The following is a 69,027-nucleotide window of genomic DNA, read 5'->3' on the forward strand; positions in this document are numbered from 1 at the left end:
CTTCTCTATTCAATAATAAGTGATCGCGATCAATTCCTTTTTCTGTAGGTTCCAAACATTCTATGCCTGCAAATTGAGTGCATTCTTCTATTCCTTCACTTGGATTTGTAAATAGAGATGAGCGAACTTACAGTAAATTCGATTCGTCACGAACTTCTCGGCTCGGTGGTTGATGACTTTTCCTGCATAAATTAGTTCAGCTTTCCGGTGCTTCGGTCTGCTGGAAAAGGTGAATACAGTCCTAGGAAAGAGTCTCCTAGGACTGTATCCACCTTTTCCAGCCCACGGGAGCACCTAAAAGCTGAACTAATTTATGCAGGAAAAGACATCAACTGCCGAGCCAAGAAGTTCATGACGAATCGAATTTACTGTAAGTTCGCTCATCTCTATTTGTAAAGTAATAGTGCCCTACTGTGTCGGTATTGTCAGTCTCACTGACTGATCATTTCACCTCCATCCTGTTCTTTCCGATCTCTAGTAGATAAAGATGACTATGGGGGTATTTATCAAAGGATTTATGTGGATTTTTATGTGGTATTTGGCGCAATACTTTGGCGCAGTGTCTTTTTGCGCCAAAGTTTGGCGCATCTTCTCCACTGTCATTTTTACAACTTTCTCAAAATCACACGGTCCTGTGTGTGATTTTAACTTTAGTCAGTAATTCATCATTTGCGCCAATCGATCTTTGGTGCAATTTTGGCGCAAATCCCGTTTTTTTCGGAGCAAATCCCCGCCAAGAAATTTTGCACATGGAAAACACACTTAGCAATGTCAGAAAATGCAAAGGTGTCAAAATACATTAAAAAAATGTTTTTGGGTGAAAGCAGCGACGCCTCCGGGGCTGCTCAATACTATCCTGCGACATTGTTGTCTCTGAGCCAGCATTGGACATGGCCGCACAGGTTCAGGAAAGGGAAGCACTAAAGCAGTGGTCTCCAACCTGCGGACCTCCAGATGTTGCAAAACTACAACTCCCAGCATGCCCGGACAGCCAACGGCTGTCCGGGCATGCTGGGAATTGTAGTTTTGCAACATCTGGAGGTCTGCAGGTTGAAGACCACTGCACTAAAGAAACAAAAAAACAAAAAAAAAACTACCCAAGTTGAAAATAAAATCCATTTCACATGGTGGCTATAAACCCCACAAAAGAAAATAACTCACGTCGCTTGCTGATATACTGCAGGAGGGACTCCGAAATGGCCGCTCTACATGGTAAAATACGCTGTCCTCTGTGGTGGTAAGTAGAGATGAGCGAACTTACAGTAAATTCGATTCGTCACGAACTTCTCGGCTCGGCAGTTGATGACTTATCCTGCCTAAATTAGTTCAGCTTTCAGGTGCTCCGGTGGGCTGGAAAAGGTGGATACAGTCCTAGGAGACTCTTTCCACCTTTTCCAGCCCACCGGAGCACCTGAAGGCTGAACTAATTTATGCAGGAAAAGCCATCAACTGCCGAGCCGAGAAGTTCGTGACGAATCGAATTTACTATACGTTCGCTCATCTCTAGTGGTAAGTTCTGTGTAAAAGGCGCTGTGAACAGCTGATTTCAACATTTGAGCCAAAATGACTAACAACTTGCACCAAATGATAAATTTGGTGCATGTCCACGAAAACCAAAGTGGGGAAAAAAAAGGGTCAAAAGAAACTGTCAACAGGCAAAATTGATAAATAACCCCCTATGTGATTAATAAATGATGGCAAGTCAGTCTGAATTCAAAATGACACAGCATATCCCTTATAACACAGTGGGTGTGATACACTACCACACATGTCCATGTAAATTGATATATGTGAATTTGACAAAACGGAAATTGAATTTGTCTTTGTGATACATGATATATGATATCTGCTGCGCCTCAGAGGTAACTGATGAATTTCAATTGAAACTCCTGCAGAGGCATTTCAAAGCTGTCTATAAGTATAATGCAAATCTCTTAAAGGTCAAGGGAATTAATAGAATGTACAGTATTTCAGAAAGAACAAAATAGTACAATTAGGAGGTGCAGGGGATCATAAGGGTTAACTGCATTTACCCCAAAGGATCAAATGAGGTACTCATTTTGTTTTCTTGTGGGGTGTGTAGGGTGGGGGTATTCTGCGTTTGATTTACTATATTTTAATTTGTATTAGTGAGGAAGATGTGTGGAAATATGCGCATATTGAATTATATTATTGAACTTGCATAATTTCCAATTTAGCTTTTATATTGATTTTAATATTAATTGCATACAGGTATTTATAGGTCACATGTAAGAATTAATCCTATTTTTAGTAATTCATTCATTTTTGTATTGACATCAGTATTACTGTACACACACTTGTCTTGTTTATAATTCTGTCTTTTTTGCACTTAGTTGTGGTTGTTTATTTATGTGGTTGGCTTATTTACGGATTTATGGTTTTCATTGGTGCATCACTAATCTTATTTATTTTATTGGCACATTACCCTTATTGTTGTCATTGTATATCTTACAATAGTATTGTATTTTTGCTACTTTGCACATATATACAGTAGTTATAGCACTGTAGTTTATTATCATGTGCATGTTTACAATACACAAGTCCCATTTTGAATAATACTTACTGTTATGCTGCATCAAAGTATGCTAGTATGCTAGGTTACGCCAAACTTGATATTTGTTGCCTTCTATCCCCATGGCAATGTAAGTGCAATGTGAAATTGTGCCGTGGGTATTATGAAGCCATAGTGATTGAAGAAAGTGTTTACACAATGGATGGACATCCTCAGGTAGTACTTTCTGAATATATAGAGAATAGTTGGGCCATTTATGTCATATCCCCTTGAAAAAGCTGATGTGAAATGCATGTTGGGGGTTCATTGAAGTTTACTCCACTGGCACTTTGGGTAATGGTTATTTGTTACTTTGTCCACTGGCATAAAGGGGGGCACCTGGACAAGGCTATGAAGCTTAAGGTGCTGCTGTCATAAAAAAAAAAAAGTCTAGAAACATGTCAAAATTGTTTTGTTTGTTGGGGGAGGGGGGAATGAATAGGGAAAAGCAGTAAGCTAAGCGCTTTTCCCTGTTTCTCCACTGATCAAAATGTTTTTTTCAAATTAAAGCACCACTTTGCATTCCCTGGTCATAATTGGGTTTGATTTGGGAACTGTGAGACTGCGCAGTAACTGAATCTTGACTTCCAGCAGACAGGAGAACTTACTTATGATCGTTCTGGTAACTGTTTATGATAGTATTATAGATATATTAAATATTGCTGGGGAGTATTTAATAGATTTGTGATTAACAATCTCAAACCTTTAAGGGTAGTCTAGTTAAAGAATCAAAATGTGTATGGTGTCAAAATGTTTAATAAAGCAACTTACTATATAAAGTTATTAGCCATTAGGGATGTAAGAAAAAATTGATTTGCGCGATTATCGCGATTTTTCACTTGCCGATACTGAATCGATTCAAGATATTTTTGAATCGATTCTTTTAGTAATGTGGAATTTGTATCTCCTGATGCCCGGGCATCAGGAGATACAAGTTCCACATTTTGTCAGCCTGGATCTGATGCGGCGTCGCTCTGGGTTTATGGAGCGGGCTCCGACTCGTGCCCGCTCCGTACTCTGCAACCTCCGGCTGATTTCAGTAGCTGGGGGCCGCTAATGCATCACCGCCGCTAATATCCAGCATGCGGTGCTCTGCAGTATGTATGGAGCAGGCTCCCGACTCGTGCCCGCTCCATACTCTGCAGCCCCTGGGGTCCGCCACTAATAGCCAGCATTCGGCGATCACCACGGCTGGCTATTAACCCTTTAGATCGCCGCTGTCAAAGCTGACAGCGGCGTCTAAAGGGATCTGTGAATGCTCCCTGGTGGGCTAGTGGGGTGGATCGAACTCCCCCCCCCCCCCCCCCGCAGCGCGATCGCGGGCGGGCGATCCACTGTGGAGGTAGCCGGAGGGCTTACCTCTGCTTCCCTGCTCTCCGTGGGTCTGTCATTGATAGATCCTGGCTGGACCAGGCTCTATCAATGGATCGCAGATCAATGGAGTTCAATAGAACTCTATTCATCTGTCTGAGGAATCTAATGATTCCTAAAAGACTAATAAAGTGTATAAAAAATAAAGTAAAAATAAAGTTTTAATAAAAGTGTAAAAGACATTGTTTTTTAGACAGAATCGGGATATATCGCGATGTATCGTCACCTCGACGGTATCGCGATATATCGGGATATATCGAATTGCCACACTGGTATCGCGATTTGAGTCGTATCGCCAAATTCTTGGCGATTCACACCCCTATTAGCCGTACTGCACAGATTTTCCATTATCAGCTAAGCTGTTTGGCATGTAGCTCTGACATCCCGTCACACTCTCCGAAAGCAGTCTACTCCCCCTCCCCTTCTGTTTGCTCAAGACAAAACAAATAATGTGGGTGAGCTCATATTAATGCAGGGTGAGGGGGTGAGCTCATATTAATGCAGAAGGGAACCCTCCTCAGATAAGACAGTGGTTAGGCTGTTCTGCTTGAAACTACTGTGACTGAGAATGGCTGCCTGTTGTCTTAAAGTCTAAAGAGCATATGATAATATGAGCTCCCCCCTTCACATTACTGGTCTCACCCTGAGCAGACAGGAGGGGAGGGAGGTGCAGGGACGGAGCTCTGAGTGTAATGTGATGACACACCTTCAAGATAGACAGCTTAGCTAATATGAAGAGATTTCTGCACTATGGTTAATAACATTATATTAGTAAGTTGTATTATTATACTTTTTGCCACTATGCACAGGTTGTTTCTTTCCCTGGACAACCGCTTTATGTTTTTGGGTGTTGTTATATTTAAATGAACATAAGATAATATACATGTTATTAGCTCATCTTCATTATGTGCAAATTTTCAGGTATTTAATACTTTAATAGAAAAAGAGATGTTACCAGCGTGCCTTGATTATAGGAGCTTATACATGAAAGAGAGGTACACATTGAACTATTACTGAATCTATTGAAGCTTTCCTTTATATCGTACCTAGCATTGAGAGACCCGAAGAAGGAGATTGCTGCACAATTGATGTCAAAAGTTCTAATGACTCTGGAGTCAATGAATTCCAGGTAATTCAGTAAAAATTTTAATTTTTCTATCTTTTCTATCGAGCGTCAAGTGAAATTATAACTTTACTTTGTTTCTTTTCTGAGACGTTATCTTCAATTTGCCATAATTGACGAAAAACCACTAAATGTGTAAGAGACAAAAGACGAGCTGGAGCGCCAGGATGAGATTGACTGTACGAGTGGCAATTAGATGGGTTAACCCTTTCAGTGCAGACAGCCATATAAATTTATTTTTATTTTTTTTCATGCCAGATGTGTCCTGTTATTGTTGTCTAAAATGTATAAGACCACAAGTTGTTACAGCTACAGCTCTCCTTGGCAGAAAATAGAAAGATAGAAATCAGAAAAAACTGCCTCAAGCAACTAATGTGACAAATGGGAAGGACTTACAAGAATTTCGAGATCTACAAAATTAATAAATTGTAGATTGAAAAATCTGTGTTAAAAAATAGAATATGGTGACTTTAAATGATACGGCTTGCCTGGCAGTGGTGTGAGACTCTGTTATTAATCACACAGCAAGGAATAGCTGGGGTCTATATACGCCATTATTTATCATGCAGAACCGACCACTTTGTCACAGATGAAATCGAGGAAAGTAATTTTTGGCATCCAACAACTGAATTGTTGCAACTAAATTATTACAAATGGGCTGTGTGGTTTACGAGTCACAACCTTTTTCGTCTCATGCCCTGGGATAGGGAATTGTAACACAGTTAACCATGAGCAAAATATATTTACCACAGTGAGCCTCAATAGAGAATAACTTAAAGGGGTGCTCTGGTGGAAAACTGTATTATTTAATTTTTTTTAAATCAACTGGGGCCAAAAAGTTAAACAGATTTGTAAATTACTTCTATGAAAAAATCTTAATCCTTGCAGTACTTATCAGCTGCTGTGTGCACCACAGGAAGTGTTGGAGTTCTTTTCTGCATGACCACAGTGCTCTCTGCTGACACCTCTGTCTGTGTCGGGAACTGTCCAGAGCAGAAGAGGTTTGTATAGTGGATTCTATTTAGTAACAATATAGAGGTCATAGTCATTAGTCAGTGGTAATGATAGTGGTCATAGTTCACATATTTCATTTTGTTTGGAGATGCTGACCATTTTTTTGTACTAGTATTGTTAGCAATATTGGTCTCTGTATACAGGATTTGGTCAGGATCCGTATGTCAGTAATATGTATGGTGATAATTTTTCTCCCTGTATACTGATAATATTGGTCTCAGTATACAAGATATGTTCAGGATCCGTATGGCAGTAATATGTATGGTGATAATATTTCTCCTTGTATACTGATAATATTGGTCTCAGTATATAAGATTTGGTCAGTAACAGTATGATGGTATGATGTATGGTTATATCTGCTCTTTGCATACCCTTGTTATTTACTATTACATGCTACACAGTACGTGTCCGTCACCCCTGGTGACAACTACTCATCTTAAAACTGCTGATACCTCTGCCTGTTGGACTTTCTGGTGGGCACCTCCTCAGCTTAGAACAGAGTGTGGTATCCCAGCACTGGTAGCTGTTTTAACACCTGCGCTCCGGCCGGACACGCCGGCCGTGAGCGCTCTCTGCTTAATTCCCCGCTAGAGGCGGGGCTGGAATTTGCATCGCGCGACACGCCCGCATGCGAATCCCAGCCCCTTACTCACCTCCCTCATCTTCCGCCTCTCTGTGTCCTCACAGCCCAGGTGCGCGTGCCCCCGCCTCCTAGGGCGCACGCACACCGACGCTCTTTCACTTAAAGGGCCAGTGCTCTATTAATCAAGTATCAACACCAGTCCCCTGTCCTTAAATATCACCTCCTCCCTTGTTTCCCTGCTGGAATTTTGGTTACCTTGTGCCATATCAAAAGTCCTGTGTCCCTGTTATCGTGTACCTGTTCCTTACTACCTTACCTCCCCTGCACCTGTGTTGCCTGCCCTGACCTACTGCCATCTTGCCATGTCCTGCCAGTCTCCTTCTGTGCCACGCCACCTCCCAGCTACCTGTGTGGACGAGTCATGCCAGGGGTAGCGACCTGGGTGCCTCCTGCTGCAGCAAGACCATTCCACCTTGCGGCAGGCTCTGGTGAAAACCAGCGGCACCTTAGACTCTGCTCCCTGGCACGGCTCACGTCATCCTCCACACAGGCCCAGAGGATCCACCACCTGCCGTGTCCTGTTACAGCTGTCCTGTGGCTTTGGACTGCTTCGGGCAGCTTGGCAGCACAAGGTGTTGGGCCCACCAGTGACTTACAGTTAAATTAATTATATTTCTACTTAATTGCAAGATAAAACAGGATATTTTTCTAAATTAATTATATTACTGTTATATGTATATATGCTATTCCTGTGTTACTGTACCCTTAAGAGAGAGCAGTGAATCCTGCCTACCAATGGGAACCCCAAAATTCTCACCCTTATAGTGTAGTGGGGGAGGAGTTACCCCAGTTTAGTTTCTAGTAAGCTGAGCTGCAGTTTGTTTTAGGTTTGTTGTGCGGTGTGCTCTGAGGAAAGGCATAGCTCAAATCTAGTCTCTCTGGTCATTCTGCAAGGATTACTCGCATGGTGGAAGTTCATGCCCCGGCAGAGAAAGCTTCAGTACCTTGACAGAACCCTACCTACCAGGATTCATCAACCCATCTTACAAGTCAGTATTAATCCGTTTAGGGAAGCACCACAAGTCCCAGCAGGGTATCAGGGCTCTTAAGGAGTTAGGTTGCGCTCTCTTACCCAAAACCAACTGTCAGTGTAATACTATCTTCATCCAGCTCAGTAAAGATAGTTATCCGTAACCTGACGTCTATGTGTTAATTTACACCCTGTGTCTGTCCCAGGAGAAGCTGTCTCCAACGTAGGATCGTGTATAGGATAACAGTGCCCTGGCGTCACAAAGTGATCAGGTATTTCTCCTAACACCACCCCGTGGCACCACAAGAAAGCATCCTCACCTAATACATCTGTGCTACTGATGTAATGCTCCTTATTGGCTGGTGCCCTGTGTTCCCTGTCTTTAAGTCACATCAGCTGATCAATAAGGCTAACCCTTCCCTCTAACGCACATGGAGCAAAGTAGTTACCCAGTACAGAATGTTGTCCTGTCAGGTAAATGTTGCCTCAGGCACTTCCAGTGTCTCTGTTCTGGGCCCACTACTCCAGAGTATATTGTATTTTGTTATCTTGTGATTCTGTGTTGTGCACATGGTTATCAGTGTTACTGCATCTTTAAGGGATTTCATACAAAGTAAACAATGTAATCCTGATGCCCCAATGGAATGCCCCCTAGCTTGGCCCTTGAGAAGTGTAGGGGGAAGGAGTAGTTCAGTTCCAGTTGGAGTTGAGCTGAGGTACTGTGTGGAGAGAGAGGATTTGGGAGAAGTCTGTGGTGATCTGAAGGAGGCCCTGGAAGAACTCAAAAGTCTACAGCCACACCATTTACAAGCACCCCATCGCACAGGTACAGTTCCAAGCCTGGTGATAAGCTAGAAGCTCCGGGGGACTATACAGTAGTCGGTCTAAAGTCAGCGTGGGTTAATATCTGTCACTAATCAAAAGTCTGCAATCTAAAGTATAAAGTCTATAGCAGTTATCATTTAGTCAAGTGAAAACTACTACTAGTCCCAGCAAGGCCTTCCCCTGCTCTGACCTGTAGTGTAAAGGATATTTCCATCATTCCTGCCTCAGTAAAAGATAATTTTCCGTAACCCTGCATCTGTAGTCATTATTGTCCCCAGTGCTTGGCCCAGGGGAACTGTCTAAACCTTGGAGCGTGGTGGTTAAAGGGCACCTCTCATCAAATAAACTTTCGATATATTTTAGATTAATGAATGCTGAATAACTTTCCAATAGCATGTTAATGAAAAATATGCTTCTTTCTATTGTATTTTTCCCGATCAGTCCTGTCAGAAAGCATTTCTGACTCATGCTGGAGTCCTAAACAAACAGAGCTGCCAGCCTGCTTTGTTCACAGCCAAACAGGCTGTGAACAAAGCAGGCTGGCAGCTCTGAGTGTTCTCCTTTGTGAACAAAGCAGACTGGCAGCTCGTAGTGTTTAGGACTCCTGCATGTACTGGTACCCTTTAATGCTACCCTGGGGTCACGAACTTTGCATTACCCAGTAGCACACCGCAGAGTGACTGTGTCTTTTTTTTTACCCTCCTTTTTTGTAAACAAAAAAAAATGGTCCTGGTTCTTGTCATCTTAGACTACTACTCCTAGGTGCCCTAAACTACTATCATCCTTAAAGGGGTATTCCAGGAAAAAAATAATTTATATCAACTGGCTCCAGAAAGTTAAACAGATTTTAAAATTACTTCTATTAAAAAAAATCTTAATGCTTCCAATAATTATCAGCTGCTGAAGTTGAGTTGTTATTTTCTGTCTGGCAGCAGTGCTCTCTGCTGACATCTCTGCTTGTCTCGGGAACTGCACAGCATAGAAGAAGTTTGCTATGGGGATTTGCTTCTACTCTTGACAGTTCCCGAGACAGGTGTCATCAGAGAGCACTTAGACGAAAACTCAACTTCAGCAGCTCATAAGTACTGAAAGGATTAAGATTTTTTAACAGAAGTAATTTACAAATCTGTTTAACTTTCTGGAGTCAGTTAATATATATATATATAAGTGTTTTTTCCTGGATAATCCCTATATCCTTCTCGCGGGCACCACACAAGACCACATTTAAAAAAAAACAAGATAATCATTTATGATTGGTCATTTTCTTCCTTGCTTCCTTCCTCTAATCACTCAGAAACAAGTGAATTATGACAACAGTTCCCCAATGTAAACTGATCTTTATGATTGAAAAAAAAAACTTTATTATGTAAGAATGGGACCTTGTGTATGTATCTTGCATTCATGATAAGTAAAGGAAAACTATTCTGAGGCTAATCCGGATATCAGAAGCGATGTAATAAAATGATGGCTGATTATGGCCTCTGTGACCTGTGACCTCACTGGTTACTAAATATGAAGTTATACAATCTCCTAATCAGCATTCTGCTCACATATTACCTGGAGTATAACAAGCAGATGTAGATTACATTGAATGGTGGGATGGTTTCTTTGCATCTGGTTATTAGCGGGGTTTAGCTAGTTATGCTTATTATTACATATTTTTATAGCTCCATTGGTTCCAAGGCAATGTACATATCACATCCATCCATTAGCCAATATGACCTAATATTAGTCTATGGCAAAACCGAAGAAACAATATTTGTGGGGTAAAGTAAAAAAAAAAAAATGATTTACTGTTCAGGAGACTAGGAAAACTTTGTAAGCATCCCAGGAGAGCTATTTTGGTGGCCATACTGTCACCCAGCGTTACTTTATAGAGACATCGCTAGGAGATGTCTGAGCAGTTTTTTTTACAACCTGTCAGCAGATGGTGGCACTGATATGATTTTTTTAAGGACCATGTGATGATCAATAAGCATGTCCATCCTCTGATTTGTACTGGGCAATAACAAAGAGACCGAGGACATCTCTTTGATGCAGAGAGGGGGATTCTACTACTACTATCTAAAGGGGGTTGCTACTACTACCTAAAGAGGCTTCTACTACTACTACCTAAAAGGGGCAGACACACACAAGGGCAGGGGGGCTGTGCCTGGGCTCCAGCAGACCCACACAGGGTCAGGAGATGATTGTGCCCTTGCACCAGCAGACACACAAGGACATGAGGTGGCTTGGCCTGGGCTCCAGCAGACACACACAGGAGCAGGGGTGACTGTGCCTGGGCTCCAGAAGACACACACAGGGGCAAGGGGTGACTGTGCCTGGGCTCCAGCAGACACACACAGGGGCAGGGGTGACTGTGCCTGGGCTCCAGAAGACACACGCAGGGGCAGGTGTGACTGTGCCTGGGCTCCAGCAGACACACACAAGGGCAGGGGGGCTGTGCCTGGGCTCCAGCAGACCCACACAGGGTCAGGAGATGATTGTGCCCTTGCACCAGCAGACACACAAGGACATGAGGTGGCTTGGCCTGGGCTCCAGCAGACACACACAGGAGCAGGGGTGACTGTGCCTGGGCTCCAGAAGACACACACAGGGGCAAGGGGTGACTGTGCCTGGGCTCCAGCAGACACACACAGGGGCAGGGGTGACTGTGCCTGGGCTCCAGAAGACACACGCAGGGGCAGGTGTGACTGTGCCTGGGCTCCAGCAGACACACACAAGGGCAGGGGGGCTGTGCCTGGGCTCCAGCAGACCCACACAGGGTCAGGAGATGATTGTGCCCTTGCACCAGCAGACACACAAGCACATGAGGTGGCTTGGCCTGGGCTCCAGCAGACACACACAGGGACAGGGGTGACTGTGCCTGGGCTCCAGAAGACACACACACAGGGGCAAGGGGTGACTGTGCCTGGGCTCCAGCAGACACACACAGGGGCAGGGGTGACTGTGCCTGGGCTCCAGAAGACACACACAGGGGCAGGTGTGACAGTGCCTGGGCTCCAGAAGACACACACAGGGGCAGGTGTGACTGTGCCTGGGCTCCAGCAGACACACACAGGGGCAGGGGTGACTGTGCCTGGGCTCCAGAAGACACATACAGGGGCAGGGGTGACTGTGCCTGGGCTCCAGCAGACACACACACAGTGGCAGGGGTGACTGTGCCTGGGCTCCAGCAGACACACACAGGGGCAGAGGGGCTGTACTCAGGCTCCAGCAGACACCCACAGAGGCAGGGGGGCTGTGCTCAGGCTCCAGCAGACACACAAGGACATGAGGTGGCTTGGCCTGGGCTTCAGCAGACACACACAGAGGTAAGGGGTGGCTGTGCGTGGCCTCCAGCAGACACACACAGGGGCAGGGTTGACTGTGCCTGGGCTCCAGCAGACACACACAAAGGCAGGGGGGCTGTGCTCAGGCTCCAGCAGACACACAAGGGCAATGGTGACTTTATTAAGGCATGGTCCAGTGCTGTGCGCTTGCCCCCCAAGCTTATTATTACCAGTCAGACCCTGGCCATATCTGGGTAAGAGGGGGGAGACCATGTGACTTATGACATATTGGAGAAGCACTGCGTAATTTGTTGGCACTTTATAAATAAATATTATTATTATTATTTTTGTTGCCGTTTGCGCTTGGGTATGTGCTTGCACAACCAGGCTAAATTTAGTCAGTCAGACCCTGGCAACATCCAGGAAGGGGGGGGGGCATGTGACTTATGACATTATGAAAAAGTTAATAAGTAATTCATGTACAGTCAGAAACGTAAAATAAGTGAGATGTATAATAGTCAGAAGTGTATATAATACACAATGTGTACAGATAGTGAGTTAATGTACATTAGTAAAAATGTCTCAAGTCAGGACTGTTATCTCATAGTCAGTATGTATATACTCCAGTCCATATTAATACTAAAATGTGTATTGTCCATACTAATTGCTTTTTCCTGTCCACTGTGCACAGGGTTCTCTTATGGCCATAGAGAGCACCTGGTGTGCGTAAGTAGCACAGTAAGTGGAAGCCAATGTTGTTCCTACCTCCATATACTCAAAAATGTATATGTTTCGGGAGGGGGGGGGGGGGGGGAGAAGTAGCAAAAAGCTGATGGGCCCCGTAGCACAGGCATATGGATAGAAAGACTATGGCAGCCCATCTGAAAAATGTCTAATGTGTATATGGTTTCATCTATGTATATCTGCTATCGTCAGTATCTACAAATGTTTATAAGCTTTAAAATGTCAGTAACAGTAATATCAAGGTTAAGAGTTGGTACCAAGGTACAAAGGACCCTTCACATCAAACCGTTACAACAACCGTTACCTTTTTCTACAACAAAGGACTTTGTTCTATTCACTTGAGTATGTAAGGACATTCGTAAAAATGCCACATGAACTCTTACAAATGTTTACAACTGTTCATTACCCTGTGAAGGACATTTGGATTAATGCCTAGGAAAATTCAAAGCCCTGAGAAGGACATTTCAAACTAATGCCCAAGGAACTATTTTGTTGTTCTAACTCCGGCCCATCAGGCCATCTCATTACATCTGTCCTCCAGGACGTTACGCCGAGGATGGCTTTACTCTAGAGGGGCAGATTGTGGTGACCCAGTATAGAATCATGTGTTCTTCTGTACTTCTGCCCATCCTGTGTGGCAGATGCTGCTCAATGTCCGTCATGGGTCCCCTCTCCTCAGAACTTTCTATATTTCTTTCTACATTTGGCTTTTGGAATGCAAATTTTGCTGAAATGGTTTTTGGGGGGCATGTCACATTTAGGAAGCCCCTGTGGTGCCAGAACAGCCAAAAAAAAAAAAAACACATGGCATACAATTTTAGGAAACTACACCCCTTAAGGAACGTAACAAAGGGTCCAGTGAGCCTTAAAGGGGTATTCCAGGCAAAACCTTTTTTAAATATATCAACTGGCTCTGGAAAGTTAAACAGATTTGTAAATTACTTCTATTAAAAAATCTTAATCCTTCCAATAGTTATGAGCTTCTGAAGTTTTCTGTCTAACTGCTCAATAATGATGTCACGTCCCGGGAGCTGTGCATGATGGGAGAATATCCCCATAGGAACTGCACAGCTCCCGGGACGTGAGTCTTCAGAGAGCAGTTAGACAGAAAACAACAACTCAACTTCAGAAGCTAATAACTATTGGGATTAAGGATTAAGATTTTTTAATAGGAGTAATTTACAAATCTGTTTAACTTTCCGGAGCCAGTTGATATATAAAAAAAAAGGTTCCCTTACGTCCTAACCAGCAGCACAAGTGGGGTGTTCTGCCCCTGTGAAGCTGGCAGGACGGTGGAATTTTTAATTCCGCCCAAGTAATTAAAGACTTAATTAGACCCCCCATATAAGGCCTCCTCCCTTAGGCCACATCGCTTTTTTTCTGTCCTGTGCAGGACAGCAGGACGGTGCAGGCTCTGATTTTAGCAGAGCCTGCATGGAGTTTTTCCCTTCCCCCTCTTTATGTGGAGAAGGGTTTGTTTCTAGCAGGGTTGCAGCTTGCTGCCCCTTTTTTTCTGTCAGCTTGGGCGGCGTTGTTTGGCGCTGCCCCAGCTGAGTTTTTTCAGACTCTGTACCTATGACCCGGGACTCGGTACGGGTTCGTAGATACAGTTTATTTTCTCTGTTCAGGCGGCGCTGAGCGCCGCCCTCTATGGTTCAGGGATCCTCCGATCCCTCTGCTACTCGGGCATTACGCCCTTACCTTTCCGGCAGCGCCGCTGTCTCGCTCCGGTCCTCTGCTGTGTGCGGAGCCGCGGACCGGAAGTGCGTCATCTGACGACTTCCGGTTCGGCATCGGAGCCTTCTGGCGCAATGAGCGCTAGTTTTAACTATTATTATACTTAATATATTAGTTACTTGCCCCTTCCAAGGTAAGGAAGGGGCTCAGAGCAAAAATGGTTTATTTCAGATCGTTTTTTAGATTTCGATCTGGTTGGTGCTCTGACTTCCTGGAGGGGTGGGGCTTATTTTAAAATTGCCGCCCTCTCCCCTATTTAAGGCAGTACTGGCCTTCATTTGGCCTCTTGCTGCCTTGCTAGCTTGACTACACTTGTGTGGTTCCTGCTATTCTTGGGTTTTGTAAAAGAGCTTGTCTATTTTTCAATAGGTACTCTTTTTCCATTTGCGCTGCAATGGTAACAGTTCTGGTGTCTTTCTAACCTATTGTTTTAATTCCAGAACTATGTCCACTCCTCCGTCGAGTGATACACATGCTGGTAGTCGCAAGTCTGCTTCAAAGAAGCGCCATCTAACTTGCGCTGACTGTGGTACTCCACTGCCTGATTCCTATGAATATAACAGGTGTCCTGGATGTCGTCCACCCGTTAATCCAGCTGAACCTACAGTCCAGGACATGTTCATCTGGATGAAAGAATTCATGGGAAATTCTATCAACGAGATCAAGAATTCCTTTGCCCCTAAGAGTCCTAGGACCGAGTCTGGTCCTCCATCTGTTGTGGAGGATTCCGTTATGTCCGTGGGCGATCAGTCGGAACAGTCAGTTGAGGAAGTGATCTCTCCGCCTCTTTTTCCTGTGGAAAAGACGCAGAGATTGCTTAGATCCATCCGATCAAGGGATCAGGATGTTGATCAAGGGGAAGCCTCTACATCCACCTCTAGAGGACCTCTGGTTTTCAAAGTGGATGATACACTCAGGAAACTGATGAAAGCCGAGTGGAAGCACCCAGACAAGCCTGCTGTTGTTACCCGGAGGTTCAAGCTGATGTTTCCTCTATCAGAAGCTGAGTCGGAATCCTGGATGCCACCGCCAAAAGTGGATATGGCTGTTAACAAGCTGTCCAAGAGGGTTCTAGTTCCTGCAGATGATGGCAGTAACCTCCAGGACCCCCTTGACAGGAAGGTGGACTCCCTTCTAAGACGCAACTATTCGGCGGCCTCAGCATCTGCCTCGGTGGCTGTCGCTTCAAGTGAGGTTGCCGACTTTGTCAAAGAACGCGTACAACGCATTCAGTCTGAGATTGAAAGTAATGTTGCTAGGGAGGATATTCTGGACAGCTTCAGAACGCTACTCCTTGGGGTAGACTTCCTATGCGAATCATCCCAACAGCACCTCAAACTTGCTGCCAAGTCCATGGCGCTCTCATCCGCAAGCAGGCGCCCCCTGTGGTTGCGTCCCTGGGTAGCTGATAATACCTCAAAGTTCAACCTCTGTGGAATGCCCTTTGAGCCTAATTGGCTCTTTGGGTCTGAGTTAGACCGAATCATGGAGGGTTTTGCGGATAAAAAAGGTAAATGCCTACCTGTACAGTCCTTTCGGGGCAAGGGTAGATCCAGGGGGGGGAAGTTCCAGGGCCCTTCCAGATCCCAGAGACGCCAGTCTACTCAAAAGCGTGGTGGAGGACGCGGCCGCGGTAAAGACCGTAAAGCCGAGCTATGACTCTCCTCTAAGGTCCACCAACGTTTCCCCTCTCCCTTCCCCTCGGGAAGTTCAGGTAGAGAAGCTATCTACCAATCCCCCTCCGGTCGGAGGACGTTTAAGTTTGTTTCTGTCAATCTGGATGCAAGAAATCCAGGATCCTTGGGTTCTGGATGTCATTCAGTCGGGGTACAAAATAGATTTCATTTCCCCTCCTCTAAGGAAATTTGTTTTAACAAAGTTACTTCCTCAGCCAAAACAGCCTATTCTAGAGGACTCTGTCCTACAGTATGTGGGGAAACATGCACTAGAAGAAGTTCCCCCCGACCAAAGAGGGTCAGGGGTGTATTCCCCAATATTTCTGGTGCCGAAACCATCGGGCGACTGGCGTATGATCATAGATCTTCGCTTTTTGAACCGTTTCATAAGGAAAAGGCGGTTAAGGATGGAAACCATTCGCTCTGGACCCTCAAGATCTCATGGTTACCATCGACTTGAAGGATGCTTACCTGCATGTTCCTATTTTTCCTGCTCACAGGAAATATTTGAGGGTTGCTGTCACCATAAACGGTATGGTAAAGCATTTCCAGTTCGCTGTTCTGCCCTTCGGCATCACTTCAGCCCCCCACACCTTTACAAAGGTGGTGGCTCCAGTGGTCTCTGCTCTAAGACTAAAAGGTCTAGAGATCATTCCTTATCTAGACGACTGGCTTCTAAAAGCCGCTACTCTAGACGTTCTACAGTCTTATCTTCATCTGGCTCTAGATTTTCTCCAGCGCTTGGGCTGGCTTATAAATTGGGAGAAATCAGAAATCAACCTGTCCACCTCAAGGAAGTTTCTGGGGTTTGTCCTGAACTCCTCTCAGATGACTCTATCCCTCACTCCAGAAAGGAAAGGTCGAGTCATAAGAGCCGCCGAGGTTTTGATGGTCCCTCGCAAGGTTCCCATCAGAACTCTAATGAAGATGTTGGGTCATATGTCAGCGTCTGCAGAGGCAGTCCCCTGGGCCCTATGGCACCTCCGGCCTCTCCAAGATCAAGACTTGAAGGTCTGGAATCGCAACCCCAGTGGGTTGGACAAAAAGTGCAACCTGTCGACCGAGGTCCGTGCATCTCTCAGATGGTGGACGAATCTGACAGATGGGAAGTCCTTGATTCAACCTCAGTGGATCACTTTAACCATGGACGCCTCCCTTCTGGGCTGGGGAGCCCATCTGGACGAGAATCCAGTGCAGGGTACTTGGAACCCTCAGGAGAGACTTCTCTCCTCCAACATGAGAGAACTGAGAGCAGTTCGTCTAGCTCTTCTCCATTTCGCACCCCTTATTCTAGGGAAAGCGATAAGAGTTCGGTCAGACAACACCACTGTGGTGGCTTACATCAACAGACAGGGTGGCACAAAGTCCCAAGTGCTCCTCAAGGAGACCGGACTAATTCTTTCTTGGGCAGAGCTCAATCTAACCCACCTTTCTGCAGTCCACATCAAGGGGGATCTCAACATAGTGGCAGATCGTCTAAGTCGCGGGCTTCCGGTCCAAGGGGAATGGTCCCTGAACGAAGACATCTTCAAGAAGATAACCCTAAGGTGGGGTATGCCAGAGATAGATCTCATGGCAACTCGTCTGAACGCCAAGGTGAACAAGTTTTGTTCTTTTTACAAAGAGGACAATCCAGTGGCGATAGACGCTCTGTCCATTCCATGGAGGTTCAGGCTGGCCTACATATTCCCTCCACTTTCCATGATACCAAGGGTATTGATGAAAGTCAGGCAAGACCAGACCTCAGTGATTGCCATCATACCATTCTGGCCCAAGAGGTCCTGGTTCACCCAACTCATGAGGATGAGTCAGGGGTGTTATTGGAGGCTTCCCCACGTGCAGAACCTTGTGTCTCACAACACAGGCTCCTGCCTAGATCTGAGGAGACTCAATCTGACAGCCTGGAGATTGACAGGACCCTACTAAGTAGTGGGTTCCTGCGGAGGTCTTGAGAACTATTGCACACTCTAGAGCAGAGTCTACAAACAAAGTCTATTCTAGGATAAAGAAGATTTTCCTTCGATGGTGTGCTACGAAAGAGGTAGTAACCTCAGATCCTCCTCTTTCGGCAATTTTACGTTTCCTTCAGGATGGCCTTGACAAGGGTCTTAGCCCATCCACTCTGAGGGTTCAAGTTTCAGCGCTCTCTGCCTTTTTAGGCAGATCTTTATCACAAGAATCCCTGGTTAGAAGATTCCTCAAAGGGGCTGAAAGACTTAAACCTACAGTTCTCAGACCCATTCCCAAATGGGATTTGACCATTGTTCTTAAGGGGTTATGCTCACACCCCTTTGAACCTCTGGAAGAAGTCGACTTTAGGTATTTGTCCCTTAAAGTCACCTTCTTATTGGCCATGACCTCAGCCAAAAGGATTGGCGAGCTTCAGGCCCTTTCGGCTTTCGAGCCTTATACGCTTTTTCTCCAGGATAGAGTCCTGTTGAGATTTTTGCCCACCTTTGTTCCTAAGGTCCCGACGTTCTCCAACATCAATCAAGCTATATCCCTTCCAGTTCTGTGTCCTAATCCATCCTCTCCCGAGGAAGCTGCTGACCATACTCTGTACATTTCAAGAATTCTCAGAATTTACATCTCAAGAACTGGAGAATTTAGAAAATCGGAGCACCTTCTTGTTTCCTTTTCTGGGAAGAACAAAGGTCTTAAAGCCTCTAAACCCTCTCTGAGTAGATGGATTAAAGAGGCAATCCGGGAGGCTTTTGTAGCCCAGGAGTTAGCTCCTCCTGCCTTTGTCACTGCCCATTCCACTAGGGCAGTCTCTACTTCTTTTGCAGAAAGAAAAGCTGTTCCTCTAGAACAAGTCTGCGCTGCTGCCTCCTGGAGCACGCATAATACATTAATTAGTCATTACAGGGTTAATGCCAAACGTTCGGAAGAGTTGGCCTTCGGGCAATCAATCCTAAGTGCCACTCTGCCGTAGTCCCTCCCTATTTGTGTTGTTACTTGCTAAGTCCCCACTTGTGCTGCTGGTTAGGACGTAAGGGAAGCGTTAATTTTTAACGTAAATTTGTTTTCCCTTAGTCCTAACAGCAGCACACAAATTTTCCCGCCCAAATTGTTTTGTTTTACTTGTTATTAAGCAATGTGGCCTAAGGGAGGAGGCCTTATATGGGGGGTCTAATTAAGTCTTTAATTACTTGGGCGGAATTAAAAATTCCACCGTCCTGCCAGCTTCACAGGGGCAGAACACCCCACTTGTGCTGCTGTTAGGACTAAGGGAAAACAAATTTACGTTAAAAATTAACGCTTTTGGCCTGAAATATCCCTTTTAACACCTCACAGGTGTTTGACGACTTTTTGTTAAAGTTGGATGTGTAAATGACATTTTTTTTAAAATCACTAAAATGCTGTTTTATTTCCCCAAATTTTACATTTTTACAAGGAGTAATAGGAGAAAATGACCCCCAAAATTTGTAACCCCATTTCTTCTCAGTATGGAAATACCCAATGTGTGGACGTCAAGTGCTCTGCTGGCGCACTACAATGCTCAGAAGAGAAAGAGCGCCATTGAACTTTTGGAAAGAGAATTTGTTTGGAATGGAAGTCAGGGGCCATGTGCGTTTACAAAGCCCCCCGTGGTGCCAGAATAGTGGACCCCCCCACATGTGATCGCATTTTGGAAACTACACCCCTCACAGAATTTAATAAGGGGTGCAGTGAGTATTTACACCCCACTGGCATTTGACAGATCTTTGGAACAGTGGGCTGTGCAAATAAAAAAAATTAAATTTTTCATTTTCACGGACCACTGTTCCAAAAATCTGTCAGACACCTGTGGGGGGTAAATGCTCACTGCATCCCTTATTACATTACATTAGGGGTGTAGTTTCCAAAATAGGGTCACATGTGGGGGGGGTCCATTGTTCTGACACTATGGGGGCTTTGTAAACACACATGGTCTTCAGTTCCGCAAAATCAAAATCCCAATGGTGCTCCTTCTCTTCTGAGCATTGTAGTGCACCCGCAGAGCACTTTACATCCACATATGGGGTATTTTCTTACTCAGAAGAAATGGGGTTACAAATTTTGGGGGGCTTTTTTCCTATTTTCCTTTTTGAAAATGAAAAATTTTGGGTAACACCAGCATTTTAGTGAAAAAGAACTTTTTTTTCATTTTCCCTTCCAACTTTAATGAAAATTCTTCAAACACCTGTGGGGTGTTAAGGCTCACTATACACCAATTTAGCCCTCAAATGTACATGGTGAACTCTCACTCCTGAGCCTTGTTGTGTGCCCGCAGAGCATTTTACGCCCACATATGGGGCATTTCCATACTCAGGAGAAATTGCGTTACAAATTTTGGGGGTCTTTTTTTGCTTTTACCTCTTGTGAAAATAAAAAAGTATGGAGCAACACCAGCATGTTAGTGTAAAAATGCAAATTTTTTTACACTAACAGGCTGGTGTAGCCCCCAACTTTTCCCTTTCATAAGCGGTAAAAGGAGAAAAAGCCCCCCAAAATTTGTAGTGCAATTTCTCCTGAGTACGGAAATACCCAATATGTGGCCCTAAACTGTTTCCTTGAAATACGATAGGGCTCCGAAGTGAGAGAGCGCCATGCGCAATTGAGGACTACATTAGGGATTGCATAGGGGTGGACATAGGGGTATTCTACGCTAGTGATTCCCAAACAGGGTGCCTCCAGCTGTTTCTAAACTCTCAGCATGCCTGGACAGTCAGTGGCTGTCCGGAAATGCTGGGAGTTGTTGTTTTGCAACAGCTGGGGGCTCCGTTTTGTAAACACTGCCGTACAATACGTTTTTCATTTTCATTGGGGGGGGGGGGCAGTGTAAGGGGGTGTATATGTAGTGTTTTGCCCTTTATTTTGTGTTAGTGTAGTGTAGGGTTTTTAGGGTATATTCGCACTGGCAGGTTATGGTGAGTTTCCCGCTAGGAGTTTGCGCTGCGGCGAAAAATTTGCCCAAACTTGAAGCAGAAAACTCACTGTAAACCTGCCTGTGTGAATGTACCCTGTCCATTCACATGGAGGGGCAAACCTCCAGCTATTTCAAAACTACAACTCCCAGCATGTACTGACAGAACGTGCATGCTGGGAGTTGTACTTTTGTAACAGCTGGAGGCACACTGGTTGGAAAACCTTCAGTTAGGTTCTGTTACCTAACTCAGTATTTTTCAACCAGTGTGCCTCCAGCTGTTGCAAAACTACAACTCCCAGCATGTACTGATTGCCGAAGAGCATGCTGGGAGATGTAGTTATGCAACAGCTGGAGGTATGCAACTACAACTCCCAGCATGCCGAGACAGCTGTTTGCTGTTTGGGCATGCTGGGATTTGTAGTTTTGCAACATCTGGAGGGCTACAGTTTAGAGACCACTGCACAGGGATCTCCAAACTGTGGCCCTCCAGATGTTGCAAAACTACAAATCCCAGCATGCCCAGACAGCATACTGCTGTGTGGGCATGCTGTGAGTTTTTAGTTTTGCAAGATCTAGAGGGCCACAGTTTAGAGATCACTGCAAAGTGATCTCCAAACTGCAGCCCTCCAGCTATTGCAAAACTACAAATCCCAGCATGCCCACACTGTCTGGGCATGCTGGGAGTTGTAGTTTTGCAACATCTGGAGGGCTAAAGTGTAGAGACCAGCAACTCACCGGCTTCCGTAGGATGCAGTGAGCCAGCCGTACAACATCGCCGTCCGCCGATCACCGTCTCCCGCAGCCTCTGGATGGGTAAGGGGATCTTCTGCCACCGGTCCCTGTTGGTTTCCCCATTCTGCCCCGCCTATTGTGTGTGGGCAGAGCGGGGGAACCGAAATTAACACCCCCTCCCCCCGCCCCCGATCTGCTATTAGTCGTCGCTCCTTGATGACCAATAGCAGGGATAGCCACCTCACTCCTATCCCTTCAGGGGGATCGTGGGTGTCTTGAACAACCGCAATCCCCCTTATATTCCGGATCACCATAGACACGGAATGACCCGGAATGGGCGCAAATCGCCGGTGTGAATTCACCGGCGATTTGCGTCAATTGCTAACACGGGGGGGGGGGTCTGATTAGCCCACCGGGCATTTGTGCGGGGTGTCTGCTGATATCAGCAGTCACCCCAGTCTGGCCCCCGCCCGGCATGTGGCGGGGACCGAAATTCACACGGGCGTGTGGATACGTCCTGGGTCCTTAAGCACCAGGAAGCCATCCATACGCCCTAGTTCCTTAAGGGGTTAATGATCTTTATTAACTTTTTTTACACTTGTTTTTTTTGCAGTGTTATAGCCCCTCCTGGTGGCTATTTCACTGCACATACCGATCTCATACACATATCATTGCCGTGCATTGACATGGCAAAGGTCAGTGTAATCGGCGGTCGATTGTTCAAGCCTGGATCTCAGGCTTGGAGCGATCAACCACCGATCAGACGCGATGGAGGCAGGTATGGGGACCTCAGCTCGCGTTCTAGCTGATCGGGGCATCGTGATTTCACCACAATGGTCCCGATCAGCCCGACTGAGCTGCCGAGAAGCTTTTACTTTCATTTTAGAAGCGGCGATCAACTTTGAATGCCGCATCTAAAGGGTTAATAGCGTGCGGCACAATGATCGGTGCTACACGCTATTAGCCTAGGGTCCCAGCTGTCATTAGCCACCGAGACCGACCCGGTATGATGAGGGGACCTGCGTTTTATACCAGGCACAGGGCGTACAGGTATGCCCTGCGTTCTTAAGAGGTTAAAGGAAAACTGTTAGCCTGTTCACCCACACTAAACCCAAAACACTGGGTTATAATGTGGGTGAACAGGAGTCCAACGAGGGGTCACTTACTTAAATATGTCCGGTAGGTTCTAAGATATGTCCCCCAGAAGATTCTCTGCTGAATTCAGTGAATTGTGCACCGGGGCGGGGCTTCACGGCTTCATGTACATATTCATTGTTTGTGACTCAACATCCTAGTGAAGTGGAGTCACAGACAATAAATATGCAAATTGGGAAGGCAAAGCCCCGCCCCTGCACGCGATTCACTGAATTAAGCAGAGGATTCTGGGGGACATATCTCAGGACCTACTGGACATATTTAAGTAAGTGACCCCCTCGTTGAACTCCTGTTCCCCCACACTATAACCCAGTGTATTAAGTTTAGTGTGGGTGAACAGGCTGACAGTTTTACTTTAAAGGGGTACTCCGCCCCTAGACATCTTATCCCCTATCCAAAGGATAGGGGATAAGATGTCAGTTCGCTGGGGTCCCGCCGCTGGGGACCCCCACAATATAGCAAGCAGCACCCACCTGTAACTGCTTCCGGAACTACAGCCATCACGCCCCCTTCCATAGACTTGCATTGAGGGGGCAGGGCGTGATGTCACACGGGGGCGGAGACGTGACGTCACGATCTTCTGTCTATGTGTTCCGGAGGAATTAGCCTGAGATCCTCCAGCGCTTCCGGAAGCAGTTACAGGTGGGTGCTGCTTGCTATATTGCGGGGGTCCCCAGTGGCGGGACCCCGGCGATCTGACATCTTATCCCCTATCCTTTGGATAGGTGATAAGATGTCTAGGGGCGGAGTACCCCTTTAAGTTTAGGGCCTCTTTAATATATCTGACCGCTCCCCTCCCTTAAACAGAAGCTATGAAAGGTATTTTCGATATAACATTTTTTATTTAGTGCTTGAAATTAAATATATATATATATATATATTATAAACAGAATATACTATAACATATGAATAGGAAGTAAAGTAGGTACATAATAGACTTTTATATATTATATAGGAATAAATAAATAAAGATGAATATATATGACATAAGGTGTATGTAATAAATAAATGAGTTATATACAATAATAAAAAATGCTCTGTTATTTACATATGCACAGTATAATGCAAGAGTCCATAAACAGAACACAGAAAGTGTTCATATCTCTAGCAGAAATGTTGTAGTTGGAAAGGTTCTTCTGTCTGGAAAGACGTCCAGAGTTTTTTATTTTCAAGCTCGTCCCACATGTCATCAAACATATCCTAAAGAGGAGACAAAATAAAGGAAACTATTAATAATCACAGTTACCTTGTTGAAACCACCAAACATATCTTATTATTGTTCTGATGTCTACTTATTGTATCATCTGCCTTCTATTCATACACTACAGCCTTTGGCTGTCCGGGAATGCTGGGAGTTGTTGTTTTGCAACAGCTGGAGGCTCCCTGGTTGGGAAACCCTACACTATAGGTACCCAAAACTACAGCAACCAGTCAGAAACGAAATATATGAAATGCTGAGAAGCTATTGTCTGGATGCTACTATATATAAATATTGAGTCTTTACCTTCAAAGTGAAACATTGTGATCAAATGCCAGTTTTGGTTAGGAACAGCTATGCATGCAGTATTATATAAACTATATATATGGTAGAAATAAACCAAAAGTCTATTTTGGCTACCCTGACGGTACTTATTTATTTTGGCCACCCTGCCGGTATTTATCCAACCAGTCCTCCAACTCCTGGAATGTTGCACCATATACTATACCAGTGTCTCCCAACCAGAGCGCCTCCAGCTGTTGCAAAACTACAACTCCCAGCATGCCCGGACCACCAACGGCCACCCTGCCGGTATTTATTTATTTTGGCCACCCTGCCAGTATTTATCCAACCAGTCCTCCAACTCCAGAAATGTTGTGCCATATACTATACCAGTGTCTACCAACCAGAGGGCCTCCAGCTGTTGCAAAACAACAACTTCCAGCATGCCCGGACAGCCAACGGCTGTCCGGGCATGCTAGGAGTTGTAGTTTTGCAACAGCTGGAGGCGCTCTGGTTGGGAAACACTGACCTATACTATGTACTACTATATAGTCCAACATGCTGGGAGTTGTAGTTTTGCAACAGCTGGAGGCGCTCTGGTTGGGAAACACTGACCTATACTATGTACTACTATATAGTCCAACATGCTGGGAGTTGTAGTTTTGCAACAGCTGGAGGCACTCTGGTTGGGAAACACTGACCTATACTATGTACTACTATATAGTCCAACATGCTGGGAGTTGTAGTTTTGCAACAGCTGGAGGCGCTCTGGTTGGGAAACACTGACCTATACTATGTACTACTATATAGTCCAACATGCTGGGAGTTGTAGTTTTCATTTAGGGCAGCTGCTGAGCCCCAGGCTATATCAGGGCATGCTGGGAGTTGTAGTTAATAACTAACTGCAACTTCTGAATTTAATAACAAAAAGGGATCAAAAACGACAGATCGGGGCGCAAAAAATGAGCCCTTATACAGGCCCGTATAAAGAGAAATTTAAAAGGTTATAGGGGTCAGAATAGGATACAATTAGAGATGAGCGAACTTACAGTAAATTTGATTCGTCACGAACTTCTCGGCTCGGCAGTTGATGACTTTTCCTGCATAAATTAGTTCAGCCTTCAGGTTCTCCGGTGGGCTGGGAAAGGTGGATACAGTCCTAGGAAAGACTCTCCTAGGATTGTATCCACCTTTTCCAGCCCACGGGAGCACCGGAAAGCTGAACTAATTTATGCAGGAAAAGTTATCAACTGCCGAGCCGAGAAGTTCGTGACGAATCGAATTTACTGTAAGTTTGCTCCTCTCTAGATACAATGTGTATCCTGTGATGTCACGCATATATAATTAATTATGCAAATTAGCATGGACGGTATTTTTTATTTTTTTTTGCAAGAAAGGTGGCAACCCTACTCTCAACATATAATACATATTAATATAAAATGAAAAGTATGGGAGACCTTGACATACCTGACAAAACCCCAGATCTGGAGAAGCTGGTGGCTGGGATGGGTCTGCTTTCATGTCTGGTACTGGAGATAAATGTACTGGAGAAGAGCTCATGGCACATGGTGAGAAGGACTCTTCAGGTGGGCCTTGGTCTGTGAATTGTGGAGAGCACATGTCTACTGAAGAAGGGTAGGTGTCCATGCCAAGGGGGCTTGCTGTCTCTGGAAATACTCTAGGAGAACTGGAATACTGAGGGAAGGTCTCTGGCAATTGTGTTCTTGCAGCCGAACAGATTTCATGCATATTGCTTTGACAGCAGCTGAGGCCTACTGGACACATGGAACTTCTGAGGCTTTCTTCCCTTCTCTTCATCAGGGTCTCATCATCCAGACCAAGAACATCAGAGAGATGTGCAATATAGCGGATTGTCAGGCGTAGTGTCTCAATTTTTGTCAGGTTTTTGCCAACTGGTGCCACCGCTGGTGGAAGGTATCTTCTCAAGTTCTGGAGAGAACTGGAGATATTTCTCATCCTCATCTTCTCCCGCTCACTTGCACTTTGGCGTAGATGGGAAATGGCTCTGTTTCTTCTCTGGCACTTCTTTTCAGGTGGTGTTGCCTGTCTGGTTTGCAGAGCTTCATCCTTGGGTGAAGATGGTTGAAGGCTGGTATGGTTATCTTCAGCAAAGCTGCAGGATGGATATGGAGGCGAAAAGCTGAAGGAGTCAACAGAGGATGTTGGAGAAAGGCTGCTGTAGCCTTCAGAATCAGGGTACCCCCATTGCTGAAGAGTGCTGGACCCTGGAAGTAACATTTTCTCCTTCAGTGGTAAGTCTAGCAGAGAGAGATCCATGAGTGCTTCTCTTGGGAGTGTCTGTGGAAATGCTGGCTGGGGCTGTGCAGCCCAGGTTTTATCCTGAACACAGAGGTGTGAATTGTCACCTTGGCTGGCACCATTCACACATCAAAGCTTAATAGGGCTGAGCAGGGGGTCCTTGGGAAGAAGGTTCCCAGAGAACTAAGTGTGGATTTTCACCCCAGCAAAATGAACTAAAAATGGGCTGTATAGGTCAACTACTTATTTGACCAATGTGGTAATAGCATTTAAGTAAGATCATTACATCGTGGTACAAATATAATGATGTTACAATTAAACATTGGTAAAAAAAAAAATGTTTACTTATGTTAAATTCATGCAGATTTTGACAGTTCCATAGACAGATAAGTAATAGATAGATAAATAGAAGATAGATAGACTTGAGATGGATAGATAGATAGATAGATAGACTTGAGATGGATAGATAGAGAGATAAATTCCAAATAAAAGCAGCACAACTAGAAATACTGAAGAGATGAGTTGAGGTGCCCACATATACGGAACCTCAGTCCACCGGTTCCACAATCCAAATATGCAAATAGATGCAGCACACCACGTAGTTGAAATCAAAAAGGTAGATTTATTCCGAAATGTGCAAAAGACTACGTTTCACCAGTCTCATACTGAGAAAGCATGTGTGAGACTGGTGAAACGTAGTCTTTTGCACATTTTGGAAAAAATCTACCTTTTCGATTTCAACTACGTGGTGTGCCGCATCTATTTGCATATTAAGTTAGATAGATAGATAGATAGATAGACAGATTTGAGATTAATAGATAGATAGATATATAGATAGATAGACTTGAGATGGATAGACAGATATATATGAGATAGATGATAGGGAAAAATAGCAAAAGAGCAGCACACCAAAAATCTGTGATATAAGCTGGTGCAAGCAGTCTGTTGGCCCTGGTTAGGGGCTCAAAAATACAAACAAAGCAAAAATATAACTGCTCTCTTGGAGTTTTATATAATCTCTTGGAGTTTTTTCTTCTTTTCTTTTATACTTTTAATACTGGAACCACTGCCACGGCTCCCGGTCAAGCTCCTACAGCCTGCAATCCCAACAATACCCCAAAATGCAAGGGTGATATGCCTATTGCCTAGACCTGCCAGGTGAGAGTCCTTATTTTAGAAGCTCGCCTTTTATTCACTGTACCCACAGGATTACACGTGGCGCTGTCCTCCCCCCTTTTGCTTTTTTATCCCTCTCGATAGATAGATAGATAGGTTTTTTTTTTTTGTCATGGAAGAAAATCATCAACTGATAATAATGTCCTGTGCAAAAAGTCTATTTGCCCTAAAACAACAGTGTAGAAGATAGATAGATAGATAGATAGATAGATAGATAGATAGACAGATAGACATTTATAGACTTAGTCAGAGCCTCTTAAGTATTCACATATTTTTTTTTTTTAAATATACATAAACACTTTTGGATATATAAGTGTGGCATACAAAGATCAGCAGTGTACACAGTATGTAGCTTCCAAAGCGTAACTTGTAGCTTCTGGGTTTGCAAAAGGGCCCCCAATTTTAATAATAGTCTCTTATGGGGCAGATGTGTATTGGGGCCCCCTTAGGCACCAGGGCCCCGAAGTGACTGTTACCTCTGCACCCCCCTATAGCTACGTCCCTGTGTATCTTTTCCTTAGTCTGGGCTCACACAGTATAAAATGAGGGCACATTTTACATGGATATCCGAAAATGTTTGTCCCATACACCATCTATATAGATGAAACAATGCTTCTACAGTATAACCTCAACCAGCCTGTCATGTCCTTCATTCTACAGTCATGGCTTTCATCAGCTGTCTCTGTTTGCCCAAAGCACGAGTGTGCCCCCCCCCCCCCCCCCCCCACACACACACTCCTGAGGCTCATTACATTTGCATGCGAAGTGTGCCAAAAGCTGACAAACTTTTCCACCTACTGAGAAGATCCCTGTGGAGACTGGGCCTTTGCCCCCATAAAACCATGATCACATTTGCTTTTAAGATGTTAAACTATAACCCCTAGCTTCTCACACTGCAGAATACTACCATACTGCTACAATAACAAAATAGCCCTCAAAATTGTTTAAATGGCGCTTCGAGGTATCCCCCACCTTCTTGTCTGGGGGGACAGTCAGACTGCACCAAATACATAAGATAGGGGTCATATCAATTTAAATATTTGATAGATTATTAAGTATATTATACTTCTAGTAGAAAGCTGAACTCTGCAGACTAGTATTTCCAAACCAGGGTGCCTCCAGCTGTTGCAAATCTACAACTTCCAGCATGCCCGGACAGCCAACGGCTGTCCGGGCATGCTGGAAGTTGTAGTTTTGCAACAGCTGGAGGCACCCTGGTTTCTGTCTAGTAGTGGAGTCCTGAGGCAGGTACAGTATATATATATATATATATATATATATATATATATATATATATATATATATATATTAAACAATGGTTGCCAGTCTTCTGAAGTAATGGGAAAAGCACATGTTGGGTTTAATCGGTTTCCCTGAAATTACCACTGACTCCCAGCTCACTGACTAATAGAAGTGTGGCCACTTCACACCTTACTGTGTTTATGCAAGTGGCAGAACCAACTCTTGGCATTTGCACCTTCTAGACACAAGACTAAGGTGTCAACCTGGGAAACTGAAGTTACCCTCTATTTGACTTAACCCATTGCCCCTAGAAGTGAAGATTTCTCCTAATTCCTGGGCTCCTGTGTGAATTCCAGTACACGGGCGGATAACTGCTGGTTCACTCAAATGTCATCCTATCCACTGGGGCCTGATATTTCATGGCCTATTAATATTCTTTTTGATTTCTATATTACTCTTAGAATAAATGCTCAGTGGTGTCCTAGAAATATGCAGGCACTTAGAACTTTTTTAATTATGTAAGTAAAAAAAAGGGATATTTTGAGAAGCCATACTTAGGCTATGTTCACATGGCAAAATTACCGAGCAGATTTCCAGTGCAGAATCTCCCCATTGAAGACCTTTCCGCCACTGGAATTCTGCTGATGAAAGAATTAATTTCAACAGAATATTGAGTGGAATGCATTGGCGGCTATAGCGCCAATGGCACTGCCCACCCTAAGAAGATGCCATAGTATGGATAGACACTAAAGGGGTTATCCAGAATTAGAAGAACATAGCTAATTTATCCAAAACCGCACCACACCTGTCCTCATTTATGTGTGGTATTATAACTCAGCTCAGGTCCCTTTAACCCCTTAAGGACTCAGCCCATTTTGGCCTTAAGGACTCAGACAATTTAATTTTTACGTTTTCATTTTTTCCTCCTCGCCTTCTAAAAATCATAACTCTTTTATATTTTCATCCACAGACTAGTATGAGGGCTTATTTTTTGCGCGACCAGTTGTCCTTTGTAATGACATAACTCATTATATCATAAAATGTATGGCGCAACCAAAAAACACTATTTTTGTGGTGAAATGAAAAAGAAAAACGCAATTTTGCTAATTTTGGAAGGTTTCGTTTTCACGCCGTACAATTTCTGGTAAAAATGACGTGTGTTCTTTATTCTGAGGGTCAATACGATTAAAATGATACCCATTATTACTTACTTTTATATTCTTGTTGTGCTTAAAAAAAATCACAAACTTTTTAACCAAATTAGTACGTTTATAATCCCTTTATTTTGATGACCTTTAACTTTTTTATTTTTCCGTATAAGCGGCGGTATGGGGGCTCATTTTTTGTGCCATGATCTGTACTTTTTTTTGATACCATATTTGCATATAAAAAACTTTTAATACATTTTTTATAATTTTTTTTAATAAAATGTATTAAAAAAGTAGCAATTTTGGATTTTTTTTTTCGTTCACGCCGTTCACCGTACGGGATCATTAACATTTTATTTTAATAGTTCGGACATTTACGCACGCGGCGATACCAAATATGTCTATAAAATTTATTTTTTACGCTTTTTGGGGGTAAAATAGGAAAAAACGGACGTTTTACTTTTTTATTGGGGGAGGGGATTTTTCACTTTTTTTTTTACTTTTACTTTTACATTTTTTTACATTTTTTTTTACACTTGAATAGTCCCCATAGGGGACTATTCATAGCAATACCATGATTGCTAATACTGACCTGTTCTATGTATAGGACATAGAACAGATCAGTGTTATCGGCGATCTTCTGCTCTGGTCTGCTCGATCACAGACCAGAGCAGGAGACGCCGGGAGCCGCACGGAGGAAGGAGAGGGGACCTCCGTGCGGCGTTATGAATGATCGGATGCCCGCATCAGCGCTGCGGGCGATCCGATCATTCATTCAAATCGCGCACTGCCGCAGATGCCTGGATCTGTATTGATCCCGGCACCTGAGGGGTTAATGGCGGACGCCCGCGAGATCGCGGGCGTCGGCCATTGCCGGCAGGTCCCTGGCTGAGATCAGCAGCCGGGATCAGCCGCGCATGACACGGGCATCGCTCCGATGCCCGCGGTTATGCTTAGGACGTAAATGTACGTCCTAATGCGTTAAGTACCCCCGCACCAGGACGTACATTTACGTCCTGCGTCCTTAAGGGGTTAAAGGGGTACTCCGCCCCTAGACATCTTATCCCCTATCCAAAGGATGCCACTGGGGACCCCCGCGATCTCCATGCTGCACCCAGCGTTCGTTTGGAGCGTTGGGTTCAGCGACGGAGGCTCGTGACTTACGGCCATGACCCGCTCTTGATCTCATGGCCACACCCCTCAATGTTAGTCTATAGGAGGGGCCATAACGCCCCCTCCCATAGACTTGCATTGGGGGGGCATGACCATGACGTCACAGCGGCCGGTACCTGGAAAGAAGATGCCGTGGGGACCGCCAATCATTGGTGGAGACAGCGGAGATCAGCGGCGCAGGTAGGGAAGCAACTGCGGGGGGGAAAAAAGGTGGCAGTAAAGCAATATTTACTGCTGCCCTTCTAGTGGTTGCCAAAATGCAACTCCCAGCATGCCCAGACAGCCAAAGGCTGTCTGGGCATGCTGGGAGTTGTAGTTTTGCAACATCTGGAGGGTCACAGTTTGGAGACCACTATTACAGTGGTGCTCAAACGGTAGCCCTCCAGATGTTGCCAAACTACAACTCTCAGCATGCCTAGACTGCCCAGGCATGCTGGGAGTTGTAGTTTGGCAACATCTGGAGGGCTACCGTTTGGGCACCACTGAAACAGTCCCTTCAGATTTTGCAATTTTCATGAAAATTTGGAAAATGACTGCTATACTTTGAAGCCCTCAAATTTTTTCAAAAAGTACAAATATGTCCATTTTATGATGCCAACATAGTAGACATATTGTATTTGTGAATCAATATAAAATGTATTTGGAATATCAATTTTCCTTACAAGCAGCTTTCCTTCAAAGTTAGAAAAATGCTAAATTTTCTAAATTTTCATGACATTTTTTCACCAAGAAAGAATGAAACGACGAAAATTTACCACCAACATAAAGTAGAATATGTCACGAAAAAACTATCTCAGAATCAGAATATTCTGTAAAAGCATCTTAGAGTTATTAATGCATAAAGTGACAGTGGTCAGAATTGCGAAAAAGGGCTGCGTCCTTAAGGTGAAAATGAGCTGCGTCCTTAAGGGGTTAAAGTGTAGCACCTAAGCTCAGTTCCCGCCCAAATAATCTTTACAATAGATGTGGAGAGAGGCCATGCAACCGTCCGATGCCCAGCAGATCCCAGCAATGTTCTTTTAGCAGAAAAAAAAATCCACATTAGTAAAATACCCAATTGCAGATTTTGCTGTTTTACCAAAGCATTTAAACAGCAAAATTCACAATACCTGTAGAGTTCTTACGGATTTACACTTCCCTTTTGAAGACAATGCAAAAAAAATGCAATAAATCAGTAGTGTATCTGACACAGAAAATGACATGATGCTGATTCAAAATCCAGATTGTGTATTTTTTTTTTGCTGCATGTAGAGGAAATTCTACATATCTCATCCACATTGCTGCTACTGTAATATATATATATATATATATATATATATATATATATATATATATATATATATATATATCTATTGCATGTGAATCCGCAATGGGCCAGATTGTAAACTAACCGGTTTTGGTATATACCTGAGTTGGAAGGTGCTGGCTTCTGTCAGTAATACTTGGACCATACACATATAAATAAATACAAAATAAATAAAAAAAGAATTTGATTATTATCTCAGTATAGTTTGTGTTCATTAACAACCTTGATATATTGAGACAGATATGTTTGCTTTATAAATTGATGTTGGACTGTTGGGTAGATTTAGTCATTGGCTGAACGCCCTCCGTGCCACACTTCTTAATCAGTGTGGGTAAAAGATGTGTGAAATCTCCACCTGTTTTTTTCTCCACTGAACTGGTAAAATCTGACACTTCTTCTAGGTTAAACATATCCAGTTACTGCAAATATCTAGATGTCATTAAGGGTCACTGATAGGGATGAGTGAATCGAATCTGCCGAATCTGAATTCCTTACGAATTTCAGGGAAATTTTTATTTGCAACGAATATGAATATCGCCGTGATTCGATGGCATGAATCGCTTCATTAAACTCCATTTAGCACGGTCCAGGTTTCAGGGCATCTAAAATGGCAGATCCACATGTGAGGACACAGGAAGGCAAGGCGGTAAAGGCAGGTAGGTGGGAGGACCCTGAATCACATGCAGCATGCAGCCTATCAGCAGCCAGTCACCCCTGTGATGTCACAGCCCTATATAATCAGCTGCCATCTTGGGGCCAGTCACATTAGCGTTCTATTGCAGAGAGAGAGTGACAGAGAGCAGTGTGTGTTGCAGAGAAAAGCATTTTTACAGCAGCGATTCACCTCAAGCCCAAATCCAGCCTAGAAGCACTGAGAGGGAAGGAAGATAGATTGAGAGAGAAAGTGCAATTCTGGGTGTACTACACAGCGACTCTGTGCTGCAGCACTGGTGTGTACAGCAACTAAAAAGCTAATAGAAGCTTAGGGTGAGTAGAGCACTAAAAGCATACTGCCCTCTATTAAGTGTATCCTGTGCGTACATCTACCATTTTGTTCCTGTTAAAGTCTCAAGGGCCTAGTTACTATGAAAGGCCAGCCAAAAGTACACACCTGCTGGTGTTGTAGATAAATACTGTTTTAAGCATACTGGAGCGCATTGTACTCCCCTCATAAGTGCATACCACATACGTACATCTACGTGATGTACCATTTTGTTAATGTTAAAGTCTTAAGGGCCTAAATACTGTGAAAGGCCAGTCAAAAGTACACACCTGCTGGTGTTGTAGATAAATACTGTTTTAAGCATACTGGAGCCCATTGTACTCCCCTCATAAGTGCATACCACTTACGTACATCTACGTGGTGTACCATTTTGTTCCTGTTAAAGTCTTAAGGGCCTAGTTACTGTCAAAGGCTAGCCAAAAGTACATACCAACTCCAGGCTGTGTCATTCAGCTACTCTATGGTCTCCTCTTGCTGCTGCCAACTCCAGGCTGTGTCATTCAACCACTATATGGTCTACTCATGCTTCCGCCACCTCCAGGCTGTGTCATTCAGCCACTACATGGCCTCCTCTTGCTGCCGCCAACTCCAGGCTGTGTCAGTCAGCCGCTATATGGTCTCATCATGCTTCTGCCACTTCCAGCCTGTGTCCCTGTACTGCCATGTGGTCTCCTCATGCTGCTGGCACATTAAAAAAAAATTTTAAGGTTCATGTATTTGAAATCTTCAATTTAAATGTTAAAAATATCTTTAATCTTTTCAATTGTGAGTCTCGTCAGGCTGTTGCCACTTCCACGCTGTCCCATTCAGCCACTATATGGTCTCCTCATGCTGCCAACACCTCCATGCTGTGTCATTCAGCCACTATATGGTCTCCTCATACTGATGCCGCCTCCAGGCTCTGTCATTGTGCCCCTCTGCGACAGTGATTCTAATAGTGAAGCCTCTAATCTGCATGTCATACTGAATAACAGTATTATTTCACTAACCCAGCACACACCCTATGCGTGTTACAGCAAGGCAAAGTGTTCTACACCCTTATTGAGGCTCTCTGTAGGCCAGAAATAGCAGTTTTTAATAGAAATTCACTGCAAATAAATTCAGACAGAACCAATTTTTTGGGGGAAATTCGTTGAATCGGCCGAATCGAATTTTTCAAAAAATTCGCTCATCTCTAGCACTGACCTAACAAATAACAGTACTGGAACTAGCAAGAAATAGCAATATTGAAAGATTTGAATCAAAAGGAACTGGAGATATAAAGAAAGGACTTATAATTCTTCTTCTAGTATTGTTTCAGAAAACTGAATTTAAAAACTGTCACAAAAAGCTGTGTGTGCAACCCCTCTAAGTCCATGTTCACATGGCAGAATTTTTCCAGAATGTTCACCCCAGAGAACAAAGGTGGACTTTCCGCATATAATGGGTGACAACAAAAAATGGTGTCTCTAGGACCACTCCGAAATGTGCCGTCTCTAATGACGGCAATGCATTTCCGAGCGGATTCCGCCAACTTGTCAATTCTTTCCTTGTAGAACGGAATCAGGATTTCCATGGCTGATGTTTCCACAGCGGAAATTGCACAGTGCTGCAGAATCCCATTTAAAAGTAGTGGGATTCTGCTGCAACATAGTTTCCGAGCTGAATTTTTCTGCCGGATTTCTCTCCGAAATTTAGTTGTGTGAACATGGCCTAATAATTAGCTGGTATAAACCTGAGCTCACACATATTGAATGATTTTCTAATTCAAATGCAGCATTAATTGAAATCCCTACCCGTGTTTGCTGTATTGGATTTACTGACAGGCGTAAGCCTCTTTGTAAATCCAGTAGATCTGAGGCTGCCCATGCACCTATCATAAAAATCTTTCAGTTCCCTGAGGCTATGTTCACACCACAGAATGTCCGCATGGAAAATCTCTGTGTGGACATTCTGCAGACTGCGCTAAGACCGCACGGGAATGCACAGTCTCATAGACAGCAATGGATTCTGTGTGTAGTCCACAGAAAGAATGGACAGGTTCATTCTTTTTGCAGACACTGGATTTGGAATTTCCGTGCCCGAAACATTTTGACAGTGTGCACAGCGCAGCAGAATTCCATTGAATACAGTGGGACTCTGCCGCTGCAGAATCTCCATGCAGAATTTTGCACCTATTCAAATATTTTTTATCCATCTCTGAACAAGAATATATCTACACTCCTAAAAATCCTTTCACTCGAAACATAAAATAATTTTTATATACGTCGATGATATATTTCTTGTCTGGGACAGCACTAAAGAAACTTATGAATTTCATTCGATATCTTAATACTTATAACAATAAGAACATGCTTTTTTATGAATCAATATGGTAAGAAATCATTAGAATTTCTTAAGATTAGATTTATAGTAAAGAAATCCTTGCAACAATAGGATTTAGAAAGAAAAAGGTAAAGTTCACATCCCCAGTTTGTAAAAAATAGTGCATCCTATAGCCAATTTTTTGGACAAAAAAAAACTAATAATGATATTAAAAATTACTACACTCAGGCTGAAGAATTGAAGAAACACTCTAGTAAGAGATGGTATCTTTCATTACAATGCATTCTATAAAGCTGATGTCAGGGACAGACCAAGAGACAGGAAGAGTGAGCCCTAAACAGACCCTAAAACTGCTCTCCCTTCCTACTTGCCCATCCACCCTAAACGGTGAATGGACAACTGGGTGCCGGTCCCTCCCTGAACTTAAGTGCAGGGGCCTAATAAAAACTCATACTAATAAATAGTCGGTCACAAACCAGTAACATAACAGGAACATAGAACTCTATAACAGATTAAGTTCAGTGAGCAGCACAGAGGACACTATGGATCAGCGGTCATGAACAGAAGACACTATAGATCAGCAGACATAAACAGAGGACTCAGTGGTTGTGAACAGAGGACACTATAGATCAGTGGTCGTGAACAGAGGACACTATAGATCAGTAGTCATGTACAGAATTCCAAAGATCTGAAATCAAGAACTAATAAACATATAGAGTTCAAAACACCAGACAGGAAAATGGATTATTCTAAACAGACTCCAGGAAAAGACAGGGATACAGCATAATCCCCCAGAACCTCCAGTAGACACAAAGTCCCCATGGACTGGTAACAGGGATCTATAGCTTAACAGGAATATTTGCAATCCCACATAAAACCTCCAGTAGACACGGAGTTCCCATGGACAGGTAACAGGGATGCCTAGATACAAAGGATATATTTATAGAACACTTTTCCCACTGAACACAAGACAGGAATAATCGCAATCCCTTCAGAACACCTCCAGTAGACGCAGGAATAGCAATAGCCTCTGAGTCCCCATGGACAGGTAACAAGGATGCGTAAATACACAGGATATAATACAGAACACTGTTCACACTGAACACAAGACAGGAAAAGCAATCCCTCCGAACACCTCCAGTAGACACGGAGTCCCCATGAAGGGGTAACAGGGATCTAACAAAGGACACTGTTCACACTGAACACACAAAATGGACACTCCACTCCACTAATGGAGTAGCCATAATAATAAATCCAAATAGACTACTGGCCAGCGGCACACTCACCAGTGTGGACAGGATGCTGACCCAGTAGGAAAACAGAAATATAAAACACAGAACTTCATAAGAACGGATACAAGAGAAAACACAGTGTGAACAGACACATAGCAGAAAAGATATACAAATCCTAAAACCGACTATACAAGCACAAATTAAAATCTACTATAAGCATGCCACATAACCATGGCTAAAACCAGAAAATACAAAGTGCATGCTAAAATAGAGATAGTAGATTAAAAGCTCAAATAAAGAGTGTTTCACCAAGAGCTCCAAAGCAGCATGTCCAGCATGTTAACAAGTCAGGATGTAATTATCTCTATCACCAGCCCAGAGGCTAGACTGACAGACGTTAAAGGGGTGCTTACACATCTTATCCCCGGTGCTTACACATCTTATCCCCTATCCAAAGGATAGGGGATAAGATGCCTGATCGTGGGAGTCCCGCAGCTGGGGACACCCGTGATCATGCACACGGCACCCCATTTGTAATCAGCCCCCGGAGCGTGTTTGCTCCGGGTCTGATTACAGTCGACCGCCCCCGTGTGACGTCACGCTCCGCCCCTCAATGCAAGCCTACTGGTGGGGGCGTGTACCCAGCTGCGGGACTCCCGCGATCAGGCATCTTATCCCCTATCCTTTGGATAGGGGATAAGATGTGTAAGCACCGGAGTACCCCTTTAAATAGACACACCCTAGGAGCTATTGGCTAGCAAGCAAAAGGCTATTAACTATTCCCTGACCAGGGAACATAAAACTGTTCACACACAACCAAACCCTGTGTGAACACAGGCCAATACAGACATAACAGCTGAAAAAAAGAGACAGATGTGAGTTCTTTATATCAACTACTGAGAAAAAATCCCCCCAAAAAAGAAAATTTATTTTTTGCCTTCAACAACAAGAACGAATCATGCTGTTAATAATTTGACATGACTGATTCATTTTTTAACAAGATTGCGATCTGAGGGAGATTGCACTCAGAAACCCTATAGTTACCTTCAGGAAAATGAATACAGTAAAAGACTACATTAAAAAGAAACTGATATCCTTTGTCAAATCTGATGAAAATTGGCATACTATATACCAATTGGGAACTTCCCGTGTAAAAATTGTGCTTACTGCAGCTTTAATCTAGGAAAACGTTGCTTTCTGCTGGGTGGCCATGAAATTATTATTAAGCAATCTGTCTCCTGTAAGTCTATGTTCTGTTTAATATGTCCTTATGCATGTGTATCGTGGGAACATTTTTATTCATTACCCACTGGGATCGGTGCCATGCATAAATAAATGTCATAATGGCAGAAACAAGGGGTTGAAGTTTGCTGGCTAAGAGGTGTGGCACAAATGGCATAAATGGTCACGTTCAGCTACTTAGAAGTGAAGCTAAATGAATAATGCCTCCGGTGGGGGAAAAAAATGTAATCCACTGGTGCCAGAAAGTTAAACAGATTTGTAAATATGAGTGTATGAGAAAAAAACGCACTCACCCGTAGTTCTTCATGCAGGAGGCAAATTTATTCCAAAGAGGTGACAGAGATGTCCATGGAACACAGTGGTTGCAGGTCGGCTAGGACTCTTAGGAGCGTTCCATCAGGTGTGACAGCTGTTTCACAGGTCTTAATCCTTCCAGTATTTAGCAGCTGCTGTATAATACAGAGGAAGTTCTTTTATTTTTTTATTTACTTTCTGTCTGTCCACAGTGCTCTCTGCTGACACCTCTGTGCATGTCAGGAACTGTTCAGAGCAGGAGAGGTTTGCTATGGGGATTTGCTCCTGCTCTGGACAGTTCCTGACATGGACAGAGGTGTCAGCAGAGAGCACTGTGGTCAGACAGAAAAGAAATTTAAAAAGAGAAGAACTTCCTCTGTAGTATAAAGCAGCTGATAAGTAAATAGAAGTAATTTACTTATCTGTTTAACTTTCTGGAACCAGTTGATCTAAAACAAAAATGTTTACCACCGGAGTACCCCTTTAAATGCGCTAGGGCCATTGGGTCTTAATGAACGCAATGATCTATGCTCGTTCTCATGAATCGCTCTTATTTTGTGATACATATGCTTATAACCAGTCTATTCATATATTGTTATGTAGCCATGGTGAAATGGGTTCACTCTATCCTATTTATACATATCCATAAATGGGATAACCTCAGGAACCGGATGAAGCATCACTGATGCAAACCAGTCTGTCGTTTTCCCTTATGCTCCTGCTCAAGACTCTGATCAACTCCCTCCATGTACCACCGGGTGATGTCTGATGCCCATACACTAAAGTAAAATAAGCTACTTATTTTGCATTCAATGGGCACTGTCAGATACAAAAACTTTTGATATGTTGTAAAACATGAAAAACCAATAGTTTTTGCATTTGCTTTCATTAGAAAATTTTCAGTCTTTCATACTGAAAAAGCCAATCAAACAACTGCCCCCCCCCCCCCCGCCTGCTTGGATACATACTAATCCTGCTGTGTCCACGTGTCATAACCTATGTCATGGACACACTTCCTTGATTGACAGCTGTTAGCACAGGGCTCACAGATTAGAGGAAAAATCCTCCCACTGTCAGCTTGTGTCCCGCTACTGTCAGTGAGGACAAGCTGGGAGTTGTAGTTTTGCTAATGCTAGGGGAGATGTGAGCAGACAGCAAACTGAGGGAGGGGGCGGAGACCTGCACAGTGAGGCCCCGCCCCCTCCAAATTAAAAGTGTAATAAAATAAATAAATAAAGGTGCTAGACACATAAAAATGAGATGTACATGGTCAAGATTAGGTACTGAGTGATATATATTTTTTTTTAATTTGTTGGATCTGACGGGTACGCTTTAAACAAGTCTAGTGAGGGCTATAGTACATTTAATTATTTTTTGTTTGCCTATATTGGATGTTCTTTTGTTCTTTTTGTCAACAAACTAGCACCACAGGCCAAAGCTCTGAGATTTAAAGGGCCAGTGCGCCCTTAATTAGTGTTTGCACCTGTTCCTTTTCTATTAGTATGTGCACCTCCCTCTACCTCTTGCCGGATCTTTGGGTGCCCAGTGCCCTAGTGAAAGTTTTTTTTGTGTCTTGCCTTACCATGTTCCTGTCTTACCTGCTCCTTGACCTGACTTTGCTCCTGTGCTGCCTGTTACGCCGAGCGCTCCGGGTCCCTGCTCCTCCCCGGAGCGCTCGCGGTGTTCACCTTCTTGCAGCGCCCTGGTCAGACCCGCTGACCGGGAGCGCTGCATCAGTGTTACCGGCGAGGATGCGACCCGCGTAGTGGGACGCGCCCGCTCGTGGCTCGCATCCCAGTTACCTCACCCATCCTGTTCCCCGACGGCTCAGCCCCGGCGCGCGCGGCCCCGCTTCCTAGGGCGCGCGCGTGCCGGCTCTCTGCGATTTAAAGGGCCAGTGCGCCACTGATTGGCGCCTGGCTCAATCAGTGCTCACACCTGTACCCTCACTAAAAACCTCACTTCCCCTTCCCAGCATTGCCGGATCTTGTTGCCTCAGTGCCAGTGAAAGCGATGTATGTCCCAAGCCAGTGTTCCAGACCCTCTGCCGTTGCCCCTGACTACGATCCTTGCTGCCTGCCCTGACCTTCTGCTACGTCCGACCTTGCTCTTGCCTAATCCCTTGTACCGCGCCTGTCTCAGCCGTCAGTTGGGGTTGAGTCGCTATCGGGTGGAACGACCTGGGGGTTACCTGCCGCTGCAAGTCCAACCCGCACACGTCATCACCCCACTGACACAGAGGATCCACCACCAGTATCCTCACAGTATCCGGATCCTGACAGCCTGCCTACTGACCTCTTTCTATGTCCCTGTTCTCGCTACTGTGCTGCCTGCCCTGACCTTCTGCTATCCTGACTATGAGTTGCCGTATCCCTCCTGTACCACATTTTATCCTCAGCAGCCTGTGTGGACGAGTCGGGTAGCATGTACGGGGTAGCGACCTGGGTGCCGCCTGCCGCAGCAAGTTCCTCGCGCTTTGCGGTGGGCTCTGGTGAAAACCAGCGGCACCTTAGACTCCGCTCCCTGACATGGCCCAAGCCATCATTCACACAGGCTCAGCGGATCTACTACTTCCTTGCTGCTTACAGTAACATCCGGCCATGGATCCTGTTGGGGTGCCTCTGCCTGATGTTACGGATCTCTCCACTGTCGTAGCTCAACAGTCACAGCAGTTAGCCCCTCAGGCGCAACAACTCAATCAACTATCTGCCATGATGCAACAGCTTCTAGCCACCCACCAGCAGCAACAGCAGCCAAACCTGCTCCTGTGCCTGCAGCTCCTTCCGGATCCAAGCTTCGTTTACCCTTGTTTTCGAAGTATGAAAGAGAGCCTAAGTTGTGTAGAGGCTTCATGACTCAATGCTCTATGCATTTGGAGCTCATGGCTGATCAGTTTCCAACGGAGCGAGCTAAAGTGGAGTTTGTGGTCAGTCTATTGTTCAGTAAAGCCCTGGCCTGGGATACTCCTCTCCTGGATCGTAATGATCCGGTGTCTTCTAACCTGCAGGTTTTTCTCTCTGAATTTCGCAATGTCTTTGAAGAACCTGCATGGGCCTCCTCGGCCGAGACCGCACTTCTGAATCTCAGTCAAGGGAACTCCTCAGTAGGCGACTACGCGGATCAATTCCCCACTCTTGCTTCTGAACTGGCTTGGAACAACAAGGCCTCGTGTGGTACTTTCAAAAAAGGGCTGTCTAGTAGAATCAAGGATGCTCTTGCAGCACAAGATCCTCCACCTACCCTGAGTGAGCTTATCCATTTGGCCACTCGAATTGATGTGCGTTTTGCCAAGAGACAGGAAGAACTTTGTCTGGAAAGAGTACCTGTCCGTACTCTGCGATTTCCTTGTCTGGCACTCGTGTTCCAGCGTCCACCTCTACCCTCTCCTATGTCTCCTGCCGAAGAGTCAATGCAGGTGGATCGGTCTCGCCTAATGCTGCAGGAAAGATCCTGTTGACATGATGAGAATTTGTGTCTATATTGTGCCAGTCTGGAGCACTTTCTTAAAGACTGTTCTATACATCCTCAGCATTTGGGAAATGCTCGCACCTAGGACACGTGGGAGAGGCGTCCCTGTTTGTGAATACTACCTCTCCTTGTTTGACCATGCCGGTTCAAGTTTATACGCCAGCCAAGACATCTTCCTCCACTTCTGCATTTTGGACTCTGGTTCCGCTGGAGTTTTCATTGATGCCTCCCTGGTCCATAAACATTGGGTTCCAGTGACTCGGCTTGCTAAGCATATGTACATTTCCTCTGTCAATGGAAAAAAACTGAACTGTACTGTGCTTTTCCGCACTGAACCTCTCATTATGCAAGTGGGTGTGTTACATAAGGAAAGAGTTGAGTTCTACATGCTTCCACATTGCACTTCGGAGCTTCTTCTCGGTCTTCCTTGGCTTCAACGTCACACTCCACTCCTCAACCGGAGGTCTGGTGAGGTCACCCGTTGAGGACTCTTTTGCCAAAAACACTTTCATGAGCCTACCCTGCCTAAGTCTATCAATACACCTTTCTCTATGCCGGGATTGCCTCTTCCTTATCAAGACTACTCTGATGTATTCAGTGAAAAGCCGGCTGAAATTCTTCCACCACATCATCCCTATCACTGTCCTATTGACTTAACGCCAGGGACTTCGCCTCCCTGGGGAAGAATTTATCCTTTTTTCTGTTCCAGAGTCTGAAGCCATGGCTAAATATATCCAAGAGAACCTCCATAAGGGTTTCATCAGTAAATCCTCCTCCCCAGCCGGAGCTGGTTTCTTCTTTGTCGGGAAGAAGGATGGTTCTCTTCGTCCTACCGGGGACTTAACAAAATTACGATCAAAAATCGATATCCTCTGTCTCTAATTTCTGAACTTTTTGATCGTCTTTGAGGAGCCAAGATTTTCTCCAAATTGGATCTTTGGAGAATCTTATTCGAATTTGTGAAGGAGACAAATGGAAGACAGCCTTTAACACCCGTAATGGACACTTTGAATATCTCGTAATGCCAATTGACCTCTGTAACACCCCAGCTGTCTTTCAAGAATTTGTTAATGACATTTTCCGTGATTTGCTTTAAACATGTCTTGTGGTATATCTTGATGATATACGGAGATGCAGCCTGTAGTCGTAGAAGGAAGGACCTTCCTTCTGCAACTACAGGCCGCATTTCACGTTACCGAAGTACACGGCTGACAGAAGTTCACCAATTTCTTCTCTCCAGCCCCGCAGCAATCCGGTCTGATGAAGGTCCTAAGTGGACCAAAACGTAACATGTATTATGGGATTGCTCAATAAATTTGCACTGATAAAATTCTACATACGGTGTGCCAAGTATTTTCTTATATTGTATCAAGGATTGGGACTCCTACTTTGGCACCCTCACCTACTTAGAGAGTGACGTGACTTTCTCTAAAGTATTATACTCAGGGACACAGTGTGTGGCAGTATTTCATATTCAGGGGTACAGTGTGTGGTAGTATTATATTTAGGAGGTACAGTGTGTGGCAGTATTGTGTTCAGAGGCATAGTGCGTGACAGTATTATATTCAAGGGTACAGTGTGTGGCAGCATTATACTTAGGGGCATAGTGTGTGGCAATAATACATTTGGGGGCATAGTGTATTATATATTAGGAGGTACAGTTTGTGGCAGTAATATATTCAGGGGCAAAGTGTATGGATTATTATATTCAAAGTCATGTATGTAGTAGTATTATATTCAGGGGCACATTGTGTGGCAGTATTATATTCAGGGGGTACAATGTGTGACAGTATTTTATATAGGGACACGATGTGTGGCATAGATTTACATATTTCACACTTCAGTAGCTCATCTTACCCTACAACTTAATATAAGGGCAATAATAATATTCTGCAACAGGCAGCACCTCCTTCTTGCAAGGCAGTACGGTCTCTAGATGTGAACCAGGCCTAAGCATACAGCTCAGATCTTCACCTGATGGAAGACATAAAGAGGTCGACCCTTACTAAAAATGTTGAGTACCCCAGTATAGGTTGTTTTACCTGGATGACTGAATAATTCAACCTGCATCAAATTTATACAGCTACTTCATCTGGAACTAGGTAAATGAACTTTTTTTTTACTTTCTTGTAATAAAAATCAAGAAGATAAAAATTAGAGAAGATTCCCCCATATGATAGAATTTTTTATTTTTTATTTTAATACCATTTTATGCTGAGGTGTACTATTTTCTTTGGTAGTAGGAGGAAGTTAAACAATAGTGTTTCCAATTCATGAGTACTGAATTTGCCTCTTGTTCTTGTGTAAAAGTAGGACTGTATGTGTCTGAGCCGGGCAGAATTGCAGCGGATTGTGCAACCATTGACTGGGATGGGTCTGAGGAAATTTCCCAAATCTGCCTTTATAAGGCTGGGGTCTCATTTGTCCGGTATCCGGCATAGGTGAACTCAGCCTAGATCTCCACGCAACTGATGCCACAACTGATGACAAGTTGTCATCAGTTGTATGCATCCGGTTTCCATTGTTTCTGGACAGGAGAACACAGGGGAATGCCCTCCGGCGTGTCCAACCATCCGGCATTGAAATTGAGACACTGGATGATTGTCAATTGTCCCATGCAAATGAATGGGATCAGTTCTAGCATCAGTTTCCCTTCAGTGCATCTTATCTAGACATACCCATTGACTTTTACTGACAAATCATATCCATCACAGGCACCCGTTTTGGTTTGTTTACATTTTCGCCTGATTTTTGCTGGGTGACTCACACAAAATAGCTTAGGAATAGTCTAGAAAGAACAAGAAACATAAAAACTGGATTTTTAAAAATAAAAAAAGAGAAAATGTGAAAACAGTACAGTGATCATACAATAGTTTCAACATACAGTGGTCTTTTCTGGACCATTGTAAGTTGAAACCAGACTCAACATACAATGACAATCTGGACAAAGACAGTCCAGATCTGTGAAACTTGTCAATGGCCGAGAGAACTGACCAATCAGAATGGGCATTCACTGGTAAAACACCTGTATTACTGAAGCGTATGCACTGACTGATGTCTGGTAGCGCCCCCTACAGTACAGAGAGGTATTACATGTTCTGTACACTTTACCTGTACCAGGGTTAGCTGCTCCTTTGGACACCAGGTAAGGGCGGCTCCATGTTACTTTTTTAGGACATTGCGTGTACTCTACAGGACTCCGAAGAAGCCTCTGTCCTCTACATAGACCAGTGTTTCCCAAGCAGTGTGCCCCCAGCTGTTGCAAAACTACAACTCCCAGCTTGCCTGGACAGCCTTTGGCTGTCCGGGCATGCTGGGAGTTGTAGTTTTGCAACAGCTGGAGGCTCCCTGCTTGGGAAACACTGACATAGACAGTGATTACAGCTCCCAGCAGATCTTTCTTACTTTTATATGTAAGGATTTGCTTTATATATATATTAGTTATCTACTTATTTTTCTTTAATTCTCACTTTTTACTTTTTTTGGATGACATTTTGGGGCTTTAGAACCAATTACCAGGTTTCCATAGAGTTCTGGTCTCAACATACAATGGTTTCAACATACAATGGTTGTCCCAGAACCAATTAATATTGTAAATTTAGGGACCACTGTACTACCATACATCAAATAGATATGATTGTTAAAGGGGTACTCCGGTGGAAAATATATATTTTTTTATTTATTTATTTATTTTTTAAATCAACTGGTGGCAAAAAGTTAAAAAGATGTGTAAATTACTTCTATTAAAAAAATCTTAATCTTTCCAGTACTTAACAGCTGCTGTATGCTCCAGAGGAAGTTGATTTGTTTTTTTCAGTCTGACCAGAGTGCTCTCTGCTGACACATCTGTCCGTGTCAGGAAATGTCCAGAGCAGGAGAGGTTTGCTATGGGGATTTGCTCCTACTCTGGACAGTTCCTGACATGGACAGAGGTGTCAGCAGAGAGCACTGGGGTCCGACTGAAAAGAACAACTCAACTTCCTGAGATGCATACAGCAGCTGATAAGTACTAGAAAGATTAATTTTTTAATAGAAGTCATTTACAAATCTGTTTAACTTATTTTGTGCTATTATTTTTCTAACCCTAATCTTCTGATTACTCTGGAGAGAGGAACATTTTTACTGCAAAAACCTGTATATCCTACTTTAAAATGACTACATAAAGTGTGGAGTAGAATAAAACAAATAAGAGGTAAAGGTAAATTTTGTCAATTAACTCATTTATGGAATGATCCCTCTCTTGTAGAAATTAGAAAGCTTACTGGTTTGGAATTGTGGGAAAAAGCAGGTATATTATGGTTGAAAAATGTGTTTAAATTTGGAATCTTGAAGTCGTTTACTGAACTCCAAGAGGAGTTTTCTCTTCCACGAACCTTATTTTATTCAATATATTCAACTGAGACACGCTATTGATGCTGAATAAAGAAAATCTCCTTTAACCCCTTAAGGACCCATGACGTACCGGTACGTCATTAGTCTGCTCCCGTTCTATAACGCGGGGCCATGGCTAATAGCGCGCGGCACTGATCGCGGTGCCGCACGCTATTAACCCTTTAGACGCGGCGTTCAAAGTTGAACGCCGCGTCTAAAATGAAAGTAAACCATTGCCAGTTAGCTCAGGGGGCTTTTCGAGATCGCCATCGGCGAAATCGCCGCATCTTGAACAGCTTACAGGACAGCAGGAGGGTCCCTACCTTGCCTCCTGGTGTCCGATCGCCAAATGACTGCTCAGTGCCTGAGATCCAGGCATGAGCAGTCAAGCGGCAGAATCATTGATCAATGGTTTCCTATGAGAAACCACTGATCAATGTAAAATATCAGTGTGTGCAGTGTTATAGCCCCCTATGTGAGCTATAACATTGCAAAGAAAAAGTAAAAAAAAAAAAAATAAGTGAATAAAGATCATTTAACCCCTTCCCTAATAAAAGTTTGAATCACCCCCCTTTTCCCATTTAATAAAAAAAACTGTGTAAATAAAAATAAACATATGTGGTATCGCTGCGTGCGTAAATGTCCGAATTATAAAAAATATATCGTTAACTAAACCGCACGATCAATAGCGTACGCGCAAAAAAATTCCAAAGTCCAAAATAGTGTCTTTTTGGTCACTTTTTATATAATAAAATAAGTCCTATCAAAACAAAAATGGTAGCGATTAAAACTTCAGATCAAGGCGCAAAAAATTATCCCTCACACCGTGCCGTATGCGGAAAAATAAAAAAGTTATAGGGGTCAGATGAGAACAATTTTAAATGTATTAATTTTCGTGCATGTAGTTATGATTTTTTCCAAAAGTACGACAAAATCAAACCTATATAAGTAGGGTATCATTTTAATCGTATTGAACTACAGAATAAAGAAAAGGTGTCATTTTTACCGAAAAATGTACTGTGTAGAAACGGAATCCCCCAAAAAGTTACAAAATGGCGTTTTTTGTCTCACAATGATTTTGTTTTCCGTTTCGCCTTAGATTTTTGGGTAAAATGACTGATGTCATAACAAAGTAGAGTTGGTGGCACAAAAAATAAGCCATCATATGGATTTTTAGGCACAAAATTGAAAGAGATATGATTTTTAAAGGTAAGAAGGAAAAAACGAAAATGCAAAAACAGAAAAACCCCGGGTCTTTATGGGGTTAATATACCAAAAATGATCTAGAATTAAATTTAATAATTACAACAACCAGATCTTCTGGTTTTATTTCAAGATTATTTCAAGAGTTGTTACCCTGTACTCTTGCAGCCCTGTCAGGCATCCCCCCTGCAGTGTCCCCTGGGCCCCTCCTGCATCTGTTCTACTGTAATTGTATATTATCCCCTATGAAATGTATATGAGAATGTTGTATCTTTAACCCCTTAGGGACTCAGCCTATTTTCACCTTAAGGACTCAGCAAATATTCGTTTTTGCATTTTTGTTTTTTCCTCCTTCCTTTCTAAATATCATAACGCTTTAAATTTTGCACCTACAGACCCATTTAAGGGCTTGTTTTTTTGCGTCACCAATTGTACTTTGCAATGAATTATTTTAGAATATAACCTGCGGCAAATCCCAAAAAAATGTATTTGTTGGGTGAAATAAAATAAAAAAAAGGCCATTTTGTAATTTTGTGGGCTCCCATTTCTACGCAGTGCAAATATTTGGTAACAATGACAACTTATTTTTATTCTGCAAGTCCATATGGTTACAAGGATACCCAAATTATGTAGGTTTTATTTTATTTTAATACTTAAAAAAATAATAAACTACATGCACCAAAATTTGTATGTTTAAAATTGACATCTTATGACCCCTATAACTTTTTTATTTTTCCGTGAATGGGGTGGTATAAGGGCTAATTTTTTGCGCCGTCATCTGTAGTTTTTATAGGTACCCTTTTTGTTTTGATGGGACTTTTTGATCGCTTTTTATTAATATTTTTATGGTATATGAAGTGACCAAAAATGCACAATTTTGGACTATGATTATTTTTATTCTTTATTACATTATTTTATTTTTTTTTAAATGGGAAAAGGGGGTGATTTCAACTTTTAATAGGGAAGGGGTTAATGAACTTTAATAAAAAAAAATGTTACACTTTTTTTTTTATCATTGCAAAGCACTGATCAGTGTAACCGGTGCTCTGCTGCGCAGGCATTGAGCAGTAGATCGCCGATCGAACAACGGAGAGGCAGGTGAGGACCCTCCCGTCATCCGGTAATCTGATCGGGACATCGCTGAGCTGCCGGGATTCTTTTACTTTAGCTTTAGACACCGTGATCAACTCTGATTGCGGCGTCTAAAAGGTTAATGCCGGGCATCGGCCCGATCAACTGTGCCCGGCACTAGCCGTGGGTCCTGGCTGCCAGTAGCAACTGGGACCCATAGGCCCTGCGTCCCCAAGAGGTTAGGAGAGGTTAACATGTGATCACAAGTTGTCATGTGAGTTGTCATGTGATTGTTAACCAGGAGGTGACTTAAGGGTGACCAATGGGACCCCACTCCCCCATAAAATCCATGGGAGAAGTCTCTTTGCTCTCTTTCTGCTGAGTTGCAGTGCAGTCAAGTCCTAGATGTGTCTGGAGTCCATAGGAGGCCTTAAGTCAGTCCAGCAGCCACAATTCTACAAGTAAGCTACAACTACAGCACTGTGAGTGGCCTGCACTAAAATTGCCCAAATCTACTGCAAGTCCCAGCAAGCCCTGAGGTCTCTGAGGTCACTGGTCACCTCCGTGGGCCTAGCTAAGCTGTATAGACTGTTCCATCTGTCACTCAGTAAAGCTACCGTTGTGTGTAACTTGACGTCGGAGTCATTATTGCCCCCGTGCCTAGTACAGGATCCAGCGGTATACCTTCGGGTGGTATTGTGGATAAACCACACCCTGGCATCACAAATACAAGGGGTTAATGCCATCTGCCCCTAGGGTAATTCCATCTGCCCTGCATCTCACAGCCTCTACCACAATGTAACTTCTGAACAGTGGGACAGTTTTAAAAGCAGTTCCCAAACAAAGTTTAGCTGAGAGTGGACGGTTGTCACAAATATATATTTTATATAGAACATATCAAACACCATCTTTCCTTTGTAAAATTGGTCTAAAATGAGACTCCAACTGTCCTAGATGTTTTTTGCCTGATGCCAATTTAATGCATGTGCTATGGAGCTGTACCTGTTTGGAGGAGTACTGGAACTCTATCTTGGGATTTATAAAAAATCTATATAATATTGACATTCCCAAGGACCTAGGAATCTGTATCCTTGGATATTTAGATGCCTTATCAATTAGTTCTAATCATAAGATTGCATTGGGACAGATTTTATATGCAGCAAGGAAACAGCTTGCTCAATCCTGGAAGTCCAGTGCTCCTCCAACATTGGCTCAACTCATTTACAAGATAAAATATTCTTTAGGTTTGGAAAGGGCTATATACCGTATTTTTCGCCGTATAAGACGCACTTTTTCTTCCCCAAAACTGGGGGGAAAAAGTCGGTGCGTCTTATATGGCGAATACACCCCTTTCGCGGTGGTCCCTGCGGCCATCAACGTCCGGGACCTGCGGCTAATACAGGACATCACCGATCGCGGTGATGCCCTGTATTAACCCTTCAGACGCAGCGATCAAAGCTGACCGCCGCGTCTGAAGGGAAAGTGACACTAACCCGGCTGTTCAGTCGGGCTGTTCGGGACCGCCGCGATTTCACCGCGGCGGTCCCTGAAGGGGTTACTGTATTGTATGTATCCATCACACAGTGTCTTTATCCTGTCAGCATTTAATGTTATCTCTTTGCTCGGAATGTAGCCGCGAAGGTTAATTAACCATATTAGGACTTCCTATTCTTACATGTGTTATGGCTTTCTCGATCATCTGTCTCTCCCATGAATTCTCTCAGAAACCTCCGTATACCTAATATTATAGGCTAGAGATTATACCAAATATTTGAGTGACGGAAGGAGGGGTGCAACCCCCCCCCCTATATTATGTGCTTACGAACTACTGAATAAACTAGAGTGAATTTGACCAGACAAACTGTTGTTACGTGTTATTTCTGGTAGATTCATTCTCCTGGATCCAGATAAAGACTTAAATCAAGCTAACCACCGAAGTTCGGTACCAGGGGTACTTAGATAAGATCAGATCTCCTTACAATCTGGGGGCTCAGTCCGGGGTCGAGAAAGTCATCCCCGGATCCATATGAGGGATATCTGTTTTATCCTCTGTCTGATCCGAGGGCACTGACAGCGTCTCGATCCAAGTAAGTAGAACCATTTACTTAGAAACTTCAGGGGGTTGCTGTGTCTGGGACACAGAGTGTCAGGGACACAATAGACAAAGGCTCACGGAGTCGTTGGTAATTATAAGAGGTGCTCCGGGAGCCCCATATCACCTTAGTCAGAGATAAGTGCACTTAAAACTAAAAGAAGCTGTTCGGGGAACAGAAGGTTACAAGCTTGATTTAACTCTTATATATATATATGTAGTTTGTAATAATAAGAAATTTTAGAAATGATTAGATCATTTGTTTGTGTGAGACATTGACCGGGTGGTAAGTGTACGGTCAAATCTCACTGTGATTTTTTTTGTACTAACATCATTGACTGTGTAAAATTGCATGCGTTGTGGAGAGCAGCAAGACGCCCCACCCCTCTGGCTAGGAGAGAATCTGTTGACCCAGAGACCGGTGAACGCAAGTGGCGGCTCAAAACAGCACTAGTCGATAGGAGTTTTGGGAGAGTGAGCAAACATTAAGACACGAGTCCGCTGATCAGTTGACAGGAATTGTCGGAGCCTTTGCGGTTCAATACAGCCAGTCCTGACAGTGATTGTATGATCACACTCCAAAACCAAACATACTAACATGGGAGCAAAAGGCTCTAAAACTAAGTACCCTAAACCAGAGCCAGGGGAAACTTGCAAATGTTATGTAGCCCGTGTTAGTCCAAAAAAAACTATTACCTGATCAATCCATGGGTAGACGATTTAGCAGGCTGGACTGAGGTAATGGATGCTGCAGATCCAATCCCCAGAGACGGTGACAATAGTGTGTTTCATATGGATATGGTCAAAGGACTATGTCTGGGTGATAAGGCAGCCTGGCCGCATTTCGATGCGAACCCTTCCTGGGACATGGATTATATGTCCAAGGGAGGGGAACAGTGGCTAGAAATAGCCCCCCATTGGTATGATGCAGGTAATAAGAAAAGGAATAAGAACCACAGCTGTCCCAAAGATGATAGGTCCCTTCATGAGATAGAAAAAGAAATAAGTTTGAAAGGGAGAGACCAGAAATTTCCACCACCACCCCCTTCACCGTATAACAGACCCCCTCCAGTAGTGCCTCAGTACCCAGTGTTGACTCCAGATGAAGAAGATGCAGTCACAGCAGTCATAACTAGGAGAGCTCCCCAGCCACAACCTTTAGCAGGAGGGAGGGGAGCTGCAGGAAGAGATAAGGACGCTGGTGCTCAAGGAGTTACTAGTGGGGGGGTCCAGACCCGCAGTATGTCTGATAAACAAGAAGTAAGTGAAGAAGTTAAAATGTTTTCCCCTTTTCTAACAGCAGGACAGCATCTTATAAAAAGCCCATAGATCTAGAGACCATTGACAGGGAATACATTACAGATCACACTTTGAGCATTATACCTGAGTGCCCCGTGAGTCTTCTTGGGAGAGATCTGTTTGTAAAGCTGGGATTGCAGCTCACAGTTGAATACAACGGTATCAGTATATACTCTGATGCTTTGCCCATTGTAACTCCACTGATTTTTACAAACATACAGGAACACCCAGAGCTAGGGGACATAGACCCATCACTGTGGGCAAATGGGGACTATGACACAGGGCTCATTGATTGCACACCATACAAAGCTACCCTAAGGGAAGGCAGTACACCTGTATATCAGAAACAATACCCTCTTTCAAGAGAAAAACTTGATGAACTTAGGTCAATGATAGAAGAATTCCTAGAAAAAGGAATCATGGAAGAGGTGATTTTACCCTACAGCACGCCCGTCAATCCAGTGACAAAGGCAGATGGTACTACCCGCTTTGTACAGGATTTGAGGGCAATAAACAACATCATTGTGCCTATTGCTCCTATTGTCCCAGATGTCAATTCACTTCTTTCTGCCATTCCTGCAGACGCTGTCTATTTCAGTGCGATAGATCTGAAGAATGCTTTCTTTTCTATCCCAGTTGATAAGGTGACCAGACCACTTTTTGCTTTTTCCTTTGACGGACGTCAACTGACCGGGTGCAGAATGCCCCAGGGATATGCTGATTCACCTGTTGTGTACAGCATAGTCCTCCAAGCCACATTAAAACCATGGTACCCCTCCCAAGGTTCTGTGCTGCTGCAATATGTCGATGATTTGTTGTTATGTAGCATGTCAGCGGAGGCCAGCATTCAGGATGGTTTATCACTGTTACAATGGTTATCAGGATGTGGTCACAAAGTGGCACTTAAGAAAATGCAATGGTGTAAAACGCAGGTGAAATATTTAGGGTTTGTCCTCACGAAGGGAGAAAGGAGAATCAGCACAGAAAGGGTCAAGTCTATTGCGGGCATGGTAACCCCGCACACCAAGAAAGAAATGCTTTCCTTCCTTGGTATGATAAACTACTGTAGACAATGGATCCCTGATTGCTCCTACTATGACAATGTTCTGAGGCAAACCACTCTGGAACAGAGTCCAGATTTGGTGAAATGGTCTCCTGGAATGTATGATGCATTTGATTATTTGAAATGTTCACTCATGTCGAGTCCGGGGCTTGGCCTCCCTGACTATAAAATGCCTTTTCACATGTTTGCACACCAAAATTGTAAAACCATGGCGGGGGTACTGACACAAGAACATGGAGGCAAGTTACGTCCTTGTGCATTTTTCTCAAAGGTGATGCCCACCTCTGTACAGGGGATGCCGGCATGTCTGCGTTCCCTTGCAGCCTGTGCAATGATGGTAGAACTGACAACTCCTATTACATTGGGACACTTGACCTTCCTGCACACCACACATGATGTTGTAGGCTTACTCAAAGGTGTACATACACAGCACATGTCAGCACAAAGATTGGTGCTATCCAATTTTGCAGAAAAATCCAAAAACAGGATTGATCTGCAAAGAGGGGAAGCCGTGCCTACCAAAACACAACGCATCTGTCTTCATTGCACATTTTTATACAGTTTCAGCTCTGCTAATCCTACAGTCCTCACACTGCTTCACATGCTTTTCCCTTCACAACCTTGAGTCTCTCTACTGATGTTTCCACATCACTGATGCCAAGCAGTTAGTCACAGACTACATACACAGATGCATCACATGTTTGAGAAACAATCCTAACAACCCATTGATAATTCCTCACCAACACCTTGACTACCCCACTACACCATTCACTCACTTGCAGGTGGATTACACGCATATACCTAAAACAAAAGGAAAACAGGAATATGCATTAGTGATAGTGGACATGTTCTCCAGATGGCCAGAAGTCTTTCCTACAAAGTCAGAGGATGCTAAAACTACAGCCAAAATCCTGACCCAACAGATAGTCCCAAGGTGGGGCCGTCCTCTGGTCATTGAATCAGACCGTGGGCCGGCCTTTACCTCAAAGCTCAACAAGGACATAGTAAGACTGTTACAGGTGGAGTGGAAATTCCATATTCCATATCACCCAGAGAGTTCAGGGGTCGTGGAACGGATGAACAGAACAGTGAAAGACAACATTTGAAAAATGGAAACAAATCCTGCCCATAATACTTGCAGAGATCAGAATGACACCTAATAAGAAGCTAGGGTTGTCACCATTTAGAAATTCTAATGGGTAGGCCCTTCCCTACACCCTGGGCACAGCGCCCCCTAGTGATACAGGAAGGGGATTTGGACCTGATCAGAGATGAGTATGTTATTAATCTGATCAAGGTCCTCAGTAAAACTGAAGAAAAAGTTGCTTGTAAATCTCCCTCTCTTCCACAGGAACCAACTCACCCATTCCGGGTAGGAGACCAGGTGATTGTCAAGGCCCTCCAGAAGGGAAAGAAGCCGGGGAGCTTCATCTACGGACAACCCACCGAGGCCATCACCAGAACAGCAGTCCTCACTGAGCAGTCACCCACCTGGATCCACGCCACAAGGATCAAGCTGTTAAAGAAAAGAGAGGTACTAACGGAGGCAGACAGCCTTGACCTCGAAAAAGGCGGAAAAGGGGTACAAACGGGGGCAGACAGCCCTGACCCCCAACTAGGCGAAGAAGAGGTACAAACGGGGGCAGACAGCCCTGACCCCCAACTAAGCGAAAGTCTCCATGAGTTCTGGCAGTTAATTTCTAATAATGACACTTATTGCGGAACCTGGAAAATGAAATACCCTTTGCTAACAGAGACCCCACACTCAGGGGCAGGTATACACATATACCCAGGGAATTACACATGCTATAGGGGAGAAAAGGAAGGTGTCAATAGAAAGAACTTTACAAAGGGATATTGTGCTAGTTATAGCTCTGTAGAAGTGTCACTCACTCAGAACCAAGTTTTTTCAATAGGTGACATTTACTGGATCTGTGGCGATGGTAGAATAAGGTTCAAGCTAGAGGGCAAGTGGAAAGGAGAGTGTGCTCTAGCTAAAGCCATTATGAACATTCACATATTCACAGAAGGGGGAGAACACGTAAACTCTGCCACAAAAAGGATAAAGAGGTCAACACCTGCAGGTAGCTTCGATCCACATGTATACATAGACACAATAGGGGTCCCAAGAGGGGTCCCTGATGAGTTCAAAGCCAGGAGTCAAGTCGCTGCGGGCTTTGAATCTATCCTTTCTATAATCACTGTGAACAAAAATGTAGACTGGATTAATTACATTTACTATAATCAACAAAGGTTTGTAAACTACACAAGGGATGCGTTACGAGGTGTTGCAGAGCAGCTCCAAGCTGATTCCATTATGACATTTCAGAACAGAATGGTCTTAGATATGATTCTGGCAGAAAAAGGTGGGGTGTGCAAAGTGCTTGTGGATCCTACATCATGCTGCACCTTCATACCTAACAACACTGGTCCCAATGGTAAAGTAACTATTGCAATACAAAAGTTAGAGGACCTGTCTGCCGAACTAAAAAAGAACTCAGGTATTACAGATCCCTGGGATCAATATTTTGGATGGTTTACTAACTGGAAACATGATTAACACAATTAGCTATTATAATTTTTGTAATCATTATAGTTATTGCTGCATTTTCTCTATGTGTGATACCATGTATTATGAAGTGGCTAGAAAAGGGAGTCGCCAATGCCACGGCCACATTTTACCAGGCCACGCCCTCATTGGCTAATGAAGACACTACACCCAGTGGATACATGCAATACCTAAAACTCTACAGAGAAAGGAAGGTAAAAAAAGGAGAACCGTATAGTATAAAATAATATAAGGTTCTAAGAGGGGATTGAAGGGGTTACTGTATTGTATGTACCCATCACACAGTGTCTTTATCCTGTCAGCATTTAATGTTATCTCTTTGCTCGGAATGTAGCCGCGAAGGTTAATTAACCATATTAGGACTTCCTATTCTTACATGTGTTATGGCTTTCTCGATCATCTGTCTCTCCCATGAATTCTCTCAGAAACCTCCGTATACCTAATATTATAGGCTAGAGATTATACCAAATATTTGAGTGACGGAAGGAGGGGTGCAACCCCCCCCCCCCTATATTATGTGCTTACGGACTACTGAATAAACTAGAGTGAATTTGACCAGACAAACTGTTGTTACGTGTTATTTCTGGTAGATTCATTCTCCTGGATCCAGATAAAGACTTAAATCAAGCTAACCACCGAAGTTCGGTACCAGGGGTACTTAGATAAGATCAGATCTCCTTACAGTCCCGAACAGCCCGACTTAATAGCCGGGTTAGTGCTTACAGGACACCGGGAGGGACCTTACCTGCCTCCTCGGTGTCTTCTCCGTTCAGGGATCCTCTGTATGGCCGGCGCGATTTCTCCTTCCTCGTCATCACGTACGTGCGTCGGCGTGCGTAATGACGTGATGGCGGCGACGGAGAGCGAGGATACCCAACCGGCAGCAGAGACGTTCCGGAGCGACATCCAGGGCACGGCGACAGCGATGGAGCGACATCCAGGACAGCGGTGACGGGTCCGGAGCGGCGGGGACACGTGAGTATTACCTCCTATGCAGTGGTCTTCAATCTGCGGACCTCCAGATGTTGCAAAACTACAACTCCCAGCATGCCTGGACAGCCAACGGCTGTCCGGGCATGCTGGGAGTTGTAGTTTTGCAACATATGGAGGTCCGCAGGTTGAAGACCACTATTGGGTTCAAAATCTTAATTTTTTTAGATTTTGCACCTATAAATTGGGTGCGTCTTATACGCCGGTGCATCCTATAGGACGAAAAATACGGTATATATATATCAAAAGGAATAAGATTTCTACTTACAAAAACATCTGGGTACACTGGATTGAAAAATTTGATTGCTGAACATATAAATAATCTTCCTTTTTTTTTTTTCTTCTCTTCTTCCCCTGCAACACTGGGGGTGGGTGGAGTAAGGGGATAAAAATGTGAACTGATATTGTATTGTCATGCTCATTGGTACTATATTAGTGTGTATTATCTTGTTTATGAGCTTTGCATGTACGGTAATACTGTTTAATAAAAATGACAGTTTAAAAAAAAAATAATAATCTGTTTGACTTTCTGGAGCCAATTGATATGAAATAATTTTTTCCACCAGAGTACCCCTTTAAGTTTTTCTTTTTTTTTTACATTATTAGCTGCTTTAAACAAACAGAACTACTTTTAGGACCTTCATCAATAATGAGAATGGGACCCATATCCTACATGTAGTAGCAAAGGGGCATGCATGCTGTCTATTTCCCGCATCAATATAAACCAAACTACAGAGGATTAGTCCGGTCTATTGTGCGCATAATTTATCAAAAGGCACACGGCTCTTGATAAATTCTGTGCACAGACTTTGTGATCTATGCTTTAGACTGTATTTAAACCTGCTCCAACATGGTCTGACATTTCGGCCGATGCGACTTGTCGCTGAAAAGTCGCTTTTGATAAATTCAGCACCAATGCATTTTCCATCTAAAATAGACTAGAATACACTGGGGGATATTTATCAAAGGATTTAGACTGGTTTTTCCTGTCTAAATTTGTCGCACAGAAAGTCGCAGTCTAAATATGTGCGACTTTTTTGCGACTTTTGCTCTAGAGGATTTTTTGAATATGATGCAGTCTAGTCTATTTTAATAATAATAATTTTGATAATAATTTTATTTATATAGCGCCTACAGATTCCGCAGCGCTTACAATTTTAGACTGTAATGTATTGGAAAATGCATTGGTGCTGAATTTATCAAAAGCGACTTTTCAGTGACAAGTCGTATTGGCTGAAAGTACTCCGAAATGTCAGACCATGTTGGAGCAGGTTTAAATACAGTCTAAAGCATAGAACCCGAAGTCTGTGCACAGAATTTATCAAGAGTTGTGCGACTTTTGATAAATTATGTGCACAATAGACCGGCCTAACCCTCTGTAGTTTGGTCTATATTGATGCGGGACATAGACAGCTTTGATAAATATCCTCTAAAAAAATATTTCTAAAAATCCTCTAGAGCAAAAGTCGCACATATTTAGACTGCGACTTTCTGTGAGACAAATTTAGACAGGAAAAAACTGTCTAAATCCTTTGATAAATCTCCCCCTATGAGTTAGATGCTTTCTACAGCTTATAGGGGGAGATTTATCAAAACCTGTGCAGAGGCAAAGTTGCCCAGGTGCCCATAGCAACCAATCAGCTTTCTTCTTACTTAACAAGGCTTATGCAAAATGAAAGAAGCGATCTGATTGGTTGCTATGGGCAACTGGGCAACTTTGCCTCTGCACAGGTTTTGATAAATCTCCCCCCATAGTGTTAACTGGAGCTGCAACATGCATGTCTCAAACCCACCACATGGGGGATACGATGTCCCCATTATTGTTATTGATGGGGGTCCCAGTGGTTGGACACCTGTCAATCAGACACCCATTCTCCATCTGGTCTTTTGTGAGCAAAACCCTTTAAACAATAGCAGTTTCAAGGTGAAAAGCCGGAAAAAAGAAAATCAGGTCATTTAAGGGAAATTTCAGTAAAAAACGAATTAATGCATTATTACTGTTAACTATCTATTGACAAATCCATCAGACTTCATGAATTTTTTCAGTTGCTCTTCCAATCAGAGCCAAAAACATTCCTGGACAGTAGAAGGCGCTTTAGGAAGCAGTGGTAACCAGCATGATCACTGACTAATACTAGCCCTACTGGCATGTGCCTATTAATGGCTACCATGGTAGGTGCTACACAATTTATATGGGATATATACTCCATAAACCTCTCTGTAGGGGACACAGAGTTTATAGAGTTGCTGTCTGGTGGCTTCCATTTAACCTTCTTGGCACAAGTCGCTGCCCTTCTTGAAGTGTGACCATTTCACGCCTTATGCTGAACAATGTTTGCACATGTGCCTGGCTCGGCCTCCCACTGTGCGCCTTGTGACAAAGTCTCACTTCCAAGATAACTGCCCTGAACTCGTAGTCTGTGTATAAATAACCTGCAGTGTCCTTATATATGTGCCATGCTTCTCTATACCTGACACCAGCATGTGCCATCAGGGATCACATCGCTTTAATGACTGCTGTCATTTTCTAACAGTCACTGAATAAATGCACAAAAGCCCGCCACACAAACCATTCTAATATAATGCAAAATTCTACTTTTATATTTCTAGGCAAGAAATCCACAGCAGTGTCAAATATGATACAGTTTTTACAAGATACTGTATATATTCCCTCCAGTGCGCTCACAGTTCGTAACGTGTGTATGGGAGCCTCTGGATTCTCCCCCGACATCTGGATTTCAACAGTTTGTAAGGCAACGATGGTTACAAACTACAACTCCCAGCATGCCTGGACAGCCTTTGGCTGTCCAGGCATGTTGGGAGTTGTAGTTTTAACCCCTTAAGGACGCAGGGTTTTTTGGTTTTTGCACTTTCGTTTTTTCCTCCTCACTTTGAAAAATCATGACCCTTTCAATTTTGCACCTAAAAATCCAAATGATGGCTTATTTTTTGCGCCACCAATTCTACTTTGCAGTGACATCAGTAATTTTACCCAAAAATCTACAGCGTAATGGAAAAAAATCATTGTGCGACGAAATTGAAGAAAAAAACGCCATTTTGTAATTTTTGGGGGCTTCCGTTTCTATGTAGTACATTTTTCAGTAAAAATGACATCTTATCTTTATTCTGTAGATCCATACGATTAAAATGATACCCTACTTATATAGGTTTGATTTTGTCGTACTTCTGGAAAAAATCATAACTACATGCACGGAAATTTATACCTTTAAAATTGTCATTTTCTGACCCCTATAACTTTTTTATTTTTCTGCCTATGAGGCGGTATGAGGGCTAATTTTTTGCGCCGTGATCTGAAGTTTTTAGCGGTACCATTTTTGTATTGATCGGACTTTTTGATCGCAAAAATACGTTATTTTGGAATTTGGAATTTTTTTGCGCATACGCCATTGACTGTGTGGTTTAATTAATGATATATTTTTATAATTTGGACATTTATGCACGCGACGATACCACATATTTATTTTTATTTATATTTATTTTTATTGGTGTTTTTTTATGGGAAAAGGGGGGTGATTCAAACTTTTATCAGGGAAAGGGTTAAATGACATTTATTAACTTTTTTTTTACACTTTTTTTTTTTGCAGTGTTTTAGCTCCCATAGGGGGCTATAACATTGCATACACTGATTGCCAGCACTGTTTACTGAAAAGCCATAGCTTTGCATTGATCAGTGTTATCGGCGGTTGATTGCTCAAGTCTGCATCTCAGGCTTGGAGCAACCAATCGCCGAGGAGACACGCCGGAGGCAGGTAAGAGGACCTTCGCCCGCGTCCCAGCTGATCTGGACACCGCATTTTCCCTTGCGGTGGTCCCTATCAGCCCCACTGAGCAGCCGGAAAGTTTTTACTTTCGCTTTAGACGCGGCGTTCAACTTTGAATGCCGCGTCTAAAGGGTTAATAGCTCGCGGCACCGCGATTGCTGCCACGAGCTATTAGCCCCGGGTCCCGGCTTCAGTTACATGCCGGGACCGACCCGATATGACGCGGGATCACCGCGTGACCCCGCGTTATATCACGGGAGCCGGCCAAGGACGTAAATATACGTCCTTGGTCGTTAAGGGGTTAAAACAGCTAGGAGCACTAGGTTGGGAAATACTGTGTTAAATGGGCACTCTCATTAAAACTTATTTTTACTATTGCAATCCCTATGGTAAATAAAAAAAATATTTCTTTGTTTAAAAATAAATAAAGTTTTCAATGTTTTATTTGTGTTTAAAAAAGCTGCCACTAGGCGTCTCCCTACTTGTCCAGAGCATTTTCACCAAGCTCTTACACAGACTTTGGACTTCTGCTGGCCTGGCAGGAAATGCTGAGGTGGGTGTGTGCAGCCTTATCCAATCAGAGCTCATCTCACACTAAACTGCTCTAGGCTGTGTGTAGCAGAGTGAGGGAGGAAGTTCTCCCCTGTATGGCTTCAGATGATATCACAGCCTGCTGGGGAACGCCCCTTACCAGTCTGAGACTGAGCAGAAACTACAGAGCAAGATCAAGGTACAAAACTAAAACATAATAAAAATAAAGGCAGGGGGTGGTTTATCATGATGGGGGCCGTGAACTGGGAGGATTATAACATTTAACAAGATCATGAGAGGTACTCTTTAACAGAAGCTGCAATCGGATGTTGCTGTTTCCTATTGACTACATTATTGAAAAACAAAACAAAAAAAAACAGATTGTAACATATACATTTTTTTGTTTTTTCTTTTTTGGTTGTACACAATAGCGTAGTTGTATACAGCAAACTGAAATGTACTGTAACAGAAACAGTGAAACATCCCAAAGTTCTTGTTCGTTTATAAAAATAACCATCTGATTATCTGAATGTTTTAAATGCACAATGTTTTGTAAATACTATTTATGTATAACAACAACAGTCCTACTATGTGCACAGGGGATGAATGATTGTGACTTATCATCGGAAGAGGTGAAAAATGAAAAATAGAAAAATAAAAAATATATGTGCAATATGTAGAGAAAAATATTGAGAACAAATAGGTGACTAAAGGATTAGAACTTGTGTCCTTGATACAATTTATTAGATACAATTCTAAAAATCAATGTATGGACAGATCACAGGACCCTTGCGGCTGTCCTTTTGCTGCATATTTGTTGCTGCGTATTTTCCTTCCCTTGAAGTCATTGGGTATCAAAATACGCAGCTGGCTTTTCTACACATTGGGGGAGATATATCAAAGTTGTCTATTTCCCGCATCAATATAGACCAAACTACAGAGCGTTAGGCCGGTCTATTGTGTACTTAATTTATCAAAAGTCACACGGCTCTTGATAAATTTTGCGCACGGACTTCGGGATCTACAGTTTAGACTGTATTTAAACCTGCTCCAGTATGGTCTGACATTTCAGCGGACTTTCAGCCAATGCTACTTTTCGCCGAAAAGTCGCTCTTGATAAATTCAGCACCAATGCATTTTTCCATCTAAAATAGACTAGGCCTGGGCCTAAATTAAAAAGCCCACCCCTGGCCTGGGCCTAACTAAAAAAGCCCACCCCTGGCCTGGGCCTAAATAAAAAAGCCCACCCCAGGCCTGGGCCTAAATAAAAAAGCCCACCCCAGGTTGGGCCGAAATAAAAAAGCCCACCCCAGGCCTGGGCCTAGACATTGTTAAGTGAAAGTCCTTTTTTTCTTCAGATTGACAGCTGACTGCACGATCCTGTATATATAGCATTAAGGTAAGAAACAATATATGCAGTGTTATATTTGTTTTAAATGTTGCAATGGTTTTGCGGCTCCCAGTTTTTTTTTTTTCTTCGGAAACGGGTCCAAGTGGCTCTTTTTGTCTTAAAGGTTGCAGACCCCTGCTCTGGACCAAAAGAGCATGGGGTGCATTAGAAGTAGAAGATGATAAATCTCGTATTCCAAACACCACATTACCAGTAGATGGCGGCAGTGAGCTCTTGCTACAATCTTAGTATATCTAGACCACTCCTGTTCCGAGTTCCACTCCTGTTTTTGGCTAAAAATACTGATCACTGATCAAAATACTGACAAAATACTATTTAGAAAGGTTTATACATGGCATTTATATGGTGTTGCAAATAAAACTGTGTGATCTTAACAGATCATTCATTTCTGCTGTGAATACATGTCTCAGGCCATGTTCAAACACACTATTTCACTATTTTTGCCCTTGTATTTTTTTTTTATGAGCTGTAAAAATACCCCTAAAGCACACACAATCATTTTACTGTTTAGTTCTTATGGTCATAAAATTAAGTGATATCATCTATTGCAGACAATTTTGCTAGAAATCTGCCATTTTTTTATGCCCGGTATTTTCAGCCAATTAATAGCATATATTTTAGACAAATAAAGTTTATTTTTACAAACAAAGGCAGATCTTTTATGTCTGAAAATACTGGCCAAAAACAGTGTGTGAACACGACCTAACAGTAGATCATTGAGTCTGAAGGCAGTTTCTTTTGAAGACTTGACCTGTTTGCTCACTAGGTGGCGCTGTTTTATCAATGTGGACAAGTCTTTCCCATATGGTTCAAACATCACTTGACAGTTCCCTTGTACAGGTTGATCTGTGATTTCCTGAGAGAGATATACATATATTTCTAACCTCCCAAGATTGGGATTGTCCAGCTGGGCAGGATGGGGAAAGGTGAGTATAACTCTTTATTTTTATAATGGGCTAAGCCATATATGATTTTTTTTTATTTTTTTTTATACCAAGACAAACCCTTTAATAAGATGGGTTATTGAAAAGCAAAAAAAACTACAACAAAAACAACAACAACAAAAAACTACTGAATTTCTGCCTACAATTCTGCTTTGAAATTGCAGACAGAAATCCTGCTTACTAAAATGTACAAGCTAGTCAATGGGTTTTCTGCTTCGTAATTTTTGAAGCAGAATTTGTGAGCGGAAAATTTGCTTTCAAATTTCCGCCTGAAGAATGGTGGTGCTCATTCTTCAGACGGATCTACTTGTGGAAGACATTGATGTCTATTGGGGATGGCAATGTCCACGTGGAGCGCTGACTGATTCAGTCCACGCTGGCTGCACTAGGAATCTCTAGATGGAATTTTTCCGTCTGGAGATTCCATAGTGTGAACCTAGCCTTAGGGTCTATTCACACGGCAGAATTTTCGCTCTTGGAATTGCACCTCAAATTAAAGCCCATAGACTTCTATGGGATTCCGCACTCCCATTCACACTTCTGAATTTCTGCTTGCGGAATTCCGCAAGCGGAAATTCAGAAGTGGGAATGGGAGTGCGGAATCCCGTAGAAGTCTATGGGCTTTAATTTGAGGCGCAATTCCGCAAGCGGAGATTCTGCCATGTGAATAGACCCTTAAGGGAGCCACCTGTTTGGCCCCAATTTTCAAATCTCAATATGTCTCTTTATGTGATAATAAATTCAAATTTGAAATCCTTTCACTTACCCAAGAGATTCCGAGATTGTTTTTCATGACATATTGTACTCTTTATTAGTGGTAAATTTTAAATTGTACATTCTATGGTTCTTGTGAAAAACTAAAGAATTTCATGAAAAATTTGCATTTTTCTAGATTTGAAATTCTTTGCTTGTAAGAGAAATACGTCGTGCTACATGTATTTGTTATTATTTCACATGTACAATACATGTACTTTATGTTGACATCCGTTTATAACATTATGAGTAATTTTCCAAGTTTTCAAGGAACTTTCAAAATCAGATTTTTTTAAGAGACCACTTCAGTTGTGCAGTGGATGGATTTGAGGAACTTGTATGCTAGGAACCCTTAAGCCATGTTCACACAGAATTTTGGTGCCGAATTCAGCATTGGACTCCGGCACAGAGTTTCCGCTGCAGCAGAGTCAAGGTATTCTGCTGCGCTGTGCACATGGCAGAATTTTCGGCATGGAAATTCAGTTTTCCATGTCCGCAGACAAAATGAACACATTCATTCTTTCTGCGGACTCAGCACCAAATGCATAGCCGTCTATGAGACGGCATATTCCTGCGCGTTCCTAGCACGGACATGTTTATTCTCCATGTGGACATAGCCTTATAAATCACCCCATTTTAAAAAGTGCCTCCCTCACAGTATACAGAATGGCATTTACAAAGTGTATTATCCCTTTACAAGAATTAAAGGGGTACTCCGGCGCTAAGACATCTTATCCCCTATCCAAAGGATAGGGGATAAGATGCCTGATTGTGGGGGTCCCGCCGCTGGGGACCCCCGTGATTTTGCACGCAGCACCCAGTTACCATCAGTCCCCGGAGCATGTTCGCTCCAGGTCTGATGAGTGGCGATCACGGGGCCGGAGCATTGTGACATCACGGCTCCGCCCCTGTGTGATCTCACGCTCCTCCCCCGCAATGCAAGCTTATGGGAGGGGGCTGATGGTAACTAGGTGCTGCGTGCAAGATCATGGGGGTCCCCAATTGTTTATGTATTATCCCATTTCTTCAGTTTTAGAAATATCTCATATGTCGCCCAAGTGTGCTACCTGACTTCCACAGAGGCCTAAGGCATGATGAAGCACCTAGTGGATTTTGCAGCCTCCCCGTTCCTAGGCTATTCTGCAGGCACCATTTCATGTTTGCAGAGGCCTTAGGGTGCAGAAACATGAAATCTTTCATCCTTATGGATATTTCATAGAATTTATTCTGATAAGGCCATAAATATGAGAAATTTAGAAATTTAAGATTGCTCATTTTCCCAAGGAACACAGGGAAAAAAGGAACCCCAAACTTTGTTGTGCAATTTCTCCCAAATATGGCAGCAGCCCATATGTGGTCATAGGCAAATATTTGGTGCAACAGCGGGACGCAGAAGGAAAGGAGCGCCTTATTTCATTTTAAATGCAGTGTTTGCAAAATCTGATTTTGGCATTGTAATGTCCCAGTACAGGTACATGGTCCTCTACTACCTGTAGGCCCCTTTAAGGTTGAGTCCCTCAGTGACCTGGGGGCTCCCCTGCAGGGTCTCCCTTTGGTTTCTCCCTGTTGTTTTATATGGTGTATCACTTTAATGCATAGACAGGATCTCTATGTATAGATAGTGTGATAGCCTGGGGGTATAGGGTATAGGGAGTGTAGCTGTGCGGTAATTAAAGAGTGTCTGATTAACCATTTCTATTCGTGATGCCAGGGGGAGGGCTCCTCTTCAATGCTTGTCCTACCACCACCCTTCCCAAGAGCAATAGGGAGGTATGGAATAATTGAATTTCCACAACCAGAGAGTTTGCTGAAAACAGTCAGAACTTTTACTGCAGATTTTATGCAAGCTTCATAACCGGAACAGTCTCTATACATGCAAAGTCTCTTAGAGATTGACAGTGGTTGGGACCTTAAGCGTTTAGAGTTCGTAGACTGATATGCGCTGTTCCGCTGGATTTAGGGGATTTAGTTGAGGTCCAGCAGTCACGCTAACTTTAGCTGGGATTTAGTTTAGAACTCACGGTTTAGTTTTATGCTGAGGCCGGCTGGCTTCTGGCCTAGCTTGTCTTTGAAAGCTGCGCAGATCCGTCCTGCTAGTCCGGCATCCACGAGAGCAGCAACCCAAGAGAGCGATAATTGGCTACAGCTCCCTTATATGGGCAGGGGCTGGACTAGAGCTGATTGGTCCAATACTTCTGTCAATCATCTGTACATAGAGTTATGGGTTACATGTGACCCAAGGACCTCCAAAGGTCCTCCAAAATACCATAGAGGAATTAACATAGTCACATGACCGAAGGTCCTGCGACGCTAACAAGGTAAGGAGACTAATATGCATTATATTAAATATACACATTATTAAATATATACATGTAAACATTATAGAATTAGAATAGGAGGAGGCGACTAGGGGCTGTCCCACCTGGGGTACCCTTCCTGAACGTAGGAACTCTGACTTTGGGGACCACCACACAAGGTACGGTATGCAATACAGTACCGGGACACCACAATAGTATAAAGGACCTGTGGGAGGTCTCAAGGACCTGTGAGTAAGCCTGTCACATGTTATGTTATGCAGTCACATGATCTGTTGTCACATGTACTCCCAGAGAGCATCAGTTTAACCTATGACCCACAGCTTGACCAATGGGCTTTACTCCGGCCCCCCACTATATACGGGGCGGCCATCGCAATTAGCTCTCTTAGCACTTACCACCAGCTCCCTTACTGAGCTCAGCTACCAGAGATCTCAGGACAAGTGTTCAGCATCTGGAAGGCCACACAGCTCAAGTCTATCCAGTAAGTCTACAAGTCTATGTCTGCTGTCACTGAAACTAGTCAAGTCCTGCACATAGTCAAGTCAAGTCTAATTAAAAGTCAAAGTCAAGTTTATTACAAGTATTGGTCCAGCAAGCTTCGAGGTCCTCTGGGTACTGGCCACCTCTCTGGGAACTCTGGCCTTAGCTGTGAAGATAATTACACCTGTCTTCTACTCAGTAAAGCCTCCATTTGACCATAACTGGTTGTGGACTCTCTATTCACTTATAGCCAGTGGGATAACAGAGAATCCGGGCGTGTGCTGTTTTCAGGAACCCGAAAACCACACTGGCGTCACGAACACATAGGGGTTAATACCATCCGACCCCTGGGGTTAATAACATCTGATCCCACCACTCACACAGCAACACCCGTGGTCCTGCCGTTCACCACAGTGGCGCACCACAGCATCGTGTACACTTGTGGTGCCCACTGTGGCATCAGTACAGTTGTAGCATTGTGACCCAACAGATATTTTCCAAAATGCTTTTGGTGTATGTGCAGAGTGAAAATTGTGATTTTTCCACAGATATGCCATTTCAGTGCCTAATATGTTGTGCCCAGCTTGCACCACTGGAGACATACACCCCAGGAATTGTTATGTGGATTCTCCTGGGTACAGCAATACCCAGTGCACGGTATGGTCTATGCAGTCTGGGCAAATGGCAGGGCTTAGAAGGGCAGGACTGTCCAGGGCCGACTGGAGCACTGGTTTTGCTGGAATGCTTTTGGAGCACAATGTCAATTTTGCAGAGCCTCTGAAGTACTAATACAGTAGAAACCCAAGAGAAGTGACCCTATTTTAGAATCTGCACCCCTCAAGGATTTCATATAGGGAAGTAGTAAGCAATGTGACCCAAGAGATGTTTTCCAAAAGCTAAAGCTCCTGGGAATTGTGCAGCGTGAAAATTGGGATTTTTACACAAAAAGGCCGATGCTTGCACCTCTGGAGACACACACCTCAGGAATTCTTCTTATGTGTGTTGTCCAGAGTACAGTCTGTCTTGGAGATTTCTGTAAGAGGGGTGGTGGCTTGTCCTTATACCTGACACAAAATACGTTTGACAAGATGCGTTGACACTGCTTTCTTATAAATGTTTGCCTAAGCAGCAACCTAGGGATGCTTATCCGGTTCTTTCTCACAGTGCCACATGTCACTGTACTTTTGGAAGTGAGGACCCGAGTGTGAAAATGATGCAGGAGGAGGTGGTATCCCTGGTCTAGCAGTGGGTGCACTAACTCCCAAAATTAACTTTTTACGAATTCCCAGGAAGGAGAGGCATTTTGGAGGTTTCTATCCTGGAGTCTATACACAACATATCCATCTTTACGCCATATTTTGCCCTCATACATGACAGGTTCTGGTGGAAGTAAAGCCACTTTTTGAAAAATTCCATAGGAATGCAAGTCAATACAATTACCCCATGATTATCTAACCATAAAAATAAACACACTGTCAAAGTTATATTGGAAATTAAGGGACTGCAGTCTTTACTGAGGGTTACCCAATAAATAAAAATCCTGTATTAAACCAATTTATTCAATAATATACACTAAAGGGAACACTTAAACAGCACAATGTAACTCCAAGTCAATCGCACTTCTGTGAAATCACATTGTCCACTCAGGAAGCAACACTGATTGACAATCAATTTCACATGGTGTTGTGCAAATGGAACAGACAACAGGTGGAAATTATAGGCAATTAGCAAGACATCGGCAATAAAGGAGTGGTGGTGATCACAGACCACTTCGCAATTCCTTTGCTTCCTGGCTGATGTTTTGGTCACTTTCGAATGCTAGCGGTGCTTTCACTCTAGTGGTAGTATGAGACAGAGCCTACAACCCACACAAGTGGCTCAGGTAGTTCAGCTCATCAAGGAGGGCACATCAATGCGAGCTGTGGCAAGAAGGCTTGCTGTGTCTGTCAGCATAGTGTCCAGAGCATGGAGGCGCTACCAGGAGACAGGCCAGTACATCAGGAGACGTGGTGGAGGCCATAGGAGGGCAACAACTCAGCAGCTGGACCGCTATCTCCACCTTTGTGCAAGGAGGATC

The 69,027-nt window shown here is 43.5% G+C and overlaps 2 protein-coding genes across 2 annotated transcripts; one reads left to right on the top strand and one right to left on the bottom strand.

Annotated features, from left to right (window-relative positions):
* Nucleotides 1-23,733: 23,733 nt before the first annotated feature.
* Nucleotides 23,734-57,136, bottom strand: LOC130368384 (mesoderm posterior protein 2-like). The gene is made up of 3 exons (XM_056571962.1): nucleotides 57,000-57,136; nucleotides 25,673-26,339; nucleotides 23,734-23,925 (listed from the first exon to the last, which is right to left on the bottom strand). The coding sequence occupies exons 1-3, from the start codon at nucleotides 57,005-57,007 to the stop codon at nucleotides 23,830-23,832; spliced, it is 771 nt and encodes a 256-aa protein (XP_056427937.1). The 5' UTR covers nucleotides 57,008-57,136; the 3' UTR covers nucleotides 23,734-23,829.
* On the top strand, nucleotides 52,896-56,703 carry LOC130368379 (uncharacterized). Its single transcript, XM_056571945.1, has 2 exons — nucleotides 52,896-54,754; nucleotides 54,803-56,703. Exons 1-2 carry the CDS (start codon nucleotides 54,368-54,370, stop codon nucleotides 55,730-55,732), a joined length of 1,317 nt encoding a protein of 438 aa, XP_056427920.1. The 5' UTR covers nucleotides 52,896-54,367; the 3' UTR covers nucleotides 55,733-56,703.
* Nucleotides 57,137-69,027: the final 11,891 nt, after the last annotated feature.

The sequence above is a fragment of the Hyla sarda genome, chromosome 4 (genome assembly GCF_029499605.1).
Source record: "Hyla sarda isolate aHylSar1 chromosome 4, aHylSar1.hap1, whole genome shotgun sequence".
NCBI lineage: Eukaryota > Metazoa > Chordata > Amphibia > Anura > Hylidae > Hyla > Hyla sarda.

Coding starts and splice junctions, on each gene's coding strand:
- LOC130368379 (XM_056571945.1), top strand. CDS start 54,368: ATGGGTAGGCCCTTCCCTACACCCTGGGCACAGCGCCCCCTAGTGATA. Junction 54,755..54,802: donor TCGAAAAAGGCGGAAAAGGG/GTACAAACGGGG, acceptor GGCGAAGAAGAG/GTACAAACGGGGGCAGACAG.
- LOC130368384 (XM_056571962.1), bottom strand. Junction 23,926..25,672: donor CAGATCTGGGGTTTTGTCAG/GTATGTCAAGGT, acceptor TCTCCTCTTTAG/GATATGTTTGATGACATGTG.